The sequence below is a fragment of the Podarcis muralis genome, chromosome 1 (genome assembly GCF_964188315.1).
Source record: "Podarcis muralis chromosome 1, rPodMur119.hap1.1, whole genome shotgun sequence".
NCBI lineage: Eukaryota > Metazoa > Chordata > Lepidosauria > Squamata > Lacertidae > Podarcis > Podarcis muralis.
The window spans coordinates 55,879,709-55,951,797 of NC_135655.1; the positions used below are offsets into that span (position 1 = coordinate 55,879,709).

The 72,089-nt window shown below is 44.3% G+C and overlaps 2 protein-coding genes across 2 annotated transcripts; one reads left to right on the top strand and one right to left on the bottom strand.

Moving 5' to 3' along the window:
• Positions 1-37,870: 37,870 nt before the first annotated feature.
• Positions 37,871-46,268, top strand: RAG2 (recombination activating 2). Its single transcript, XM_028707282.2, has 2 exons — positions 37,871-38,013; positions 43,167-46,268. Exon 2 carries the CDS (start codon positions 43,181-43,183, stop codon positions 44,762-44,764), a length of 1,584 nt encoding a protein of 527 aa, XP_028563115.2. The 5' UTR covers positions 37,871-38,013; positions 43,167-43,180; the 3' UTR covers positions 44,765-46,268.
• A 6,650-nt stretch (positions 46,269-52,918) lies between these two features.
• RAG1 (recombination activating 1) lies at positions 52,919-56,100 on the bottom strand. The gene has a single exon (XM_028707283.2). The coding sequence runs from the start codon at positions 56,097-56,099 to the stop codon at positions 52,956-52,958; it is 3,144 nt and encodes a 1,047-aa protein (XP_028563116.2). The 5' UTR covers position 56,100; the 3' UTR covers positions 52,919-52,955.
• Positions 56,101-72,089: the final 15,989 nt, after the last annotated feature.

A 72,089-nucleotide genomic window follows, 5' to 3' on the forward strand; every position in this document is an offset into this window, starting at 1 on the left:
TCTCACAGCTGGTTGAGGCTGCTAAAACAGTGCTAGGGGATGATGATCCTAATTAAACTGCTAATTACATTCTCAGTGGAGGTGATTAATTAGAAACAGGGTTGCCTTAGATGTTGCCAGTGGCACCATATAGGGAGATATAATTGAGGAGGCATTGATATGAAAAGACTGAGAAGGATTTGGATTCCACTTTGTTTACTGCCACAGAGCAACAACTCTTTGGGTGATATGCTGATGTAATCCTGGGATTCTACTAACAGCCCAGCAGAGCAGATTTAGATACCAGGCCGCTCTGTTATCTTCAGTCCTTTTAATATATACACTATGATGAGCTGCAGGCAGTTACTAAATCAGTGAGCATTGTTAATTGAGTCACTTTATTAGGTAGTTTTGCAGCACCGACACACTTGTTAAACACTCTTTTTTCCAGGAAGGAAGGAAGGAAGGAAGGAAGGGGCGAGCTGATACTGTGAATCCACTGGAAACTTATAAAAGTGATAAAGCAGACAATCTTGGCCATATCACCCCTTACCCCACTCCATAGGGGCTGCTTTCAGTTCAGACTGAGCAAGTTCGGCTATGTTGGGACTCCATTTGACATGAAATCCAAATGGCAGTGTCAGGGAACTGCCATCGGAAGGACAGGAGGTGGAAGGGCTCACAGAGGTTGAGAGAGACTTAGCAGCTGAAGAGGGAACCAGCAGGGGGAGAGAAAGAGCTCCAAGGGAAAGTGAGTCGGAGGGATGGCTCAGGGACACTTCCAGCGAAAATAGTGGGGAGGTTTCAGGACCTCCTATAGGGACACCCACTCCTCACCGGAAACTGTCGCGCAGAGAGTCCAGAAGACGTGTTTCCGTTAAGGAGCTTTTATGCTGGAAGAGATTCCGTAAGCGCCCACTGTCGGACTCTGCTAGCGACTGACAGAGCCATGCTTGAGGGGCTCCGTCGTAGGCAGAGGTTTGCGGACTTGGCCAAACTCTGAGGGACTAGGATTTCACGCACAAGCAGCTCATCATCCCATCACAGCAGTCCGACAGTCCCTGAAAGCAGCTTGTGCAGGGAGAGGCATCATGAGCAACCCAGCCGAAACCGGAGAAGCAGGAGGAGCTGGAGCGGGTCCAAGCCTGGAAGAAAGGTACAGGGTGTTGGAGGTCCAGCTAGCGCTGCAGACGGCGAGGCTCGAGGAGAGGAGGGCTCAGGATGCAGAAAAGGGAAAAAACACCCCGCTCGCAAGAAAGGTGCCAGGATTGGTGCAGAAGTTTGGGGGGGGATCCCAGGAACTATCACGCCTTTATGACAGAGATGCAATATGCTCTCAATCTGCAGTTTGATGACTTTCCCAACGAGGAGTCACGAGTGGCTTTTGTGATTGGCCATCTCGAAGCGAGGGCGAAAGACTGGGTTAGGCCCCTGATGGCAGTGAATAATGAGATCCTAAAGGACACGAGGAAGTTTTTTCGCGCCATGGACCTGATGTTTTCCAGCGACATTGAGCAGGGAGTGGTGCGCAGACAGTTAATGGCTTGTAAACAGGGGAGCCGATCTGTCCGTGAGTACTGGACTGAGTTTACCATGTTGATCCATAAATTGGGGTGGGATCTCTCGGCGGAGCCCATACAAATGCTTTTCGAAGAAGGTCTTTCTTCGGCGGTGAAAGATGAACTTTCCCGGGCGCCCAGGGCGGAGTCTATGGACCAGCTGACCAAATCCGTGCTGACCATAGGAGCACGCCAGTAGGCGAGGGCGTTGGAGAAGCGGGAAGGGAGAGGGGAACGTTGGAGGGATTTCCGCATTCCAGAGATTCCAGAGCCACCTTTCCCGCCAGCAGAGCCGATGGAAATTGGAACAGCGCGCGCGCGCGCAGTTTCAAATCCCAGTGAAGGGAGGAAGAAGGAGGGGAAGAGCGCCAAGAAATGTTATCTCTGCCAACAGCCAGGTCACTTTGCCAGAGTCTGCCCACAGAGAAAGGAATGGCAAGGGATGGCGGGAGCTGTTGGGGAAAAAGAGGAGGAAGGCAAGGAGCAAGTAAAAGCCAACGCCTGGCTGCCACCGTCGGGGCACAGCAGCCAGGCCAAAGAGCAGTGAAAGTGCCCACGCCGGAACCTCCAAGACCAGCTCTAGTGATAGAAGTGTTGCTAGAACTGCCAAACGGACACCCACTAAAGATAAAGGCGCTATTGGACTCAGGCAGCTCCTGTAATTTCATGAGTAAGGAGTTTGCAGCTGAGCACCAGATACAGACTATCCCTCTAAGCAATCCCTTGCAGGTGACCACAATCAATGGGCGGGAGCTACTAGGGAGAGAAGTTAGTCAACAGACGGTTCCCATGATAATGAGGGTGGCAAGGCACACCGAACGGATAGCGTTCAATGTGGCTACCTTGGGAGGAGCTCCCATTATTTTGGGGATGAGCTGGCTGGCGCTACACGATCCGCTAGTGGGCTGGCATCAGAGAGTGGTCTCCTTTGGGTCAGCGCATTGCCTAGAACACTGCAAAGAGGGGAAGGCTCCGGAAGGGGCCAGAGTCACCCTAGCAGGGACGGAAGTAACGGACAAAGGGAAGGTGCCCCCACAATACGCCGATCTGAGCAACGTCTTCAGCGAAAGGGAAGCAGACAAACTGCCACCGCATAGACCCTTTGACTGTCAAATCAATCTACTCCCTGGGGCCCAACTCCCAGTGGGCAAGCTGTACGCCATGTCAGACAGGGAGATGCAGGAGTTAAGGGAGTTCATTGACAAAAACCTGAAGCGAGGTTTCATCAGAGAGTCCCGAGCGGTGGGGGGCAGCCCAGTGTTTTTTGTGGACAAAAAAAACACAGATAAACCGAGGCTTGTAGCGGACTTCCGGGCCCTAAATGCAGTGTCGGAACCTCTGGCTTTCCCTATGCCCCGAATTGATGACATTTTGACTAGGGTGCGGAAGGGAAAGATTTTTACTAAACTGGACCTGAGGGGGGCGTACAACCTGATACGAATAAGGAAGGGAGATGAATGGAAAACCACCATGTTCACCCCTTTGGGGGCCTTTGAATACCTCGTTATGCCCTTCGGTCTACAAGCAGGCTCAGCGTGTTTTCAAGCGCTTATGAACCACGTCCTGGGACCTTTGCTCTACAAGAATTGCGTGGCCTTCTTAGATGACGTGTTGGTATATTCAGAGAATGAGGAGCAGCATGTGAGGGACGTCCAAGAAGTGTTGGGCAAGCTGCAAGCAAACCAGCTGTGGGTGAAACTGGAGAAGTGTCAGTTCCATACCAAGGAGGTGGAGTTCCTGGGGTACCGCTTGTCAGACAAGGGATTGGCCATGGATCCAGGCAAGGTCCAAGTGGTGCTGGAATGGAAAACACCGAAAACGAAGAAGGATCTGCAAAGATTCCTAGGGTTTGGAAACTTTTATCGGAAGTTCATCAAGAACTTTGCCCACTTGACGGCTCCCATCACTGACTGTCTCAGCAGCAAGAAGAAATTTGTTTGGACGGCGGAGGCGGAGCGAGCATTTGAAGAACTGAAAAGGGCGTTCGCTTCGGAAGAACAACTCCTGCATGTGGATTTACAAAAACCTATGAGAGTAGAAACTGATGCATCAGACCGGGCGGTAGGGGCGGTGCTTCTACAACTTCTACAACAGAGTAAGTCAGAGGGGAGACCGTGTGCCTTCTTCTCGCGGAAGCTGAATAAATCCGAGAGGAACTACACGGTGTATGACCGAGAACTACTCGCCATTCACGAAGCGTTCCGGAGATGGAGGCATTTACTAATTGGTGCACAACATAAGGTGCAAGTGTGCACAGACCACAAGAATTTAGAGTATTGGAGAATGGCACGAGTGCTCAACCAACGACAAGTGAGATGGGCCCAGGAGTTCTCCAAATTCCACTTTGAAATTTGTTACGTGCCAGGCCCAGAAAACGTCAGGGCGGACGCTCTCTCACGTAAACCTGAGTATTTGGAGGGGGAGGGAGCAACCGAAGAGAGACATGTCATCCCAGAGGACCGATGGGTGTGTGGGGTGGCATTGGTGGGGCAAAGAGAACTGGTAGAGGAAATGGAGAATGATGAATACGCCCAGGATAAGCTCAGAGGTCTCGGGGGGAGGGAGAGAGCCCCGGAGGCTTTGAGGAAAGAAATGGGGCATTGTATTACAAAGGGGCACTGTATATACCCGAAGGGGAATTGAGGGGGAGAGTACTCAAGCAGTTGCACGACAGCCCCACAGCGGGGCATTTTGGACAACACAAGACCATGTGGTTGGTTACCAGGGAATTTTGGTGGCCCAAGGTGAGGGAAGATGTTAGGGAGTATGTAAGAGGGTGTGACCAATGCCAGCGAGCCAAAGGGGAAAGGCGGGCGCCGGCAGGGTTTTTAGAACCATTACCCACACCAGAACGGCCATGGGAGGCGGTATCAATAGATTTTATGACGGATCTGCCGAAGTCCAAGGGGAAAACAGCCATCATGGTAGTAGTAGACCTGTTAACAAAGATGTGCCACTTTGTAGCATGCTCACATGCAGTCACAGCGGAAGAGACAGCGAAATTGTTTGTAGAACACATTTTTAGGTTGCATGGCGCCCCCTTGAGGGTGGTCTCAGACAGGGGCAAACAATTTACGTCCAGGTTCTGGAGGAAGCTCATGAGCTTACTGCACGTGGAGGTCAATTTTTCGACTGCCCGGCACCCTGAAACCAACGGGCAGGCGGAAAGAGCAAACGGTATCCTCCAACAATACCTGAGGTGTTATGTCAACGACAGAGAGAACGATTGGGTCGAAAAGTTGGCGCTGGCAGAATTTGCCTACAATAATGTGGAGAATGTGTCTACAGGGATGAGCCCATTTTTGGCTAATTATGGGTGTCACCCCAGGGCATTTCCAGGGGGAGGAGGGGAGAGATGGAGCGTCCCGGCGGCCGAACATTTTGTAGAAGAAATGGAAGCGATCCACCGTCAGCTCCAACTCAACTTAGAAAGGGCCAAAGAAGAATATAAGAGGCAGGCAGACAAGAACAGAAGGGAAGGTGAAACCATAAGGGTGGGGGATCAGGTGTGGCTGTCAACCCAAGGGTTGCCGTTCAAAGGGGGTTGTAAGAAATTGAGACCCAAAAGATTGGGACCCTTTGAGGTCATTCAACAGGTCAATCCAGTGGCTTTCAAACTCCGGTTACCCAACCACATGAAATTGCACCCAGTATTCCATAGGTCTTTACTGTCACCGTATAGGGGGGGACGTGAAGGGGAGTCCACCAGGGGACCAGCCTTAGAAGAAAGGGAACGCAGCAGCCATGTAGCGGAAATCATCGATTCCAGGTGGAAGGGAAATCAGGTGGAATATTTGGTGGCGTGGGAAGGGGAACCGGAGTCAGAAAACACCTGGGTAACTGCAGAGGAGGTCAATGACGAGGTCTTAATAGAAACGTTCCACCAAAGGTTCCCGAGGAAACCTCAGCCTGTAGCAAGGTTCAGGAGGGAGTACTTCAGCACCACCGATGGGGAGGAGGAACTGGAAGGATTCACGGAATCGGAGGTGGAAGAAGGAATAGACTCCGATGAGGAGGAGTACTTGGAGACCAGGAACAGCAACCGGTGGAGGGAAGTGTTCGAGACTTCGGAAGATGAGGGAGGTTCCTTCAGGGGTTTTGCTTCCTCACCGCCCATAGAGGAGGGGACGGGAGGGGGTGAAGGGGGCCCTGGAGGGGAGGTGGATGTCAGGGAACTGCCATCGGAAGGACAGGAGGTGGAAGGGCTCACAGAGGTTGAGAGAGACTTAGCAGCTGAAGAGGGAACCAGCAGGGGGAGAGAAAGAGCTCCAAGGGAAAGTGAGTCGGAGGGATGGCTCAGGGACACTTCCAGCGAAAATAGTGGGGAGGTTTCAGGACCTCCTATAGGGACACCCACTCCTCACCGGAAACTGTCGCGCAGAGAGTCCAGAAGACGTGTTTCCGTTAAGGGGCTTTTATGCTGGAAGAGATTCCATAAGCGCCCACTGTCAGACTCTGCTAGCGACTGACGGAGCCATGCTTGAGGGGCTCCGTCGTAGGCAGAGGTTTGCGGACTTGGCCAAACTCTGAGGGACTAGGATTTCACGCACAAGCAGCTCATCATCCCATCACAGGCAGGGTAGATGGTTCTGAAAGCAGGGAAGTTGTCGTTCCCAAACATTGTCAAGTCAATGTCAACTGCAAAATTGCACCAAGTTGAGATGCATATACAGAAAACACTGTGTGTGTTTCTTGTGAACAGCAACTCTCCCTGCAACCCTGCCTAATGATGTAATTTGGAATCATTTTGAGCAGCAGAAGGAAGGGTTGAAAGCTTCAAAATCAGTAGTGCTAAAATGCCCCATTCACACATAGTTAGACACCTAGCCCAGTGATTTGCCATGGCAACTCTAGTTTCCTTCCATACTTGCGGGCGTCAGTCTGGATCAGGGGCAGCAACCTTTTTCAGCCACCATCCCTCAGACCTTGTGGGGGGCTGGACTATATTTTTTTTTGGGGGGGTGAACAAATTTCTATGCCCCACAAATAACCCAGAGATGCATTTTACATAAAAGGACACATTCTACTCATATAAAAACACCCTGATTCCCGGACCATCCACAGGCCGGATTTAAAAGGTGATTGGGCCGCATCTGGCCCCGGGGCCTTAGGTTGCCTACCCCTGGTCTGGATGATACCCTGTGCCCCTCCCAAACATGTAATCTGGGGGTGGGGTGGAAGATATAATAACATGTTTGCCAAATATTTTGTCAAAATAATGGCTTTGGCTGACTAGTTAAGTACCATGATTAGCACAATCAAAGAAGTTGCTTTGTGCCATACAGCAAATGGATGGGTCTTTGTCCCTCCCCCCCCCCCCCGCCCCAGCACCTAGCTGCAAGACAGATGAACAATAGCAGAGGTGTGGGTTGGTGGATTGGGCTGGAAGCTGGAGACAGGGAGACATGTTCTGTACTGAAACCAAAGCTGTGAATAATGAGGAAGCAAGATATTTTGAGGTGCTAATGCTGTGAGCCCCTCCATCCTATGCTCAGGTTGCACAGATGTGTAAATAAAACCATATATCCTAAACACACCACAGTCTTGGCTGACCTTCTTTCCAAAGAAACCAAACCCTGGTTAAGTGCTGGAACTCCTGGAGTGTCCGAATGCTCAGATATTGGGGTGGTGTGAAACACTCTTTAGCCTATCTGGTATGCATTTGGGTCAAATGGCTGGTAACATGTCTGAAGGGTAAAATTATAGCTAGTAACTTTGAGTGCAAGCAGAATGGATATGATATACTACAATGTAAATGCTGCAATGCATACGTTCGACACCTTATAGCACAATCCTAGGCATGTTTGCTCACAATTAAAAGGGGCTTCCTGCCAGTTAATGTGCACAGAATTGGAGCCTTAGTTTTCTGAACTTTCTTTCCAGCATGGCATTTATTATTTGTTCATTTAAATATTCTCAGGCCACCTCTATTAATAAAATTCACTCAAGGTGGCTTATGCAATAGCAGAGAAAAATACAATTCCAATAATGATAAAAATAGAATACCATACGAAAGCTCCCATAAAACTCATAATATTAAATTTAAAAACCAATAATAAAAATACACATCCAGCCCCAAAATAAAGTGCTTCTCCCCTCACAATGCCAGCAGCACCAAGGAACTCAGTAAGAGTACGGAGTTGCTCATGGAATCCAACTCATTCAGGCTTTTATTTTGCTAGAAAGAGCGAGTTTCTAGTCCTCTGGACCTCATAACTGAGCGATTAAACTATCTGACTCCTCTCTGGCCCAGTGTCAGTGAGTTTGACAGCCTAGATTTCTGAAAGACTTATTTTGTCAGTATCTCTGACCTATACATCAACTTCTTCTCAAGTCCAGGAGCAACTAAATAATATGTCGTACCCTTTCAAATATTTATCTGCAGCTCTCCTACAGCCTGGGACAAACCACTTAATTCCTGTGCCCTAGAAAATATTGCTTTACTCAGAAGACTCTTAAGAGCAATAATTAGGCGGCACCTGTTCAGTGCGCAAAGCAGCCGGGCTTTGCAGCAAGATATACTGTACTGCTGCCTATTGCTGTTATGTTTGCTGTAGATTTTTCAGAGGTCAAAAGGGACTCTTTTTTTCATTGCTGAGGACTCTATATAATGATTAGAACCTCTTGGAGGGGGGCAAGGGAACAGGGAAGAGCACCCCCTACAGCAAATCAAATGGAGCATCTAATAAAAGCCTTATACTGAACACAGTGATCATTATCATTTTTATAATCACCAATAAAGGAGTAATTGAAAATGTATCCCTCCAAGGTTCCAAGTCCCATCCATCAAGCAATGGGTAGTGGAAAGAGGTAATCATTGCAGCGATTTCCCTTCTTTTAACGCGCATCCTGCTCAAGTTGGTGTTTCTAAATGTCTGTGATAAACATTAATGCTTCCTGACATCCCAGCTACTGCTAAGGCAGGATGGGAAGCTGCCATATCAACTGACAACACAGCAATGCTACATTTCAGTCCTGACCAATAGACCAGTTAATGCCCATATTTACTTAAGAGCTGGTCTGCCATGAATAGATATCGCCAATTACTGCAGGAATGCACGTGAATTGAGTCAAGAGCATTTTCATAAGTCACGCTGAGACCAGCTAATGTGGAATTCTTTTGAAATCGGGGTAATGTTGATGAGCATTTGATTTATATATCTCTAAATGCCAAAAAGGGGCTTCTAAGTGGTTTGCAAAATATAAAAACCAACTGCACATTAATAAAATACACCATAATTAAAACAGACAATAACACAGCTCGACTGAAACATTAAAAATCATCATAAAAATATACAATAAAACAATCCCATTAAAACACAACGATTAATACAGGTGATGCTGGTCAAGAGATCAAGGCAATGCCTGTATGCCTCTTCAAGAGCTGGTGGAATGCCAGTACAGATGGCGCCTCTCGTATCTCAGCAGGGAGTGTCCTGAAACATTAGTGGAAAAGCTCACCTCTGTGCCACCACAAGCCAATAATTATCAAGCTGTGGTAGGATTCACAGGATCTCCTGGGTAGATCTTCATGCCCTTACTGGGCAATGAAAGGGTGGTGGTCTGTCTTTCAAGTAACCTGGTCCAAAGTTGTTTAGGGATTTATGTGCAAGGACGCGGGTGGTGCTGTGGGTAAAAGCCTCAGTGCCTAGGACTTGCCGATCGAAAGGTCGGCGGTTCGAATCCCCACGACGGGGTGCGCTCCCGTTGCTCGGTCCCAGCGCCTGCCAACCTAGCAGTTCGAAAGCACCCCCGGGTGCAAGTAGATAAATAGGGACTGCTTACTTGCGGGAAGGTAAATGGCGTTTCTGTGTGCTGCACTGGCTCGCCAGATGCAGCTTTGTCACGCTGGCCACGTGACCCGGAAGTGTCTCCGGACAGCGCTGGCCCCCGGCCTCTTAAGTGAGATGGGCGCACAACCCTAGAGTCTGTCAAGACTGGCCCGTACGGGCAGGGGTACCTTTACCTTTACCTTTAGCAAGACATTATAACTGGTTCAGTAGCTAGCAGGCGGGCAGTGCAGATCCCTTAGCGCTGGCATGATATGCGCCCAGTAAGGGGCATCACTCGCCATCCATGCTGTGGCATTCTGTGCCAGCTGCAGCCTCTGAACCAGCTGTAAGGAAAGCCCCATGCAGAGCACATTACAGAGCTCTAAACATGAAGCTACCAGTGCTTGAGTCCCAGTGGCCAAGCTATCCCCACCCAGTTAAGGATGCAGCTGACACACCAACCGACGCTGGGGATATAAACCTTGCCACCATGGAAGCCCACCTCCATGAACAAAGATGGTTTTAAGGACACTCCTAAACTGCATACCTGAACTGTATACCTAAGGGAGTGCAACCCCACAGAGAACAGGCAAGATGCCCAATTCCTGGACCCGCGAACCATTCACCCACAGGATCAGTTTCAGTTTATTGGCCCTCAACTAGCCCACTGCTACATCAGTTCAGCTTGTGTACTGCCTCAAGATGCTGATGATACTGTGCTCCAAACCTCTGATGGATGCTCCAGTTTATGGTTTCCATGGTATGCGGCTGTTTAATTGGAAACACAATGGATGCATATTTCTATATGCCTGTGATAATATTTTGTTTGTCTCTTATTCATTAAAAAATGTGCATTCAACCAATTGTTAATTGCCATGTAGTTGTCACAGAGGTGCCAAGCCTGTAGACCGTGGTCTTGAAGCAGTGGTCTTTCCCATGTCAAAACCTTGTCATCGATGTGTTACAATTGAGAGACATTTAAAATTGCAAAAAATTATGCAGCTTGAGCAAAAAATGTAGAGAGTTCAAGAAGTCAGTGTTCTTTGTAAACAAGACATAGCATCATTATGCCTCATCTCCATCTAAATCTAGACCTTCAAGGAAAGGAGATGTATAATGGCATGCTTACAACTAAAGTCTAACTTCTTTGTTGCCTAACAGCGGCAGGATGGAGGGTGAGGTTGCTTCCAGATGACCTGTTTATTGAGAATTCACCCTGATCTGTTTGTGGAGAAGGTAGACAACATTGCCTCAAGTGAATGTTACCCTACACTTCTCGGTGCATTTCCCCATCATGATCTTTATTGAGAAAAGTCTGATTTTGGGGGGTGGGGAAACAGGTTTATTGTGCAGGATCTCCAAATTAAACCTGAATTGCACAACCTGAATTTCCTAGGATGTGACTGAATGCCACTTGAAAATAGCAACCATCAGGAAGGAATTGGGCTTCAGTGAGAGATAGCTATAAAAAGGTAAAGGTACCCCTGCCTGTACAGGCCAGTCTTGACAGACTCTAGGGTTGTGCGCTCATCTCACTCTATAGGCCGGGAGCCAGCGCTGTCCGGAGACACTTCCGGGTCACGTGGCCAGCGTGACATCGCTGCTCTGGCGAGCCAGAGCCGCACACGGAAACGCCGTTTACCTTCCCGCTAGTAAGCGGTCCCTATTTATCTACTTGCACCCGGGGGTGCTTTCGAACTGCTAGGTTGGCAGGCGCTGGGACCGAACGACGGGAGCGCACCCCGCCGCAGGGATTCGAACCACCGACCTTTCGATCGGCAAGCCCTAGGCGCTGAGGCTTTAACCCACAGCGCCACCCGTGTCCCGCCCGAGAGATAGCTATATGAACATCAAATGAGACAATCCCCAAAATACCTAACTAAAGCAGGGAAGAGCTTGTCCACATTGTGGCTAATTGCAGGTCAAAGGTGTAATGTCAATTTGTTGAATTACTGCCAAATAAAGCTCACTGTACATGTACCTTTAGCTGCTCCCAATCTAGCTATTTGTAATCCACGTCTTGAGTGTGTCAGGAGACATGGGGGGGGGCATGCATTACTTGCATGGTACATAAACAAGACATCATAACAAACTGCATGGACGGCAGCCTTTACATGAGCTTGTCCTGGCAGCTGTAGAAGCAGCTGCACTCATGCCATGAAAGTTACAAGGGGCCCCTCGAACTGAAATTGTTGACAGATGCAGCTGTGCAGGTTACTCAAAAGACAAGTCTTTGAGATGATTTTTTCTCATCTCATGCTCTCTGTGAGCATATGTGGGAGAAGGTTTTGCTTCTCCACCACCCTCTTAAGGGAACTCTGCTTATTTTTAAGCTTAGAAATACAATTAAAGATGAGCATTTATTCTTCCAAGGAAGTTTTACACAAAGTTCAGACAAGATGACAGAATTAATGATGAACTATTTTTATATATATTAAAAAAAATACTCTGATTAACCAAATAGAATGGGAAACATAACCCAGTAGTAAAACAACTGCTTTGCCAGCATTTAATTCCCAGCATTTCTGGACAGGGCTGGCAAAAAACTTCTGTCTGAAACCCTAGAATGCTTCTGCTGTTCAATGTAAATCAGCCTTCCCCAACCTGGTGCCTTCCAGATAGTTTGGACTATAACTCCCATCAGACCCAGGCTGGGAAACCTGGGGTAGCCAATACTGAGCTGGTCCAATGCAACAGAAGGCCACTCCTTAACTTTTGTCAAAAATAGAATTAGCTAGCTGCCTTTGTTGTAATATGACAAGGCAAAGGAATATTTGGAGCAGGTCTGATGCAGAGCGAGAAGATGGAGCAGGTAGCACAACATAAAAAGAAACACTGGGATTAGCAGACATTTGCATATGGCTTTGCATTATTGATACCTATCTTAGTTAGGACATGATAGTAGTACTTCCCAGTAGTGATGTATGGAAGTGAGAGCTGGACCATAAAGAAGGCTGATCACCGAAGAATTGATGCTTTTGAATTATGGTGCTGGAGGAGACTCTTAAGACTCCCATGGACTACAAGAAGTTCAAACCTATCCATTCTTAAGGAAATCAGCCCTGAGTGCTCACTGGAAGGACAGATCATGAAGTTGAGGCTCCAATACTTTGGCCTCCTCATGAGAAGAGAAGACTCCCTGGAAAAGGGATGCTGGGAAAGATTGAGGGCACAAGGAGAAGGGGATGACAGAGGACAAGATGGTTGGACAGTGTTCTTGAAGTTACCAGCATGAGTTTGACCAAACTGCGGGAGGCAGTGGAAGACAGGAGTGCCTGGCGTACTCTGGTCCATGGGATCACGAAGAGTCGGACACGACTAAATGACTAAACAACAACAACAACAAGTAGCACTGCTCTGCCATGTTTTGATTAGATCTCACCTAGATAACTGTGTCCAGTTTCAGACCCTACAATCTGAGAGGAATGTAGCACGACCAGAGCACAGAGACAAAGATGGTGAGGCACACGGATAGCAAGGCCCATGAAGAAAAGTTGGGCGAATTGGGCATGTTTCTCCTGTTGAGAAGGTGATTAAGAGCTGATGTAATAGCCAATATTATCATCATCGTTATTAATTCAATTTATTACCTGCCCTAGGTAATTAAAAGCAGTTTAAGACAATTGCAGTCACAAGAAACAGGACAAGTCCAAAAATGTATACATCTGAGGTGCCAATGGCCAGAATAAAGAGGAATCTCTTTAGCATATGACAGAAACTCCATATTGAAGGGATTTCATGGAGATGTTGGAGCAAACCTGTTTGTTTCAAGGCGCAGGACCCAAGGCCAACAAGTTCTTATTACAAGAAAAAGGATTTAGACTTAACATTAGGGGCCAGATTCAACTAAGTTGTTGTACTAGCAGAAGACAGTGCAATGAATCTTGCCAGTGGAAAAGGACTTCCTACCCCCATTGCCTCCATGTCCTGCCCCAATCTGATCAAGAGGGTTAGGAGAAACCCCAGTGCATGCCAGTGGAGAGGGGGTGGAGATTCTTCTGTCTGGCAAGCAGAAATGCACCATGTTGAATTCCATTCTAGGAAACCTAACGTGATGGCACAAGCTACTCAACAGTAGAGCAGACTGCCTTAAAAGCAGATAGGGCTCTCCATTCTTCTAGCAGAAGCTGGATAACCTCTCAGGGAAGCTGTAATAGTGAGTTTCTGGCATCCGCAAAGAGTTGGACTTTGTGGTTTCTTCCAACTCTATGGTTCATAGGAAGCAACAGCAATACTGTGCAGTATTCAACTAAATAACTGCCCAAGGAGAAAGGCTTCCATTTGCCCAGCAGGATGGTTGAAGGGAAACCCCCAAACAAATTTAAGGGGCACATGGGGGAGGTAGGAGTCCTGTTGTGCAAGAAGAAGTCATTCTCACACAGTTATTCAGATAAATACCAACTACTGTGGGACTGTGTCCCTGAGTAGTAATGGCTATCTATAAAAATCAAACTAAAGTCTCCTTGAAAATTTGGGGGGGGGGGGACAGAGAGAATTGCATATGCTGCCTCAAAGAGACAGTGAACTGTCACAACTGAAGACAAACATACCTTTACGTAGTCCTTGGTTAGAGTCTTCAGTTGTGCCAAAAAATCTTCTAATGTGAAGTAATTGGTTACCTGGATAAATGCCCAGTAAAAATCATAAGGAAATAAGCTACAGTGTGCTTAATTGTTCTCCTGTAGCTCAAAGCAAAGACCTTCAGACAGTATTACAAAGTAATTAAAGTAAGGGGAACTACAGAAATGCAAACACAAGGTTTCAGAAAACCTATTACAAATAACGTTAATTTCATAATGTAAAACAACTTCAGACATTTATCTAAGAGGGAAAGCAGAAAGACTTTCTTCTTCAGTGATGAAAGCAAATCATCTAAGTTCTAAAACAATTGACATCTGTGCTATTACTGAAATTTCAAAAGTTGAGTTTCGAGTCTGTTTTATTTTTGCAGGGAAATGCTAAATTCAGACAAATTAGCATTGCTTCTGAACCAGCAAAGTTTTTAAACCATCTGCAATGTCTCAGGGGAAGGTGGGTGTGAACAATTTTGCTTAATAATGTGTTCATGCACAAGTGGTGATGCTCTTCCAGAGGAGACAGACAGACAGACACCTGAGAAATTAACCAGCCCCCAGTGTGTAGGAGGTGAAATTGATTAGCAAATGATAAAATTAACTAGCTGATGTATGCTTTGGTTCTGGAAAGCCTGTAGCAATGTAAGAGTAAAAAGTGAAGTTCATAAAACAGTGAGGCATTGCCACTGGGGCAGAATTTGACTCTGGCAATGCGTGTTGCCTTTCTTATGATGTATAGAAGAGGTAGACAACATGGTGCTTTCCAGATGTGAGGGCGATCTGGCTGCAACATCTGTCACCCCATTGATCACCAGGGTTGATTCGGCTGATCTGGCTGGCTAGGCGGGTGTCCCCTTCCTCCCTCACCGCTCCATGTGCGTCCCTCCCGAAGCTGCGCACTCGGTGGAAGAGGACAACCATCCCAGATAGAAGGAGTGTACTGTTCTTCGGTCAAGAGTATACGATAGCTGCGCTCCCCTGCTAGAACCTCCAAACAAGGAGATGTTTTGGACTATTACTTCCATTAACTGCAGCCAATATGGCTAGTGATCAGAGTCATCATCTGAGGCCCTTCTTTGGGCAGTAACATGAGAACGGGCCTTTTCTGTGGTGGCTCTGTTTATGGACTGCCGTCTCCAGGGAGGCTCACCTGGCGTCTTCATTACATATCTTTACGCGCCAGGCACAAACATTTCTCTGTAACCAGGCCTTGAGGTGATTAACATTCCATGCCCTTTTAAATTTGTTGGTGAGGGGGGCAGTTATTGGTTTGTTTTTGCTTTATTATATATTATTGTTTTCCCATTCATTGTGTTCTCATTTTGTATGTTTATGTTGTAAACTGCCCTGTGATCTTTGGTTGAAGGAGAGTACTATATAAAAATTTTAAAAAATAAAATAAACATAAATAAAATAAAATAAAAATCATTGTGCATAGAGTTCTTCAGAGTTTCAGAAGAAAGACAGAGACAGAAGGATACCCTGAACAGCTTGCATTCCAAATGTTGACAGTAAGGGAGAAAGAAAGGCAAAGGTGGAACGAGAGTAACAGTCAACGAATCTGAGCAAATTTCCTTTGCTGAGGAGACCAAGCCTGTATTGGGAAGTTTTTAATATTTGATACTTTTTTATGTTTTATATATTCTGTAAGCCGCCCAGAGTGGCTGGGGAAACCCAGACAGATGGGCGGGGTATAAATAATAAAATTCTAGTTTTGAGGGGAAATATGAAGCAAGGCAGTGAGTTGGCACCATGAATGTGTTTGGTGGTTATGGAGGAAATCCAGACACAAGAGACCCCCAGGAAGAGTGGAAGAAGTCCTTGAAGAAAGGTGGGAATCTTTGAGCACCTGATACCCCAACACTGTTCCACAGCAGGTGATGCCTGCTTCAGATATATGAAAATAGTATGCAGATGGCACAAATATACGGCACTGTTTAACAACCCCACCCTGTTATGACCTATTTCCATCAAGCCTCACAAAGCTGAGCTAAAGAAAATAGACTTATGTGATTTGAAATCTGTTTAACGGGGCTTAATCCAGAGGAGATCCAGCTATTAGCTTCCTCACCCAAATATGCCTCTGGGGCCAAATGCACTTTTTAAAAGGAAATTACTCTTTACAATACCTTGAATGCTACTGGTGACAACAGAAGGTTTGTGCTGTTTTTCTCATTAAAAATATGGCCCACTCACTGGAATAAACTGCCTTTTGGACTTATTTTAGCAACATAGGATTTAGATTTCTGCCTCATAAAGCACCACAAGGCTTCCATTATCCCTTAGCTAATAGAACATCCTAATATTTGTCTTTGTTACTACAGTACAAAAAGTTTCAGGCATGACCGCACATTTTTGTCACATTAGTAGCTGGCGAGACAACGGCAGCAATAATTGGATGCGCTGGAGAAATGGCTGAAGTTATAGCAGGAAGAATGTGCTATGCATTGATCCCTACAGCATTTATTCCTTTCCCCGAAGGGAAAGGGTGTAAAAAAAAGAGTCCAACAAGGACGTTAGTCAGTTCTTCTCTAAACATTTCTTGGGCTCTTATCTTCACTAAAAACATTTGCTCCTCTCACTGAGGGTCCCTCCAGACATCCTTTTTATTGTCCATTCATGATGATTTCAGCTCATGATGGTATCAGGCTGGTTATACATGCTCCCACTTTCAATACTGTTTGCACCTCCAGATTTTCTGGAGTGGACATTCTGCATCATTTCCAAAGAGTGTATGTCCTGTAGCTTCCTGAGGAAATCCATAACTTTTTATATGACAAATGTTCTGGTTTACTTTTTGCCCTGTAGTGGTAAGATTGTCCCTCCAGATGGCAATAATGCAACAGCACTGGAGGAAGCATAGCAGAGCAACGAATAAAGCAGACTATTGTGTGGACAGTCCAGTATAAATCCAGCACTAATACACCATTATTGCATCATTATTGCAATCCAGCACATGTTGCTATTGGGACAGCAAATTGCATTGCCCGCTACAAAATTTCAAGCAGAGATGCCTAACACCCAAGGTTGATCAAGTTATTTTGGCTGAAAATCCCAGAAGTTCCTCTCTCCCTTCCTGGTAGTAAAAACACAATAATAATAAATTAAACAACTACTTTAATAATTTGCTGCTGTTTCATGACACTCCAGATAAACTGCATGATGCTTGGTGTAGGCGTGCCCATTTTCCACCAAGAAATGAAAAGCCATATTGGTGATTTAGGAGAGTGAAGTTTTGAAACAGGACCACCCTGAACTAACTCTTTCTTTTGTCTTGCATCTAACTTTTGCAGCACGCACCATTTATACATAGACCACATTCAAAGTGCTATCTGACCACTTTAAACAGGCATGGCTTTCCCCAAAGAATTCTGGGAGCTGCAGTTTTCTAGGGCAGTTGAGAGTTTTTAGGAAACCCCTATCCCACCCCCACTGAACTACAATTAGTTAATTCAGAATTGAAGCGGAGAAGATAGCGTCACCAATTTGCTTTTGTTTTCTTCCTGACTCTCCTCACAAAACCATAAGAAGTCTTGAGGAGTTTGTTGCAGAGTGTGGGCAGGAAAGCTTGAGAGAGAACCAAGGAGAGTCCATTGCTAGCTTCAAGCCTTGTTCTTTTTCCGCAAAGTGGCAAAGTAGGCCACGGGGTGGCCTTGGTCTGTTTATAAAAGAGCCCATCTCATGCTGTTCAGTTGTCCCTCTTTCCAGGGACAGTTCTTATGTCCTTGTTGTCCTGCCCCACAAGCCATGTCACCCACTGACCACATGTTCAGCGTGTTAATGTGATGGGGCCCTCCATAGCCACAGATGCACTTGCACAGGGCTTTTTCATGAGTGGGAAAACTGACCCATCTGTTGAATGGACACCCCCCCCCTTTCCACGCTCCTGCCAAATGCACAGCTGATAGTAATGTGTCTAGCAGGCCCATCAGGGTGAGGCTGTCATCATGATGCCTCTCCCTCTTTCAGATGCTTGCTTGTGTGTGGAGGGGAAGGTCTCAATGCACAGATCTCTTGTCAACCACCAGGGGACAGTCATTCACCAGGTTTACTGATGCAGCTCCCAGTATGAACCCAGGCTTGAAACCAGAAAGTTGTGGAAATAGAATATTGATTCCCTTCAACCACATGCTTAGTCATCTTGCCCAAAACATGGAGATCTGCTCTCTGAGCCATACTCCATGATCCACACCGCCTCCAAAAGTCAAGGGCCACCATTGCCCTTTAGAGCAGCCTTCCTCAACATGGTGCCCTCCAGGAATTCTGGACTACAACCGTGCTGCCTGGGAGTTATAGTCCAAAACGCCCTGAGGGTGCCAAGCAGAGAAAGGTTGTTTTAAAGTAGAAAACAGGCAGAGTAAACTCACTGTACAGATTTGTGCTTCAGCAAATAAAAGGCAGGATGTAGCATCTAGCATTGTTACATCACACAGAGCTGTGGATAACTTTGTTCATTTGTTTATTGCATTTGTATTTGTATTTCAAGGAGCTCAAGGTGGTGTGCAGGATTCTCCACCTTCTCTTTTACGTCCCTCAACAAAACTGTGAGGTAGGCTAGGCTGAGAGGCTGTGACTGACCCAAGGTCACCCAGTGGTCGCCATAGCCAAATGGGGATTTGAACCCTGGTTCACGGGTTTGTCTCATTCAGCCACTCCCGACCTAAAGGGGGGGATGGCGGGCTCACGCCCCCATCTACAACCTCGCGGGGCTGGCGCCAGCCCCGCAGCACTCGGGGATTCCCCTGTCTCATTAATATTCATCGCCCTCAGCGCCAGCCAATCGGCTGGCGCTGGGGGCGGGCTTACCAGGTGCTCTTAAGGTCGGGGCAGCCCTGGCTCGCCCCTTTTCTTTCCCACAGCAGCCGCGGTTTCCCACCCACCCGCCCTCTAGGTTTTGCATTCAGACTTTGCTATGGGCTTCGGCTGGTCGCCGCAAGGGGCCTGGTAGGAGTTTTTCCATTTGGCTAATTGGCTGTATTTTGAAGCCACTTGGCTTTTTTCCCTACCTCGTAGCAAAACGTCACAACTCCTTGGTTTTGGTGGTTAGGCATTGGCAGGGGTATTGTCATGCAAATGAAGTCGGGGGGGAGGAACGCCATTACCTCCCCCAAATCGTGAAGTGTAGTTCGTTAAAGGACTCCAGGGGGCGTCGCCTCGTCCGAAACCTACGGAGGCTAGGGCCTAAAGCACGCTCCCAAGCAGTAACCCCTTGGGGAGCGCCTAGGGATGTGCATCTTGGGGGCTCCCCCTCTTGGTGCTTAACCCTTCCCGGTTAGACCGGATAGTCTGTTAGGGCCAATGCCTAAAGCCAATACCGCTCTTACCTGTAATCAATAAAATTGTGGCCATTTTCTCCCATTAACCTAAATTCTGGTGTCCGGTGTCTTTATTTACTCCATCTGTGGGAGGGGGCGGGAATCGCCACGCAACGTGCTGGATGTGAGATTGGTACAACTGTTACTAGTCTAACGTATTGAAAATGAAGGGCAGCTCTGAGGGACAGGCAAAGCTCATTTTCTCAGTGTTGGATGCCACTCAGACAATGTCAGCACATGCCATTCTGTCCATCACAGCAACGGTACAGAGGAGAGCCTTCTATCCGAAGGGCTGTCAAAACACATTCCTCTGTATGAAAGGGCCCTCTATTTGAAGAGCTCCCCAAGCCTGATTTGAAGACAAAGAAGCACAAGATAGAAGACCTTTGAAGCTGCACATCCACAGTTAGCATCAGGGCAGCAGACTGAGCAGGCCAGCTGGTCATAATATTGTTCCTCACTATGATCCTCCCAAGGGGACAGTGCAACATTCTTCCTCGGGAGGTTGTGGACTCTGCTTCCTTGGAGGTTTTTGAGCTGGAGGTTGGGTGGCCATCCATCTTGGATGCTTTAGCTGAGATTCCTGCTTTGCAAGGGGTTAGACTGGATGACCCTTGGGGTCCCTTCCAACTCTACAATTCTATGATTCTATGATTGTATGCTGAGATGCATTGCATTTCTATTTCAATTCTTTTTAGACTATAGTAATTATTTCTAATTGGAGGGACGCGGGTGGCGCTGTGGGTAAAAGCCTCAGCGCCTAGGGCTTGCCGATCGAAAGGTCGGCAGTTCGAATCCCCGCAGCGGGGTGCGCTCCCGTTGCTCGGTCCCAGCGCCTGCCAACCTAGCAGTTCGAAAGCATCCCCAGGTGCAAGTAGATAAATAGGGACCGCTTACTAGCGGGACGGTAAACGGCGTTTCCGTGTGTGGCTCTGGCTCGCCAGATGCAGCTTTGTCACGCTGGCCACGTGACCCGTAAGTGTCTCCAGACAGCGCTGGCCCCTGGCCTCTTAAGTGAGATGGGCGCACAACCCCAGAGTCTGTCAAGACTGGCCCGTACGGGCAGGGGTACCTTTACCTTTACCTAATTATTTCTAAATATGAATGTATACATATGCATTAGCATATTCAAATCTGTGTCCCTTTTTTGGAAATGCATAACCTAGCAGCTATGCATTTTGTCTGAGGGAAAGGCCTTTGGCCTTTATGCATGTCCAAACACAATTCATTTCTCCTCTTCAGTCTTCCTCCACATTCCACATTCAATGGTGACATCGTCTACTTCCCCTAGTCCAGGAGAACCTTAAGGTAAACATTTGAATATGTTTCTCTGTCCACTTCTGCCTATGGGACGCTGATTCCCACCACCCTCTGACGTTCCCCTGAAGGGAACATCACCCTCAAGCTGATGCCATAGTCTAAAGCCATGAATCCCTCCTTTTCTGTACATACATAGAACAGCTTCATGGTTCTCCCCCTATAATCTAATGTTTGTCTTGCTTCCTGTTTTTCATCCAGAGGCTGCGATGGGAAACACACTGATAGTTCTTGGTATCTCATAGGAGAAACATTCTGTTTATTTCTGTTTGATAACTCAAGCATAGAAAATGCTCTCCCCCTCCCTTCCAAAGGAATCCATTTTGGGGTACTTGACTTTTCATTATCTCGTCTACAACACACAAAAAGAAATCACATCATATTAGAGAGAGAGAAATCTATTCCAAGCAAAATAAGGTGTGTAGCACAATGTATCTCATTTAAACCCTTATTATTAAAGTAATATTTCCTTTGTCTGCTTAATGGTTTCTCAGGGAGGGGAACCATGTTTGTCAATTCTCATTCAGCACTGTAGCTTTAAGCTTGCCAGAATACGAAGGTTTTTACAGAAAAATAAAATGAAATAAGCCTTTAAAATATTAAAGAGCTGCCTTTCACTCTTTAGATAACTATTCCTATTATACTTAGCATGTATAAAAAGCTAGACAAAACTGATAGGGTGAAATGGAAGAAATATCAAAATCAAGAGGATGTCAGCAATTTTCCTTCAGGCATTGAATTTTCAGAGTTTAACCACAATTCTTATGGTTTATATGACCTCCACTGTCAGAGGCCTCTGAATACTAGTTTCTGGAAATCACAGATTGGGAGAGCACAGTTGCACTCAGTTTGTGCTTGTGGGTTTCTCATGGGTATTTAGTTGGCCATTGTGAGAACAGAAAGATGAACTAGATGGGCCCTTTCGTTGATTCAGCAGGACTCTATGCTTATCTGCAAGCCACCCTAAGTCCCTGTCAAGAAGAAAGATGGTCTATAAATAAACATATAATAAATAATAATAGCATAGAATTCCTTTGGACCAGTGTACAATTCCTGGGCCACTGTCCTAATCACCGCCACCTGCTCAAAATGGCTTCCACACTGGAGATAATGGTAAAATGGCCTCCTAGGTTGACTTCAGCAAAATATATGCAAAATATATCCTAAATAATTTTATAACACACCCTCAATAATTGAACATAGCATTTTTAAACATACTTCTGGAGCACTTTTTTTCTTTTTCTTTTTTGGCTAAAGTATTCTATCTGTATTTTGAATGCCAATTTGTGTATTTTTGTCCTTCAAACTGAAGGAGATGGCGAGGGGGAGAAAATCACCTCGGTGCAGCCAGCAAAGGGAATTGTCCTACCTTCCCCCTGGCTAGGTGATAATTGACTCATTATTCGCAGCTGTAGCACTCAACTTGCCAAGCGCCAAATGCACAGTACTAGCTTTTAGAACATGGGACAAAGCAGGCCCCAAACAGAGGACACAAGATCAAGAAAAGAAAAGAAAAGTAGCCAAGGAGAAAGGTTTCAGTGATGTGAGATCATTCAGCTGGAAAACACTCCCCCCCCCCCCAATGCATTCAGTTTTACAGCTCTGAATTTCTGCTGCCAGTATCTCAAGGCAGCTAAAAAAGTGATAACAGGATGGAAGGGATTGTACAAAGTAGATTTGTGTCTCGGAGGAATGTATGTACCATGCCTCATAATCAAGTGTCACTCAGAACTGTGTTTCAGCCAGCAAGATGCCTTTCTTCCAAAAACACATCCAATGTGACATACCCAGTCTGCCCCTTTACCCGTCCATCTTTTTGCTGAAATTCCTTTCCAGTCTTCCATCTTCACCTGTTCCATCCCTGATTTCAAAAGTGAATGTGGGTCATTCATCAACAACCCAGCACAAGGCAGTATCAGAATTCCTACTTGTGTGAGGTTTCTCTAAGCCTTCATCTTCAAATCTGTGTATAGCAGAGTAGTGAGCGCTGTGAAAAGATTGATTAAAATATCCATTTTAAAAGATAGTATTAACAAATCTCCTTTTGCATGTCGAGGTCCCCAAGCCACCCCAAATTAACTCACACTTCACACAGAAATTTTTGTTTAAGGTTTTTGGCAGAATTTTGGCCACAACTTTATTTAAATACACAAACGTGAGTGGTTGTTTAGGTTACGACTATCTGTCCATGCCCCAGGGACAGAACTGACTTCCGGATTCCAGCAGAAGCCAGTCAGGGAAAACAATATTGGGGATCAATGAAGCTGGGCAACAGACCCTCACCTCTCCCCGCATGCTCCCAGGGGCTTATGTGGCCCAAACCCGATGCCAGGGATTTGGATGAAGGCATGGCAAGCCCCCGGATTCCTTTAATGGAATTCCCTTGCAGCACCAGCATTGGAGGGGTAGGCACTTACCCATCCACCAACCATTTTTTTAACCAATGCCTAACCACAAACCTTACAAGTTGTGACAATTTGCTACGCAGTAGGCAAAAACCAAATAGCACCAGCCAATCAGCCAAATGGACAAAATTCCTACCAGGCTCCTGCCCCCAAAGCAGGCGACCCCATGACAGGCATAGCAAGGTCAAGCAAAATAACCCTCATTTCAGGGAGGGTGCATGCAGCAAAAGAGAAAGCCCAAAGCTGTGTGACCTGTATTTAAAACCTTTGTGTCCCACCCCCAAATTGGCAACATGAAAATCTCCCCAGAAACTCAACTGCCCAATGACTGCCTGTGGCCATCCAAACAGAACTGCCCAGCAACAGTGGGGTGGCCTGCTAGACCCCACCGCAACACATGCTCTCTGTTAGGGAGAACACGCTTTATCCAAGGACGCATATAACATAATGAACTAGCCCATAGTTACAGATAGGTAGCCGTGTTGGTCTGCCATAGTCAAAACAAAACAAAAAATCCTTCCAGTAGCACCTTAAAGACCAACTAAGTTAGTTCTTGGTATGAGCTTTCGTGTGCATGCACACTTCTTCAGATACACAGTCTTTAAGGTGCTACTGGAAGGAAATTTTTTTGTTTTGACTATGTACAGGGTTGCATCTCACATCTGAACTAACCATAGATTGCTATCTGAGCCCAGTATTTGGAAGGCATTCTACCCCAATCACCAGGGGGTTGGGGTGTACTATTTCCTTCTGTCAATAAGTGTGTGTTTACAATGCCACAAGTCAGAGTATTACACTGTTACAGTTGTTCTCACTTCAAAGCACTCTTTCCTTAGGGTGTAAGAAAGGGTATTAAATATCTCCAAATTTGCCCTTGTATTTTATCTTAGAATAAATCCAATACATTAAAAGCCTTTTTTGTTGTTCACCTATATTCTCAAGCTAGAAAACAGCAAGGTAATGAGCTGGTCATGCTTACAGTAAACCCATTGAAATAAATCTGACCTAAGTAAGAGCCAATGATTTCAATGCAGCTACCCTAAGCATGACTAAGTCTGGATCCAACACAATGTTTCCTGTTTGTGCCACTCCTTGCTCATCTGGCCGTATAAGAGAAAAATATGATTCTTCCATGGTTCAGCAAAAGTATTTGTTGCTTACCTTCTATATTTGGATACATGCACCCCCTCAGTTGCATCACGAGCTTCTGCTCATCTGACAATTGCTATTTCTGCACGGGAGGGGCAAAATCTTACATTTTCCAGATAAATAACTGTCAGAGACTGCCTCCAGGTCCCAGCTCACAGAGGACCAACGCTAGCCAGCGGTAATATACAAAAGTCTTTATTAAAGTACATTATCCATTTTCAAACCCTAGCGTGCGTCTCTACGTCTACACACTAGACCGGCGAAGCTCCGTCTGAGTCTCCGCCCCCTGTACACCAGCTTAAGACTCTAGCCTTACTCCACCTTTTCCATCTCTCCTTCCGCCTCTGGGTCCTACCACCCCCCGGGATGCCTTCCTTCCTGGACGCTTCAGAGGCGGACCCCTCGGACTCTTCCCCCTCCCTTCGGCGGGCTTTAGGACCTGGCTCCCTATCCGGGCTGCTCATTGCGCCACCCTCTTGTACATTTGAACTTGGCGCGCGCGCGCTGCCTCCGACCTTCCTTTTGACCGTTTCCTCGCTCTCTGATGCAGGCGTGGCTAACCCTGACTCATGTCCTTCCGCTGACGGAAAGCTGCCTGATGCCGATGCCTGGGACTCCTCCCCCCTACTGCTCTCCGGTGGGGAAGCTGGTCCCGATTTCCAGCTGCTGCTCTCTGAGTCCCCTCTGGCCCCTCCTTCCTGAGGTGTTCCCTCTGGCAACCCCCTAGCTCTGACCACGGGAGCCCCTTTCTGTGAATCCTCCGATTCGCTGGAGAGACTTAGAGACCTCGGGCGGCTCTCATCGCTCACTTCCCCCTCGGATTCCTCCCCCTCGGTCTCTAATTCCTCCCTTTCCTGTCCCTCTGCTCCTGAGCCCCTGACAATAACATACACAAAGGATTAGGTGACAAAAATGGCAACAAAACACTTATTTGATAAAGATATAATGTTCCATTGCATCTGGTTCTACTAATCATAGAATCACAGAACTGTAGAATTGAAAGGGACCATGGACATCATCTAGGCCAACCGCCTACTATGCAGGAATCTTGACTAAAGCATCCATGACAGATGGTCATCCAGCCTCTGATTAAAAACATCCAATGAAGAAGAGTCCATTCCATTGCGTCATAAAATTCTTCCTGATGTTTAGTCGGAATTGTGACTTGAATCCATTGGTTTGGGTCCTACCCTTTGGAGCAGGAGAAAACAAGCTTGCTAGTCCTTTAGATATTTGAAGATGGTTATGATATCTCCTCTCAGTCTCCTCTTTTCCAGGCTAAACATACCCAGATCCCTCAACCGTTCCTCATATATCCAGACTTGGTCATCTTGGTTGCCCTCCTCTGCATATGTTCCAGCTTGTCAACATCCTTCTTAAATTGTGATTTCCAGAACTGGACACAGTATTCCAGGTGTGGTTTGACAAAGGCAGAATAGAATAGGACTATTATTTCTCTTGATCTGGACACTATACTTCTGGTGATGCAGCCTAGAATGTTGTTGTTTAGTCATTTAGTCGTGTCCGACTCTTCGTGACCCCATGGACCACAGCACACCAGGCACTTCTGTCTTCCACCGCCTCCCGCAGTTTGGTCAAACTCATGCTGGTAGCTTTAAGAACACTGTCCAACCATCTCGTCTTCTGTCGTCCTCTTCTCCTTGTGCCCTCCATCTTTCCCAACATCAGGGTCTTTTCCAGGGAGTCTTCTCTTCTCATGAGGTGGCCAAAGTATTGGAGTCTCAGCTTCAGGATCTGTCCTTCCAGTGAGCACTCAGGGCTGATTTCCTTAAGAATGGATAGGTTTGATCTTCTTGCAGTCCATGGGACTCTCAAGAGCCTCCTCCAGCACCATAATTCAAAAGCATCAATTCTTCGGCGATCAGCCTTCTTTATGGTCCAGCTCTCACTTCCGTACATCACTACTGGGAAAACCATGGCTTTAACTATACAGACCTTTGTTGGCAAGGTGATATCTCTGCTTTTTAAGATGCTGTCTAGATTTGTCATTGCTTTTCTCCCAAGATGCAGGTGTCTTTTAATTTCGTGCAGCCTAGAATAGCATTAGCTTTTTTTGCTGCTGCATCACACTGATGACTCATATCAGAACTCATCCTTCTTCTCCCCAAGACCTGATCACTAATTTTATTGTAGACATCAGTAAGCCACACAATAAATTACACCAGCACTTCTAACATAGAATATCTTGTTTGTGCATTAATCCTACTCACATGGCCATAGTCACTCTCTTTCTGGGATTTTGTTACTCAAGCAAGGATCATGCATTTTGCAAGTCTCCTGCTCACCCATATAGAACCTATGTGCATACATTTGTACATGCAGAATCTCTGTTCTGATGAACACACAGAGATCAGGATAGAGGCAGTGACCATGTGCACACTGTTTGTCTCCATACATTCAGATTCACAGATGAGCAGGGTTCCTCTGTCTCTCTGTAGCACATTATCATTTCTGCAATGTGGGTTAATCATTGGAAGCATTTCTGTGTATGGTAGGTGTGAGAACTGTGTATGGGAAAAGACTAGATGAGCATCAGTTACTTTTGTTTTGTTGTTGTTGTTTAGTCGTGTCCGACTCTTTGTGACCCCATGGACCAGAGCACGCCAGGCACTCCTGTCTTCCACTGCCTCCCGCAGTTTGGTCAAACTCATGCTGGTAGCTTTGATAACACTATCCAACCATCTCGTCCTCTGTCATCCCCTTGTCCTTATGCCCTCCATCTTTCCCAACATCAGGGTCTTTTCCAGGGAGTCTTCTCTTCTCTCAGTTACTTTTACTAAGGCTGCAATCCAATATGCACTCTCTTGGAACAAGACCCATTGAATCCAGTGGGACTTTATTCCATATACAATATGGTTCTTCCATGTATGTTCCTGCTTCCATATAAGATCTGGGTGAACATTTTGAGTTCATAAAAATTATATTGCAACTACAATCATCACAATTATTTTCTGCTATGATATGAGCCCAGCTTCCTCCTAACTTCAGTATGCAAAAGGCAGAAAATCTACCCAGTGGTTCCAGTATTAACACAGTCACCTGTCCTGTTCCTCTTCCATAGAACCTAAACAAAACTTTCATAAATAGGCATAATAAGCAATCTAAATTTCCTTTCACATTAGTCTCAACCAGCAGTAGAATGGAGAATGTTGATGCTGGGTTGAGAGATGCTGGCTTGAAATAAAAAAAAGTTTGGTATGTGGTTTTCTTACATAAGTCAAAAGCAGAGGACTCTTGGGTACAACTGCAGTTTGCTGGCCTTTCCTGTTCTGCTGGTTATGAATGACCATTTATGGTCTTTTGCCCAGAGGCCTTCCAAATCCTGAAGCTGGTCTGGTACTGTAACACTGATTTTTATTTCACATCTCAAACTTTTACTCGATTTTTATATAATGAGGAAAGGAGATTGCATCAAGATGGTTACTAAATTTATGATCAATAGAAAATGCAAACCTTCGCTTTCTCCTGACTGATCCTTTCCAATGATCCAATGAGTGTGTGTGTGTGTGTGTGTGTGTGTGTGTGTGTGAACTGAAGCTGTTTCCTTATTTCATGCCCTGCTTAAATTCCCTGGGGATGACAGATTAATTTAATTAGTTTTATTGAACTGCCTAGTTGCTTTTATTGGCAAATCCACTCATACGAGGCCTTCTACAAATTTCTCTGGAGGATAGCGCCATCCTATTGGCCCATTTTTTAAATTAAAGTAAATTTATTGCCATGCCTTGCGTTATTTTCAGCTGTACTCTGTGCCATTAAACTCACATTTGTACAGTGCCTTCATGGCCACTTATACTGAGAAGTTTAAGGTTTGATTCGTTGCTCTCTGCCACCTCCCAGTCCCCAGCATGATTAACGAATAATAGGAAGCAAATAGATATTGCCAAATGGACTGTGAACTAAAAACACCGCTCAGCGTTCACTGGGGAATTAAATGACGCTGACCTAAACAGCACAGCAGATGCCAGCTGAATGCCACCTGGAAGCACAAGACTAGTCAGTCAGTTTCCAGCTTCCTGTTTTGTTTTTAACTAAAACAGCCTGTGCAAAACAACAGCATCAGAGGGCTGAACTGGCATACAAAACTTTGGTTTCTTAGATATGGTGGCACAGAGTTACCCTTCTATCACTTCAAATCAAAGAATACAGGCTTCCCCCACTGAAACAAAAGACAAGCTGTCTGACAGTTAGACAGCAACCACTCAAGTTATGGTAGTCCCGGTGATACCCCTAAACCACCCTAAAGCATAGATCTGCCTACATACATGTTATGGGTGCAATGTGGAAATTGTGACAAATAAGCAGTGGCTAGTCCATCCCAATGCACGCACACACACGCACACACACATATATCTTTATTTAAATTTTCAGATTTACAAGCAATCATCAAGCAAACAAATAAAACAATTTCTGTAAGTTCCCTTGGACTTCCCTCCTCCCCTTTTGTGGGTCCTTATGTTAACTTTTTCTCCTGCATCTTCTCTGTTAATCCAATTCTAATTAAATTCTAATTAAATCTCTGATCAAACCACAGTCCAACTTTTAACTACAAGCGTCATTCCAATCCTACTAATAATTCTAATTGTTCACAATGATTTTTTAGGTAAATTATACATTCCCTCCCCCCATTCCTTATTGAAATTTTTATCTTCCTGATTCCTAATTATTCGTGTTAGTTGTGCCATTTTTGCATAGTCCATCCCAATGCGTTTTGGGGCAGCTGCTCAACATGGGGTTGGAATGATTTTCTCTGTACCACCCAATTTCTTTCTCCTGGCATAGAGGAGATAACCCCAACCAAGGGCCATAGGGTCAGTGAGCAGTTGCACATAAACACACTAAAGCAGTGTCATTGGGGTTGTTTCCAACTTTTACTCAGACTAGACCGATAGGGTTGTAGGCAATGACTCGCATTCACTCCATGACATACACCTGGAGCAGTGGAAATGCACCCCACTCTCCTCCCCGTCCAAACCTATTCTGGGCTTCCCTCCAGCCCTCTGGAGCAGATTTGGTGTGGGGAACAGGAGGAGGAGAGGGAGGGGGAGGTCTGTTGTTCAAGCAGGAGTTCTTGAACACACAGGTTGACATTGCTGGAATTGGTATTGAGGAATAGCCTAGTTGACCGCAAGCAACCCATGTCAGAACTGGGCGGCAGACTTCTGGTCACCAAACCAGTCTATAAGGGAAGGGAGTGGAAACTCATGGGCTGTTTCAGACATGCTAAGGGGCTTGTGCATCTTCAATAGCCTCTGGGATATAAGCGTTGTGTATTGCATCCAGTATCAGAGGCAGTATGCTTCTGAATGCCAGTTGCTGGGAATTATACTCATGTTCTCCTTGGGGGTTCTCCTAAGTATCTGGTTGGCCACTGTGAGAACAAGATGCTGGACTAGAGGGGCCTTTGATGGAGAGGGTAGATGGATATAGGTCACAGAAAGGATGGAGAAAGGACATCCAATAAGGAATAATTCATTCACACTCAGGATTCAGAGTCCTGGTGCTAGATAGAGAGGGAGATGAGGACATAAGCCAGCCACGAGTTAACATCTAGGTTTGCCAGCACAGTACCACTTTATTTGAGGTAGACAACAACAAAAAGTGGTACCCTTCAGATGTTGTTGAATTCCAACTCCCATTAGCCCAGCCAGCATGATTTTGGGTGTGTCAATATGTATCGAATGATATCTAAAATGTACACACACTTTGTTCAAATGAGTGGTTCAACACAGTAAGCATACATAGCACACCTGGGAAAGACATGCGTAGCGAGAAGATAATCATGTTAAATTTGTCGTGCTTGTGGAAATGAAAAGCTCTTCTTCCCCTGCTTACCAATAAACCCACAATCTCACCCATTTCCCTTTTTAAACCTATATTTCATTAAACTCCAAACGGCTAGTTTGTGTAGGCAAAATGAAGGCAACGGTAATGCGATACGCTAAAATGCCATCTTTTTTGCTCTGAAAATCTCTGCACCCAAAGTGGAATTTTTGCAGGCCATTAGCTCATAATGTGAACTGAAGCCTTTGGGTATTTCAGATGCAGAAATCATATGCACAAAGTGAGTAATTTGTTTAGGAACAACGTTTCCTAGGGACATAGGAAGCTGCCTAATACCGAGTCAAACTACTGGTCCATCTGGCGTATTATTGTCTCCACTGACTAGCCATGGCCCTCCAGGGATTCCAGGCAGGAATCTTTCCTGGCCCTGCCTTGAGATGTTGGAATTGAACCTGAGACCTTCTACAAGAAAATATGTGTTCACCAATGAGCTAAAGTCCTCCCCACAAGCTGTTGCAGCCATTTCTTTTCACTTGGCAGCAAATATACCGTATTGACCCGAACAGTGGCATAGCGTGGGGGGTGCAGGGGGGGCCGGCCGCACCGGGCGCAACATCTGGGGTTAGGGCAAATCCACAGGTTAGGGGGCGCAAATCCACGGGTTAGGGGGCGCAAATTACTTGCCTTGCCCCGGGTGCTGACAACCCACGCTACGCCACTGGACCCGAATATGCCACACTTTTTTTCCCCAAATTCCAACTGTGAAAAATTAAATTTCAGCTTATATTCGGAGCCGAGCGCCGGGACTGGCTTGAGGAGTGGGGCGCCGAGCATCTGGCCACCCCTGGTCCCCCATTCAGTGTGGTAGTGCCAGGAGGCTGACTGCACCCGCAAATAAGCCTTGAATTTTAAAGGTGCAGTTTATTTGCGGGTGCAGCTTATAGTCGGGCCAATACGATATTTATACATATATGCATACACTTTGGACATCACTGTAGAAAAGCAAATCAGCTGGGCTACAACCTGCATTATCTGATGTATTTGGAAAGGGATTTGGTCAGGCATTATACGGGTCCAGTTATTTACTTGTCATTCTAGTCTAAATTGTTACCTTTTCCTGTTTCTGACACTGGAAATGTCACCATGGGTGCAGAGCTGGTAGTGTTGATGTGCTCTCTCTCTCTATCTATCTATCTCTATCTCTCTCTCTCCACCCGTTCCCTTCCTTCCTTCTCTCCCTCCCTTCCCACTAGCTTTCTTAGCTCTGGTGCCTGTGGCTGATGGACACTTCATTCTGCCTGAAGGACAAGGACAAGAGAGATGCTAAGCACCACTCAGTGGAGCATGCCACGTGGTGTAATTGGAAAACACATTGCTTTTGCAATAAGATGAGGTCATTACTCTTAATAGAATGCAGTTGGGCAATATGAACCTGACATGGTCATTTCCAAAGAATGATGTAAAGTACCTATCTATTTAGCACTTGCCAGTGAGATAGGCTTGACTACAGCGCTCGAATCCAGACCAGAACTTGGCTCACAAGTGAAGGTATTCTGATTTATGATATTGCTTTAGATCAGAGGTGGGTGACCTGTTTGACACTGAGAGGCTCTTCACACATTCACACAATCTAGCAGGGTTCAGGAGGCTTAAGACGGATGCCTGTTCTTCAGATATACACCTAATATGTTTTAAGTGCGAACCTACAATGTAGAGTGTGTGTCTGTCAAGGAGGGATGGGGAAAATTCAATTCACTTTGCATTTAAAGGCAAATCTACCTAATTCACTCTGACCAAACTGCGGGAGACAGTGGAAGACAGGAGTACCTGGCGTGCTCTGGTCCATGGGGTCATGAAGAGTCGGACACGACTAAACGACTAAACAACAACAAACCTAATTCACACTTTCCTCACTGAACCTAGTGGGGATTACTTTTGAGTAGACGTGTACAGAGTTGCACAAGAAGACAAGTCCCTGCAATCTAAAATTCAACACAAAGTCAACAGTAGAGTCAGTTTACTGCCAGTGATGGGACAGCATTATTCACCACTCCTGCGACCAGTAGTCTAGCTTTGGGGTCAAAGGCCACCACAGCTTTGTCTTCCAACCACTTAATGGCATTGTATCTACAAATCTTCAAGATATGAATTTCTAGGGTAATAGAGTACAGTGGTACCTCGGGTTACATACGCTTCAGGTTGCAGACACTTCAGGTTACAGACTCCGCCAACCCAGAAATAGTACCTCGGGTTAAGAACTTTGCTTCAGGTTGAGAACAGAAATCGTGCTCCTGAGCCATGGCGGCAGCAGGAGGCCCCACTAGCTAAAGTGGTGCTTCAGGTTAAGAACAGTTTCAGGTTAAGAACAGACCTCCAGAACTAATTAAGTTCTTAACCCGAGGTACTACTGTATTTCCAAAAATCTTGGTTTCCAGGCATGCTTGAACTCTGGTACTTTTATGATGAAAAGATCACCACTGCTGATCAATAAACAAAGACATATCAAATGTGCCTTGGGGTGTGAGTGCTCCTTAATGCCACCAGTATATTCAAAAATCAGTTTGTTATGTTTCAGAGCAGCCCACAAGACAGTTATTTGCAATGCCGCATACTTCCATGGGTGACTACTCCAGCACAATCACTTTGGTTATTGTACCTTAATCAGCTGGATGATTACAAACTTGCTGAGATATTTCTGCGTCTTTGTGTGTTGTTTGCATCCTTCTATTCACTCATTGGCTAATATCCTCAGTTTAGTGCAACAATCTTCTAGCTGCCTCCCCACAGACAACGTGCAGCTTTTTGTCAGTGCAGTGTTGGTCTGAGATCACACTTTGCACTATAAGAAACAATCCTTCCACGATGAGTTGTATAATATGGAATTCTACTCCTATAGCTTGATAATTGGGTAACACAAAAAGAGGCATTAGTACCTGGATGGGCAAAGCACGAAACTTCGTTTGACCCACAATTGCCACAATTTATGGACGTACATGGACATTATTGTAAGCTATTAAAAATAGAGTCTATCATAATGGATATGAATAATTATCTAGCCGGTCAAGCTTATTGTCTTTGGAGGAAGGACCATAGCACAGTGGCCAAACATCTGCTTTGTACATGGATAGTCACAGTTTGAAACTCCAGCATCTCCAGGCAGGGCTAGGAATGCCCCGTGTTTGATATGCTAGAGAGCAGCTGAAAATCACTGTGGACTGAATGAGATGGACCAGTGGTCTGACTTGAAATAAGGCAACTTCCCACGTTCCAGTGTAAGATCTCACCCAGTAAAAACTTGGGTCCATCTCCCTGCTCCTGATCTCAGTGCAGATAGATAATGCTGAACTCCCTAAACTGTGGAAACAATAAAGGATCAATGGATTCATTGAATCATAGAATTGTAGTGTTGGAAGAGACTCCTATGGTCACAAAGTCCAAACCCCTGCTTAAGAACCTCCAGGGAAGTGAAAGTCCACCAGCTTCTAAGGGAGTCTTTTCCACCGTCAAACAGCTCTTACCATCAGAAAGTTATTCCTGGTGGATAGTCGGAATCTCCTTTCTTGTAACTTGATTCCATTGGAATCCATTAAACACATAGGAAATGGCTATCCTCCTGAAATATTCATTTATATGTTTATTAGACTCATACCCTACCTTTTTTCTAAAGCTTCTCCCATTTGGATTAGTTTGAGGTATATTGGGCTAGCAGATTGGCCCTTGGACATCCTGTGTGCCTGATTGCTGAGTGCCCCTCATCTATCCTTCCTCAACCTGGTGCTCTCCAGATGTTTTGGATTGCAACTCCCATCAGCCTCATTCCACATGCAGCATGCCCACACTGTCTGCGGCTGATGGAAGACCATCTGGAGGACATACAGTTGAGGAAAGCTGCGCTAATCTTAATTTAGTCACCTATCTACTGAAGCACAGTGGCTGAATTTGCTTTGAAAATAGACAGAAGAAGAGCTTTGCTTGCAGCCCCAAAATAGAAAATGGTCTATTTTCTTCAATGCCATTGTTACTCTGTGGTGACGTTGATAGCAAAAGCAGAGCATTGTTTTGTTTTGAACTTTTCTTTTTAAAAGACACTAAAATCTTTCCTTTTTTAGCTTTCGCAAAAACATAGCTAATATAAATCTCTCTAGGGACTGACTGTGCAGATAATCATTTACCAGACCATCGGAGTGGTTTATGCAAATTCTAGTGGTTTTTCAAGAGGAAGAAACGTTGTTTTATTTTTCATTACTGTTCCGTTATTGCAGTCATTATTCTAAGCACCATTCGTTGCATGGTAGGCTGGAGTACACTATAAGACCTTTATGAAAGAGTCTCATTTTTAAAAGGAAACAACATATGTGCATCCAGGCAATAATAAATAATCAAAGCAATAATTGCCACGTCTTGCCCTTCTACATCACCTCCCATTAGAGAATGTGAAAGAGCACTGTGCTGTTGAAAAATGATATCTTGAACTGTTTCTTGGATGCCAACATTTATGATTCTCGTTAGCAAAAAATGCCCATTTTTATGATGGGTGACCTGTGTTTAGAGGGAAAGCTTGTATCTTGGGGCATCACAACCACTGCGTGGTCTCTGCCAATTTAAGCCAGGCCACCAACTGACTGAGGAGGAATGCAGGACACCTCATTGCCTATCCCTGGCCTGTTGTGTTGCCTACCCTGAAAATAAAAAATAAAATAAAATGGTACCTGGCAGAGCCTTCTGAACCAATAATAGGAACCAGCAATTCAGGATGGGTCTGGGTACAGAGCCCATTCAACAGAGCTTAGAATAAACAGTTGGAGAGGGAGAATAGACTTGTACCCTGCTTTTCTGGCAACAGTGGGCCAAAACAGCAAAACTTTGGGCCAAAACCAAAACCCCAAACAAATCCTCTTTTTCTACTTAACTTCATGGACTGCAGAGATAAAGATCAGGAGCATTTCTGTGGCTCGTCTACATCCACCAGGCCTGTGCACATGTACCTGTAAGCACCATTGTTCCCAAGGGAACTTACTCTATGGTAAGTGCATTTAAGATCACAGCTACGAAGTTCTGGATCTTGCCCTAGGGATTGGGGTTTTGTTTTTTGTTTTTTTGTTTTTTGTATATTTAAATTTCATCTATTTCAATGAAACATCAAATGAACTTGACTGGATTGCACCACTGGTTTCTGCATAGAGTCACATTAATCAAATTTTTAAAAAAAATTCCAGCAACCATTAATAACAAAACCTATCCTGAAGATTCTCTTAGGTGTAGAGAATGCCAAAGATTGGACTGCTTCTTATACTGGATGATCTAAAGAAAGTTTCCGAAAATGATTCATTGAAGCAGAAACCACTTTCTTTTCCTTTGAAAAATATGCATTTTTCTTGCTCATCCATCCAAGTTCCTTGTAATGAGGTTACTTGAGGCTATCATTCATTAAGCTTTGCTGATCATCAGCAGATTGTGCAGAATCAATTTATGCTTCCCCAAATGGGAATCTTCCTCCCCACTGTTTAAGTCAAATGAGGAATGCCACCGCTGAATCATGGAGGCAGGTCAGCTGAGGATTAGCATGCTTTCAATTACACAGTTATTAATTCCATTAAACAATGAAAAATGTAGTGTGGCCCTGCCAACAGGCTTCCCATTAGGCACGGTGAACTTGAACATTACACTGTGATTCTTATATCCCATGTTGTTTTTCCCCTCAACCTGCAACAAGCAAAATAAGCACTTGGATTTACAGGCTAAAGCAGCAGCACCACACAGCTATGCAGCAAAAGCACACATGCCATTGTTATCTATGTGTTTTTTGAGCAAAGGACCAGTTTACACACCCATGGGGCAGAGGACTGTTGTACCATTCATACATTCCTCCCATACGTAAGCCACTGTTTGCACAAAGTAGTTCCACATAGGCTTGTAAGCATGGTGGTCCAACCAGCACAGTCCCTTTCCATAATAAAGAGTAAGCAGGGTTTCCAACCAGTTGTGCAATCCAGAGAAAGTCAGGTTCATTTGATGTTTCATTGAAATAGATGAAATTCATCAACATCGCATCAAGAAGAAAGAACTTTTCACTCATTACCAAAAAAGTTGGAGGGGAGTATTCAGCTGCAATCCTATGCATTGCGTTGTTTTCCTCCCATAGGAGCCAACTCCAGGGGGCTGTGGGTGCTTGGGCACCCACAATAATATAATTGTGGGGGGTGGGCACCCACAAAGTCAATGGAAAAGGCCCATACGGAGCGAAGCAGTTCAGCTCTGTCCTCCACAGCCAGCCAACGAGGAATCCTTTTCCGAAGCAGGGCTCAGGCATGGAGGCAGATTCTCTCTGCCTCCGAGTCCCTCATCCCGGAAAATGGTTCCTCGCTGACTACTGGCTGTGTGACGTCACATGCACTACGTGCAGGCATGTGCGTGTGTGACATCACACGTCTGTGTGCAGCAGCGGACAGCCACAATCCTGAGGGTGAGAGGGCGCCCCTGTTTCCTCCTAAGTTCTATTCAGAGTCAGTTATTCATTGGGACTTCTGAGTAGACATGTCTGAGAATACAGCCCTAGACTTTTTCACTCTCATTGCCCCACCAGCTTCCCCATTATGTTCTTTGGGCTGTAATCAGGGAGTTTCCTTTCCCCACTTGATTAGTGATATTGTATCTTTATGTATAATGTTATTTCAAAATAAAAGCCCACTAAAGGCAGGGGAAAGTGGGCACAGGTGGCCAGGTGCAGCAGAGCAGGTGTTTTGTGGGCATTGTGGTAGTAGTACATGTTTGTGGTACTAAAACCCACCTTGCAATCAGCCGCACAGATCGCTCTTGATTGCGCAGCTACAGTATCCAATTTAATTCCGCCGTTTTGAATTCCAAATGGCTTCTTAAGTTGCTTTTCAGCTTGACAAATTACCAAGAGAAAGAAGATGATTAGGCTTACACCTAGGTGAACTCTCCCCCTGTCAGTGTGGCATCTTTGACAAACAACAAAATAGGATGCTACATTGCAATCTTCTTGCATTTGATGTAGGGATATTTGTTGCTGCTCTCCTAGCGCTGAAGAGGCCATTTGCTTCAAAACAGGAGGATTCTGTCTTTTGAGTACAGGCAGTTCCTCCTTATCAGCAATGGACAGCTAGTTCAGGGACAATTCACACATTACTTTTTTATTTTTATTTTTTAGGTGTGAAAGTTAAGATGTTTTAAGTGTACATCAAGGGTGGAAAAGTGTGGATGCAGCAGACACATGTTTGCTAATGTGTCTGTTGTATGTATAAACAGCACTACTGTATTGTGGTCAGCTTCAACTTTCTAATGAAGGTACCAAATTTCCTGTGTGCAATATGTGAAACAGCCCTTGGATAAGATGATTCATGGTGTTGAGCTGCAATCTTCTTTATAAAATATGGTAGTCCTTGTCAATGGCCTGTAGTCAAATGGGACACAACCATATTTTGCATAGCTGCATCAGTTCTGTTTTAGCAGTATAATGTAGCTAGTCCCTCATGTCTGGGGGATATATAAAACAGTACTGTGGAAAGACAGTAGGCAAAATATTATATTCAGCCTTTTGTTATATGGGTAGAATTTGGTGGCTGGTCAAACATTTCTTAACTACCTTAGAAAATAATTAACGGAGATATCAGAATTTCCATCCCTTCTTATTTCCCTCACCTGCCACCTGTTATATGAGATTGAGGCAAGGCAGCATGCAAATTACATATACACTTATATAGCATAAAATAGGAATTATAGGAATCCTTCTCTAAGACACTACAATTTTTCGAATCATTGGGCCTCCACGGTGACATTAAAGGAAAGCTACATTTCTATATATGCACACACACTGTAGCCTAAAACAACAAAAAAAAGTTCCTGTTATTATTCAGGGCTGGTAGAGCCTGAAAGGGTTAAAACTGCAAGCTAGTGTTGGGTTTCCTTTTGTATCATCTGAAGTGGGGGAAATGGTCACAGTCAGTTAGTCACATCAATGAACACAGAAGCACATCTGTAAGCTAAGCCAACAGTTTCCCCTGCCTGCTTCTTTTCTGTGACACAAAGCAGTCAAAGAAGCATCCAAAAGTGTTGACATTTGAATCCCTATTTTGATACAAACGTATCAGTAGGAAGCAAAAGTCTCCATCGCCCAGGTAGGTCCCAATGCTATCATATATACCCCAATGCGAAGGGGTTTACTTATTTGTCTTTCTTTAATTTTTCTTTCTTGAGAAATCATATCTTCACATTTCTGCACTAGGATAGGCAAGGCAGACTAGAGTAGCACAGAAACCAGGTTGTAAAGTGTTTGGATACTGAATTGCCTACAGTGGATCTTTCAAGCTTTACAAAACAAATACTGAATAAATGGGGGGGGGGGGCTTTTTAAAGGGAACTCTGATTATATGTATTATTAGTAGGACTATGTTGTTTATTCATGGTTGTACATAGCAGAAGATGATACACATAAGCATGCCAGCTATGTAGTGGTTCAGTGCAGGAAAATTCTGTGGCATGTGGCATCTACATACATCCAGCTCTGTAGAACCACTGCAGGACACAAATAATCTGCTAAAACAGAGTTAAGAGACCCTTCTGTTATGTTAGTCATATTCATAGTAGACCTATGAAAATCATTGGATAATTAAAGTCCAGTGACTTCAGTATCACTAGCACTGGCCACCAATATGCTAGTTGTTTCTCCTTATTTTTATAGCCTTTGGGTGTGTTTTAGTTCCATCAGGAGCTTCAAAACTTTTTAAAAGTTAAGATAAATCAGACTATTGTCTTAAACAGATGTACCTGGGAGTAACTCCCAATGAACTCAGCTGGACTTGCTTCTGAGCAGATATCCACAGAACTAGGGTCCTAAAGCTGAAGGAAAAAACACACAACTTTTAGTACATGCTTCAAATTAAGTACTTTGAAAGGTCAGTTTGCAGGTGATTGTTTGTTTGCAGGAGAGTGGGAGGGCTGCTCATTGTAAATCACTTCTCTGTCCTACTTCCCTGTTTTTGATAAGCAAGGAGTAATTTTGTACAGCACCCACCTCACTCCGTAAAGGTTTCACATTTTTCATTACTCGTGCGGTTTTCCGTTTTTTCACATGCACATTGCAGGGTCTCGCTCAACTTATTAGGTGCTGCAAGTATCCCATCTTTGCTGGTTCATAGCAAAGAATCTTGAGTGTCAAATGACGACACTGGCAGACCAATAGAGACTCAGGACTGATGTGTTTCTGCTCTTTATCTATTGAGTCTTATCAAATACCCAGTATACATGGGACACAAGTATATACACACATTTGTGGAGGAGGCTTATCATAAGAACAAAAACTGGGAATTGATGTTGAGGGGTGATTAACAAGTTACCTGTGGCCTTCCATATATTGTTGGACTTCAAGGGAGTTACCCCAGCCAGCATGGCCAATGGTCAGAGATGATGGGAACTGAACACATTAATGTTAATGTGAGCCACAGGTTCCCCACCCTGTATCTGTCTCCAATTTGCCATGTTTACAGAGAAAAACAATTATATTATGAATAGGATGTTTTGATTCAGCAGTAGTCAATGGGGGTGCTATCATCTACCATTGGCCATGCTAGCTAAGTCAAAAGAGTTAGTCCAATGACATCTGGAGGGCATTACATTTGCTGTTTTTAACTAAAACAATGCATTCCCTGTTCTGTTGGTCTCTTTAAACATCCTTTTATTTGTATGTGATACGCTGTATTGCTGGTCATTACATCAATCTTTGTGTTGTGTTGTGTTGTTGTGTTGTGTTATGTTATGTGCCCCACCCTGGTGTCTGTCTGGATAAGGAGTGGATAGTCACTAATTTAAATAAATAAATAATAAGATGTGTTCCTAAAGATAAAGAGTGCATTCTTATATGACTGCTGAGGAGCTTACTCCCAAGTAACTCGGTATAGGATTGAAGCCTTAATCTATTGTCATTTATGAGATTCTTTTTTAATATAAAAATTATCAAGCATTATATGTGTAATGCAGCCTCCCTCAACCTGGTGCTCTTTAGATGTTTGCTGCTACAGCTCCCTTTTCCTCTGACCATTGGCCATGCTTCCTGCAGCTGATGAGAGTTGTAGTGCAAAACATCTGGAAGCCACCAGGTTTGGCTTATTGCATCCCTCCAGATGTTTTCTTGTTCTTGTCAATACTTAGCATGAACATACACACACATATGTACACACACAGGTGCAAAGAAATATGGAGCTCTACCTTGATAAACGGTGCTGAATACATGATAAATAAATAAAATTAACTGCATTGTTGCGAACACATAGCACCACACCAATGTAATTATTTGTTTCTGGATGTTTGTAGTGATCAGCTGCACATCAGCAGCTTACCACTCAGGTCACATCCTCACCTTACATTTAAACCACTCTTATACCACTTTAATTGTCATGTCTATACCCAAAGAATCCTGGGCACTATAGTTCATTAAGGGTGCTGAGAGTTATTAAGAGACACACACCCCTTCCCCTCACAGAGCTACAATTCCCAGAGTTGATTGTGAAACAACTCCAGGAATTGTTGATTGCTTCCATGTAGTGCAATTTAAAGTGACTTCCTCATGGGACTTTTAACATGTGAACGGACTCTAAAAATGTACTCCAGTAACAACAACAACAACAACAACCAACAACAACAACAACAATTTTATTGCTTGCTTGCTTGTTTGTTTGTTTATTATACCCCAGTTACTCTGGGTGGCTCCCAACAGAATATTAAAAACATGATAAAACATCAAACATTAAAAACTTCCCTAAACAGGGTTGCCTTCAAATGTCTTCTAAAAGTCAGATTGTTGTTTATTTCCTTGACATCTGATGGGAGGGCATTTACAGGGCGGGTTCCCTGTAACCTCGCTTCTCACAGTGAGGGAAGTAGCAGAAGACCCTCAGAGGAGGACCTCAGGCTGAATGATGGGGGTGGAGACGTTCCTTCAGGTATACTGGGCCAAGGCCGTTTAGGGCTTTAAAGGTCAGCACCAACACTTTGAATTGGGCTTGGAAATGTACTGGGAGCCAAAGAAGGCACATTTAAAGCACACGGCTTCCCCCAAGGAATCCTGGGAACTACAGAACTATAATTAGCACCCTTAACAAATTACAGTTTGCAGGATTCTTTGTGGAAAGTCATGTGCTTTAAATGAGCAGTGTGGATGTGTCCTCTGTACTTCTAGTATGATGGCTTGTTATGCACATACCATGTTATGCACATACCATGTTCCACGTTAAATTATTTACTTTCCCTATGAGGAGATCTCCAGAAAAAAGACAGTGAAGGACTTCTGTCTGAGATCCCACAGTGTTTATATTGACTATCCACCAAGAGTGACACTTGTAGTGTATGCTAGAGGGCAATGCCGTTTTATTCTGCAAAGTCAAACAAATCCAATCCCCCAGTGTAAAAGCATTAACCTTCCAGTCGTGAATCATTACGTGAAAACAAATTTCACTGTCCCTGTAATGCCGCTTACTCCCAGGTAATTGTGCACACAATTGTAACCTACATTTCTGATTTTCATAGGGTCTGTGAGACAAGAAGAAATGCACCCCCTCCGTGCACATTTTCCCAGCATATTTGCAACCTTTCATATAAATTTGAAGATTTGATAACACACAAAGCAAATGAAGCAACAAAATTTCTTTCAGATAGATGGGAGATAGATGCCCTAGGCTCAAGTTTTTGAAATAAAAACTAAAGTATTTGGCCAGTGCAAACCTGGGAAGCCTTTAAGCAAATAATAAAGAGACTGGCAAATCTATGTCATTTGCCACATCACAATTTCTTCTTGTCAGCATCCCAAGAGATAAATGATAACAGACAAATGATAGCATCCTGTCAAGGATGTATCTCATAATACAGTGGTACCTCAGGTTACACATCACAATTTCTTCTTGTCAATGATAGCATCCTGTCAAGGATGTATCTCATAATACAGTGGTACCTCGGGTTACATACGCTTCAGGTTACAGACGCTTCAGGTTACAGACTCCGCTAACCCAGAAATAGTACCTCGGGTTAAGAACTTTGCTTCAGGATGAGAACAGAAATTGTGCTCTGGCGGCAGGGCAGCAGCAGGAGGCCCCATTAGCTAAAGTGGTGCTTCAGGTTAAGAACAGTTTCAGGTTAAGAACGGGCCTCTGGAACGAATTAAGTACTTAACCCAAGGTACCACTGTAAACTATGGCACCTCTATTATGGTCGTACATCTCTAAACTGAAAAATGCTGTTGAAGTATGCTAGCAATGTGCTGTTTTTGTTTCTGTGTAATGCAGCTGGTCTGAACATTTAACAAAGCCAATGGGAGGCCTTTGTCAAGCCTAACTGCTGTTGCACATGAGGAGAAGCAACTAGTCCCCACTCAGCTATACTTTCCTCCCAAATATGTCCCCTGCAAGACTGTTAGACTTGAAAACAGCATCTCATTGGAGCCAGTTGGAAGCCCGAATAGGGACCTCTCATGAGGTGCATCTGGCCTGCAGGTCAGAGTTCCCCCAGACTGCATTTAAAGTCTAATTTCCTCCCTTAGCTCTAGTTAAGATAGTAGTGTTGGACAGCTAGATAACAGAGAGGGAAGGCTTGGGGTTTCTAGCCTGCGATATGCATTTGCTGCTCTTGCTGCTGCCTAGATCACATGCCATCTTCCTTTGAAGCCAAAACCTCAGGGGAACATTGTGTTGAAATGAAAAAGAGGTGTGGCTAGCATGAGAATTCCTTAGCATCTTTCAACAGAGCTGGTGCAATAATATTTCCTGGTGGACTGTGCCCTAAGTTAGCCAAGGCCTTTAACTTGATATTGATTCTTTGTAGCCCACCTAAACTCTTCATTTCTCAAAAGGCTTTCCAGAAGGACTGATACCACTTGATGAATTAATCCTGAAAGTGGTCCCTGTTTCCAACATCTTCTTCCTTGTTGCTCTGTTGTTAACACTGAGCAAGGGCTGGCTTGAAATGACATCCTTACGGGCTTACGTGCACTTGCAGCCAGACCTCTGAAAGTTTACCACTCTAGATGAGTGCTGAGCTATATGGCCTTGCTCCCTCCAGGAGAAGATATAAAACAAATGTCACATCTTATTTAGCCTTTTGATTGCCTTTTCTACCGTTCTTTTTCATGTTGTGGTTCTCACAGCATTTATCTCAGAGAATTACTTCCATTGACAGGCAGTGACACAGGGTGAAGAGCAGTGACCTGATATGTTCAAGGTCACACAGCCAAGCAGTAACTTATTTAATCACCCTGCAGCTCACCTTCTCATTCTCTTTTTTTCAGATATTGACAATACCATGACTTGTTTGCCTGAGAAGATGCCTCTTCAGATGATATCGACCATTAACAATTCTTCACTGATCCAGCCAGGATTTTCACTGCTGAACTTTGATGGCCGTGTTTTCTTGTTTGGACAGAAAGGCTGGCCAAAGAGGTCCTGTCCGACTGGAGTTTTCCTTCTTGATTTCAAAAAGGAAGAGCTCAAACTGAAGCCGGCATACTTCTCTAAGGATTCTTGCTACCTTCCCCCTCTGCGGTACCCTGCCATCTGCACTCCCAAAGGCAGTATGGCCCAGTCTGAGAAGTGTCCATACTTCATCCATGGAGGGAAAACACCCAACAATGAACTTTCTGATAAGCTGTACATCATGAGCCTAATCAGCAAGAATAGCAAGAAATTCACATTTAAGTGTACTGAGAAAGAATTAGCTGGGGAGGTCCCGGAAGCCAGATATGGCCATACCATTAATGTGGTTCATAGTCAAGGTAAAAGTATAATTGTTATAGTTGGGGGGAGATCATACAAGGCCCTCGGAGAGAGGACAACTGAAAACTGGAACAGTGTGGTTGACTGTATGCCATACATATTTCTGGTTGATCCTGAATTTGGATGTTGCACCTCACATGCCTTCCAAGAGCTTATGGGGGGATTCTCCTTTCATCTCTCCCTTGCTAGAAATGACACCATCTATATCATAGGAGGCCATTCCATTGAAAGTAATACGAGACCCCCAAATCTCTATAGAATAAAAGTTGACCTTCCCTTAGGAAGCCCAGCTGTGAACTGTAGTGTTTTGTCTGGTGGGATCTCAGTATCAAGTGCCATCATGACCCAGACTGGAGACCAGGAATTTGTCATTGTTGGGGGCTACCACTCTGATAACCAGAAGAGAATGGTTTGTAATACAATCAACCTAGAAGATAACAAGATAGAGATAGTGGAAAGAGAGGCACCAGAATGGACCCCAGATATCAAACACTGCAAGATATGGTTTGGGAGTGATATGGGAAATGGAGGCATACTGTTTGGTATACCTGGAGACAACAGGCAGCTAATTTCAGATGCTAACTACTTTTACTTGTTGAGATGCAAAGAAGAAAGTGATCAAGACCCAGAACAGATGGCACAAGTGTGCAGTCAGAGTTCTACAGAAGATGCAGGAGAGTCTACGCCTTTTGAAGATTCAGAGGAGTTTACTTTCAGCTTTGACATTGACACCTATAATGAAGATGATGAAGAAGATGAGTCAGAAACAGGCTATTGGATCACCTGCTCTTCAGGCTGTGATATTGATATCAACACCTGGGTGCCCTTGTACTCAACAGAGCTCAACAAGCCAGCAATGATCTTCTGTTCAAATGGAGATGGTCACTGGGTCCACGCTCAGTGCATGGACTTATCTGAAGACATGCTTATTCACCTTTCACAGGTAAACACCAAGTACTTCTGCCCTGAGCATACCAGTTTGGCCAGGGGACTGCAGACTCCCAAGGAGACTCCTCCAGTGGAAAAGCCACCCATGAAAGCATTGCACAGGAAAAAACCCATGACAATATTCACTCCTGCAAAAAAGTCCTTTATCCGGAAGCTATTTCAGTAGTCTAACAGTAATGAATGGCATTTTGGTATGAAAAACTCTTGAGATCCCAATTCAGTGACCAGTAACAAATCAAAATAGTTTTAAGATTTCATAGCGATGCTTTGGTTTCAAATTTTTTTGTGTTGTTTGTAATTATTTGGATTTATTTCAGTTTAATATGATGATCACAGTACTTGAGACTTATAAAAGAATCCACAATTCCCTGTATAGTTCCATATTTGAGACGAATATTCTTCTTGGCTTGGCTTCTTGGCTTCTTATTCTGTGGATAAAATGTTTTAGAGATGGTGGGCTAAATGTTTTCCTTTTACCAAGGGTGAAGGTTGTGATTGTTTTTAGCTGTCAGGGTGCTCCCAGCTGGTTGCCCAGGAAAGTATCAATACGAGGAAAAGTTTCTGACAATCCTTTTTTTTATTTCAAACTTTACAAAGAGAGGCGATAGAACCCAGCCTCTTGGATAGTGGCATTGTCCCGAGTAAATCTCCATCCCCCTTCTCTCCCACTTCCTCATTCATCACCATCATCTCCTCTACGGATGCCGCTAAATGCCCTTTGTCTTTGAGCTCTTTGCTCTCCTACTTTTAAGGCTCTCCGGGTTCCGGGAGATGGTGGGTCTGGAATGCTTTGTGACAACGTGTCAGCCAGCTGCTGCTCTGGCTCTTCCTGCTCATCCTCTCCCATTATTTCCCACCTTTCCCCCTCATCTGCCTCTGACCTGTGACCTCCTCTGCCCAGCCCCTGACATCAGCTCTATACCATTGTTGTAATTATAGCTTCTGTATTTTTTACGTTCTAAGATTTTTAAATAAAATAAAAAGTAAAGACAAATGCTGCTCCATTTTATAGCATCATTAGAAATGCATTTTACTGGATCAAAATGGTTTTGCTTAAATTCAGCAAAGCAATGATTGTATTAATTTAATGTGTGGTATGACCAATAATGCTATCTCTTCTGAGATTCTGGCCACATTCACACTATACAGTTAAAGCACTATGATACCAGTTTAAACAGTAATGGCTACACTCTCCCGGGGGTGAAAGCTACACACACTCAAAACCAAACCACATGGAGAGAACGAGAGGACAGACGAACTCATGAGAAGAACTCCAGTTTATTCAGGGGACAAAAGCCTGTGGTGATATTTAGAATACCATATATTGACTTTTTCTCACAAGTAGCTGAGCAAAGGTACAGATGACCTGTGTCCAGGTACAGAATAAAATGAAAATATCTCCACTGAGTCAGACCATTGGCCCATCTACCATCTAGCATAGGATTGTCTCATTGACTGGTGGTGGCTCTTCTGGTTTTCAGCTGAATTCTTGGCCATTTGTGCTGGCACCCATGGCATTTTTATCAATATATGAATACCAGCACCTTGCTTTCTTACCCAAAAAGCACTGCCCAGAGCTATAGGTGATTTGCATGTGGTCTTGTTCTGTATGCATATATATTACTATGTAGAAGAGTTTTAAAGCTTAACCAAAAATGTTATCTATTCAGCTTTCAATCAGTAAACCTGATTCAATCAGCAGTGAATTTACATGGCATTAAACAAGACGTAATGGTGCAGAAATCTTCCTTTTGTTTTTTTCAGCACAGAATAATAAGTTTGAGTGAAAGATGCCGCACATTAGATTTATTTGTAATTAAGTGGAACCATTCATACAAATTTGTGCGCAGAATGCTTTAATTCCAAAAATGCAAAATTGCTTTAATTTTGTATCTAATTTTGTATGAGGAAATGCTGTGATTACTTACAATCTTTGTAAATTAGAAATGTGGAGATTATTCAATGTCTTGTGGTGACATGTATTTTGGAAGTTGGCACTTCATTTTTATTGAATTTGTATTTTTTTTGGCAAGAATATCCTATGGTTTTTGTAAGAACAATAAATGCATTAAATTAAAACAAGAACAATGTGCTTGAGAACCAATACAATCATGCTTAGGATTTAACAGGTTTGACAACCGACACCAACATGGATAGGACTGAACACGCTATTAAGGCATCCAAAAAGCAGTGGCGTAGCGTGGGGGGTGCAGGGGGGGCCGGCCGCACCGGGCGCAACATCTGGGGTTAGGGCAAATCCACAGGTTAGGGGGCGCAAATCCACGGGTTAGGAGGTGCAAATTACTTGCCTTGCCCCGGGTGCTGACAACCCACGCTACGCCACTGCCAAAAAGGAATGCTTTAAAAGATGCTAGATCCTATACATGTTTACTCTGAAATCCCATTGCATTCAGTGGGGGCTTAGGTAAAGGTAAAGGTCCAATCGTGACTGACTCTGGGGTTGCGGTGCTCATCTCGCTTTATTGGCCGAGGGAGCTGGCGTACAGCTTCAGGGTCATGTGGCCAGCATGACCAAGCCACTTCTGACGAACCAGAGCAGCGCACGGAAACGCCATTTACCTTCCCGCCAGAGTGGTACCTATTTATCTACTTGCACTTTGATGTGCTTTCAAACTGCTAGGTTGGCAGGAGCAGGGTCCGAGCAATGGGAGCTCACCCCGTTGCGGGGATTCGAACCGCCGACCTTCTGATCAGCAAGTCCTAGGTTCTGTGGTTTAACCCACAGCGCCACCTGCGTCCCTTCAGTGGGGGCTTACTTGCTGCTTAATGTGTTTAGGATTGTAGTCACTGATACATGTGCATGGCTTGATATCAAAAGCACTGCTGATTACTCAAGACTGCCTGAGCTGATCCAAAACTCCCTCAGGGAACTCACTTCTGTGTAGGAGTTTACATGGAACTTGCAAGTAGTTTCCTTTTTATGCGTTTTTAATGTTTTCAGATATTTCAAATACATTTTTAATTTTTTAAAAATTGAACGGTTTTAGCACTTGGCCTTGGGCTCTTTTTGGAGGAAGGGCTGGATAAATAGTTAGTTAATGAATGAATGACTAAATGATAGAGTGCATGCAGCTTTCTGCAGTAATGGCAAAAGAGTTCGTTTGCTAGAGCTGATAGAGTGTTAGAATTTAGCAGGGATGCCTTTGCTTATCTCCCCACTCAGGTATGAAGTTCACTTGTTATTTCTCCATTTCATGTATCTCACAGGATTGTTGAGAGAACAAAATGGCACTATTCTTTTTGATGCACAACAATACTACAATTTTAAAGGCACACAGCATAGAAGGAAGGAAAAGGAGTCACAACCTTTTTTAAAAAAATAATAATCTTAGAATATTGAAGACAAAGCTTCAGTTTTCCTAAGAAAGGTTCTGATTCGAACCTGTCACAAAGCTGGTGGCCTCCAAAACACTCCAAGCCAAACCAGGCCAATTTCGGATCAACAAATTAAGATTCAATTTTCCTTCCCACTACTGAAAACACTGAGTGATATACAACTAAGTCATTATCAGAATAGACCCAACAGTTGTAATTAGCAGGCCTAACTTTGTCCACTGAGTTCAATGGACCTACTCTGAGAATTATGTAATTGGGCAGCACCTCTTTGACTGTGGCTTGCTGTGGTTTGAATTGTGTGGGGGTTCATGTGGGAGCAGGATAAATGTTATTGCTCTGAATCAGGTGCTAAAAGTGCCATCGCTTCCTTTCCATTCTGTTAATGTTGTTGAACATAATCCATTCCGGAAACCTGTTCAGCTTAAATGTTCAACAACCAAGGCATGGCTTCCAATTGGTTGCAAGAGCTTCCTGCACTCAAGCGGAAGCCGCATCGGATATTCAGCTTCTGAAAAACGTTGAAAAACTGGAGCATTTACTTCCGGGTTTTCAGTGTTGGGGAGCCGTAGCATTCAAAAATGGAGCCATTTGGGAGCCAAGGTTTGACTGTATTCCTTATCTCTCGCACCCTGCTGACTACAGTGTCAGGAGGACTATGGGAGAACTGGGGGTGATGGGTTTCCTGTTCTGCTCACACAGCCAACTCATGCTTGTGCAACAGAACTTCCCCCATATCTCCTCTCAGTCCCCTATGTACCCCAACAAAAGTTCCAAGGGGTTCAGAGACAGACAGACACACTGAGCAGATTTTGGTAAAGAGGAGAGGAAGTGGAAGTCCAGCTGTGTGAGTTGAACTCTGCTTGTCCAGCATTGGCTGAAACCCTAACTCTCCTTTTTGCCCCCTCTCCCAATAAGAACATAAGAAGAGTCTGCTGGATCAGGCCAATGGCACATTTAGTTCAGCATCCTGTTATTATATTGCTCCCCCTCCCCCAATGCCTGCGGAAAGCCTGCCAGCAGGACCTGGGCCCAAGAGCACTCTCCCTTGTGTGGTCCCCAGCAGCTGGTATTCAACAGCATTCTGCCTTCGAGAACCAGGGCAGAGCATCTCAAATACAATTTTGCAGTAAACCATAAGAAAGGGAAACGTTAAATATTTCTCAAAATATTTCTCAAAGAGTTTATTTTTAACAACAATTTTAACAATAACATAAAATGATCAGAACAAGAAATAATATTGCTTGATATAACCTTTGAAAGCATTTTACTGAAGTAACAGAAAGTGGTTCCCTGTTTCTAGCTTTTTGGATTTTACAGCCATTGTTTGACTACAGAATTGCAGTATTCTCTCTAAATCCTTAGAAAATGACAATCAAATAAATTGGGCATCCATATTTGCTTTAATTTTGGAATGATCATTAATGTCACAGTTTAGGACACATGGCTGAGTCCTGAGTTTAGAGCATTTGTAACTGGCTACCTCAAAATCAAGCACAAATCCTTTTCGTCTGAAGCAATAAGGTAAGCATAGAATATGGTGAAACAAGAGAAAGCAATGTCTGTTGGTAAACTGCCCAGCATGTCAGGTCCCAGCCACTAGCCTCCTGAACCAAACCCCAGTTAAATCAAAGTGGCATTGGTAGGATCCAGACAGCTAAATTAACACAATGAATTAATTGTTAGCTGAACTCCAAGTTTCATGGCTGGGGTTCAGACTGCCTGTTAAAACACCTTGCACAAGTCTTTCGACAATAAAACTACAGAAAATAATTGCCAAGAGCTGAGTTTCAATACAATTTAGCAAGAACGATTTAAAAGGGGGGGGGGACAGCTTCCCAACCAACAGAATGAGCATCTGAGGTATTTATATCAATTTAGAGTAGAAAGGAAATGTAATTTTGAAGAAGAGAAAGAATGTAAGTGCTTCCACTTATTTAAAGCTGCTTCAAAGCCCCCAAAAGCTTCACAATAAACCATTTGCCTAGCCGTGGGCCAACACTGCGCATCTCTTGGCAAATAACAAAAATCACTCTCATTCAGATACAAGGCTGTGCAGTTTGTCCTATTGTTTTTCTCTCTACACTTCACTAAAGGAATCAGTTGCTGGAGACTTCCTTTTGTCTAAATGAGTTCAAAGCCTCTCAACCAAACAGACACCTTTATTTAAATAATGCAGCAACAGAGACAAAGAGAACACAAGACTAATTTCAAGTTTGTACAGGAGAAAGACAACAAAACCAAACCAGCCTCAACTTTCCCCAATAGCTTGCGTGCACCAAGGAAATCAGATGTCAACCCCCTCCCCAAAGTGTCTGGGGGATTTAATAGTGTAACTTCCAGACTAATATCTCAAATGAGACTATTTGCAACAACCCACATGACTAAGGAATCATACAAAAAAGCAGGGTAAAATAAGGATAGATTTTGTGTGTGTGTGTTTTTTTTAAAGAGTAAAGGACCCCTAGATGGTTAAGTCCAGCCAAAGGCGACTATAGTGTACACAGCTCATCTCACTTCAGGCCAAGGGAGCCGGTGTTTGTCTACAGACAGTTTTCCAGGTCATGTGGCTAGCATGACTAAATTGCTACTGGTGCACAGAGGACTGTGACCAGTTCTAGAGCGCACTGAAATGCCATTTATGTTCCCACCACACTGATATGCTTGCACTGATATGCTTTTGAACTACTAGACTGGCAGAAGCTGGGACAGAGCAACAGGAGCTAAGTTCAGAATACTTGAATATCTCTAAGGCATATATAGATTGAGTTGAGTCATGTACAACCTTCTTCAAAAGAAGAAATCCTAACTCAGACTTTTTAGAATCAGTAGAGAAAATATTAAGTATGAGGTGGGCAGAGCCCAGCACCCTAATTTGCCCCCTTCAAGTCCCTGGTCATCTGATGAGCACAAAGAAGGCAATAGTCCCTCTGCTATTTGGAGCTGCATGGATCAGCTGTGTGCCTGCCCCTATGTGTGTATGTGTAGGAGAGAGAAGGTGTGAGACAATATGGGGTAGCTTTTTGCCACACGCAACACTGGCATGTAGGCAAAAACAAAACAAAAAAGCCCCAAAGCCCCCTCCTGCTGAAGTTTACATGTACCAGGTACTGCCAACAAACTGCAAAAAATGACAGAAATATATTGCTGAAGCAGATTTGGCATACAGTAGCAGATTACAAACCCTGCAATGTCAGTTTCCAGATAAAGTAGGAAGCAAACAAGCAGCAGCATGAATAGTTCAGAACTTCAGAGTTGTGCCAAAGGAAAGGTGCGGATTTTACTGAGCCTTCTGGACTTGTCTGTAAATAAAAATTTCACAGTGGGCAGTAAGATCCCTTTAAGCATCAGTTGAGTTTATTTATAATCAATCAAATTTATTAAGAGCCATCTACAGATGGTCCTAAAAGCAGACTCTTCGTCCATTGCAAGAGTCTCAGCAATGGGATGCTTGGGGAATTGTGTTCTTTGCAAAACTCTCGAACCTCACTTTCCAGACTACTGTTGGACCCAAATGCAGTTGTTGTTTTTTGAAGTTTGCACCTCTCCAATTTTGCAATATAGCTCTCAGCTCCAAAACTGTACCCAAAGCATAGAAAGATGCATATTTTCAAACAAATACATACTGCAAGAGAAATTACATATATAAGAATAACATTTGCTTATTACCAAAAACAATTTGCAATCTGTTAAAAAGCTAAAATATGTTAAGTAAAAATACAAAGGAAAACATTTCAGGTTTTTTTTTAAAAAAAATTGTAACGCTTAAGCAAACGTTTTTAAAAGAAACATAAGATTAGTTCAGATAACAGTAAAAGATAAAATCACTGCTATTGTATCAATAAAATTACTTGTCACAAAACTTGCTGGCAAAATATAAAAGAGACTGTCATAAAAAGCATATGCTGTAGTTATCTAAACAGCCTGGATAGGCATTATCCCAGTGTGCAAACAATTTTATAAATACTGTACTGATGCTAATAGATGAGCAACATTGCAGATGTGTAAATTAAACTAATCACAATCCAATAAGGTATTTAAAACAAAAACTTACATTGAAGCATGCTGAAATCATTAACAATAAATTCACTGGGACTTCTTGCAAACCTATAGAAGATGGTCGTTTATTTAGTGAGTGGTGTTAAGAACAGAAAGATGGGTATGCCTACCAACAACCTGCAACCCATTGTCTCCTTCTTGCCCTCTTCCCATGATCTCACTTGAGTCTGTGTGCATGCTGTGACATCATCACAATTCAAGTTTTTCCATCCTGCTCCAGTTCATTGGTCTTTGCTTATAGAGTCAAGGAAACTTGAAATGTGATGATTCCAAGTTTTTATTGGTGGTGTTCTTACAAGGACATAAACACGACTGATTTTCTCGGGATTGAAGCCAATAAGTTTTTACTTTATCCTATGTTGGCATAGCCTCAGATCTAAATATTAGCAACATTTAATGGATAATAAGGGCCAAATCCCTTCATGTTGCTATTAGAAACTAGAGGCCACTGGCCACTAATAAAGAAAACTCAAACTTTAAAATGAAATATTTATATTTTATCTATTAAATGAATGTGTATTCCACCCTTAAGATGGAGTCCCATGGTGGATAAAATATAGCTATAAAATGGGTTCCCAGGGAGGATAAAATATAGCTATGAAAACAAGCATTCTATTCTCTCTCTGCATTATAATGTTCATTTGATGTCTCCATAAACTTTTCTAAACTTCCACAACTTTGGCAAAAGTTACTACATGATAGAAAGAAATCAGAATAAGATTCCTAAAACCTTTCAACTTTCCTCTTACAAACTGGTCAGTAATTCACACCAGTCTACTAACACGCCTTATCATATTCTGGAATATGTTACCCAGGACAGCCCACCATAAAATGCCATCAAAGGCAGGACACTCTACCACTCATTGTAAACAGCAATGCTATTTCCAAGTCTGCCTGCACTAAAGGCAGTTCAGCTCCAGGACCAATGCAATTTTACCCTCCGCTTAGAATTCCATGGAATCAGTAATTTCTAATGAGTCTTCCAGTGTCATGAAATCTCCCATACTCTGCTCTGGATTTAACGTGAACCCCTGGCTTTTCAACATATTATGAGCATTCATGAACTTCTGCAAATGTTTTGAGGTGTACAGCCAATGGTGCTTCAAGACATCCTCCATTTCATAGCATTTTGATTGCCTGGCGTTCATTTTTCGAAAGCGCCTGAATAGCTTGTTCCCAGATTCATTGCCCTCACTTGCCCAAGCACCAATGGAGCCATCTCTTTCGATAATTTCAGGAACATGAGCAAGCGTTTTATGAAAGTAATTTGTGATCCTTCCCTCATATCTGTAACTGAATTTTGTGGACAGCAACTCTGCGAAACGTTGAGAGTGGAAGCTGTACTGGCAAACAAGTTCTGGGCATTCCTTGGTGGGACATGAGGACCGCCATACTGGCTTCATCTTAAGGTAAAGGTCCATGAGTTCTCTAAGGGCTTCCTGTCTCTCGTCACACTTTATTAATTCACATACTGCTTCCACAGTCTCTTTGGTCATGAGCTTTCTTGCAAAATTCCCATTCATCCTTGTCATGGGCTTTAAGTTCATTTTCTTTCGAAGGAGCTTATCAAGAGTTGATTGCCACCTCTTTCTCTCTTCTTTGGATGCGTCCGGGTTTTTGTATACTTCGCCAATCTCAAACTGGAATATTTTGTAAAACTCAGCTGCGTTGCCAATGTCACAGTGCAATGCATCTATCGAAGGAACCGTCTCAATAAAAGGCTTGGCAGAAACACCCTTCACTCTGTCACGTAGTTCTTCAACAGTCTCGTGGAAAGGGTTTGACCTCCACACCTCATATCGCTCTAGGTTTTCAGTATGACTTCTCGTTATGGAATGGAGGATCAAGTTCTGAGATGCTTCCTGGCGTGTTGTATCACAAAGTGTGCAAATGTAAGTCGAGCCAGAGGCTTCAAGGCCCTCTACTTCACGGACAAGCTTTTCATCATATCCAGTGCCCCGAAAGACAAATTTGAACATTCTGGGGATCCCAGCCATATCAAGTATCAATACACTATTTTTCATGGCCTCTCTTTCTGCCACAAGAGGGCTCAGTATGGCTGTGAGTGTCTCATGATCTGATTCGTCAGCCAGCATGAGACACAAAGGTTTGCAACACAGTTCTGAATTGGGTTTGCTTTCTTCAAAGATATTGGAGCTTCCCTTATCATGAGCTACTGTGATGCTCATGAGTGTGAAAGAGAACCGAACTGCTTTCTCGGGGACCGGTGGGCCACAGCCATGCTTTTCACTGACATCTCCCATTCCATCACAGGACTCTTTAATCACCACAGTGAAAGGGCCTTTCAAATAGTCATCCAAGTCCTTAGTTTTCAGTCCTTCCATGATGTCTTCTTCCATATCCATCAGGGCAGAAACCAAAGCTGCATCATATCGAAATCTCTTGGCAATTGTGTCCACTGGGTAGTCATCAACCAAACGCTGTATGCCTGACAGCCCATCAATAATGCCTACTTCTGTGTTACTGGAGACATTTTTCAAGGGTGGCTTCCACTCAAATGGATGGTAACCTGGGAGGAGAGACTTTTCAGCAGTTCGGAGGGCATGCAATGGCTGAAATATCTGCCTTCCTGTTATTGCTTTTACAGTTCTGTACATTTTATGGTATTGGCTACAGCTGAGAAAGGTGTTGACCCGAATTGCCAAGCAAACAGCTGGGTGAAGGCCTGATCCCTTTCCTTGCATCATAGCTTCCAACTCATCAGCGTGTCTATGTTCATTTCTCGCTCTCAGAGCCAGTAGGAACAAAGTTAGACACACAGACTTTACATCTCCCCCTTCTTCTTTGTCAGCAAAAGCTTTCACTTGAAGCTTGAGTTCTCTTAGGCGGTGCTTTTGTGCTCTCCGGGTCAATGAAAGTAAGTGTTGTCTTGGCCGCCCACCTTTGTTTACATACACATAGCCCTCTTTGTCTTCTACCTCTTTGTGGATGGAAAGATGGTGGCAGTATTTTCCCAGGAGGACCTCCTCATGACACCCTTTCACTGGACATCTCACAGCCAAACTGTTGAGGATACTCAAGAAGGATTTAACAGGGCTCACCAGATCTGTCGGAAAGCAAGGATAGCGACAGGCTGGGCAATAACTTCCCATCACTTTGAGGCATTTAAGGATGCAGACTCTGCAGAATAAGTGCCGACATGTCGTTTCTACTGGATCAGCCAAGATATGCTCACAGATCTGGCAAGAGATCGATTTTACAAAGTCCACAGGATAATCTACAGCAAGGATCTTGGTACTGAGGTGTATCTTGTTGCAGTTGGCAATCTTTTTCATTAAAGCCTTGTGGTTCACTCGTTTCGTATTCCTTACGCGCCTTATTTTTCTAGCACGTCCAGCTGCGATCCTGAGCTTTTTGCTCATGTGTGGATTCAGGGCTTGCTTCTTTCTTTTGACCCCACGGAAGGCAGTGCCACACACCTCGCAGCTTGGGGAATGGGGATGCCATTCCATGGTGCCATTCCTTGGGAAATACTCTTCACATGGAGAATTGCTGAATTTCCTTTGAACAACATTCCAGCAGTTGTGGCAAAAATTAGTAGGATGGATTGTGTCAATGTCACCTCTCACGTCTATCTTGAAAACCTTAGCAAGAAGATCTGGCCAGGATGTGGCCCTTTTCTCCTTCTTTCTTAGAAGGGCTTGCATCTCATCATCCACTGGCCCATGAACTGGGTGGCTTCGCTTGTAAGGGTCAGTCTTAAATGAGCCTCCACAGATGCGACAGAGGTGCTGCAGTTTGGTTTGGTGAGTTTCAATCTCCCTTTGGTTCACAGGAAAGGCATTTTTATCTCTTGCCTGCTCAGTGCTGTTGACTTCTGTGACTGTTTCAGAAGGTTCTTGTGACACTGAAGTAATCACATCAGCCTGCTCCTCGGTGACATTGTCCAGAGAGGCTGCCTCTTTTCCTTTATCACTGTGAGCCAGGTGACCATCTTCAGGAAGCGGTTTGCTAACTGATCTCACTTTGAACAGCTTGAATTTCCATTCGGAAAACTTCATAGAGGGCGGCTGGAGCTGCTCCGACACAAAGCACAAGTTCATGCTTGGTGGTGGCAGCATCTCCATGCTGGCGGATGTTGACTTCCTATGATGAGGGAAAGAGAAAGAGAAAAAGAAGAGGGTTAGGAATTCCAGTGCACCAAAGTGAATGCTATGATGAAAAACAAATGAGGGGGGGGGGAAATGCTAATATATCCCATATTCCTAAAAAGGCCAATGCACATTATTTGATTGCTAACAAAATGACAATGAAATATTTAATTTACTTATAAAGAAGCCCAGGGAAGCAAACAGAAAAATGTTTGTACACAACAATTCAATTCAATCTAAAAAACAAATTAAAACAACTTAAAACTTACAATCATTTGGAGCATCCAACAACATTTAAAAGCAATTGCATACCCTCACAGTTATTAATGCCATGCCAATTCAGTTGTGACCATGTACATAGACTGGTAGCCAAGTCTTGAATATGTATATTCAGTCCAATGTGTTAAATGAGGCTTGTTATTATGAGCCTGTGCATAGGATTGAAGCCACTCAGCACACTCCTATGCACATTTTCTCAGGAGTTAAGTCCTGCTGTATTTAACGTGTGCATCCTCATGCAACTCTGCCCAGGGCTGAAGCCTGAATGCTTCAGAATTTGGTCCTACTTCAGAGATTCTCACATACATCAGTAGCCTGCACCCAGGGTGCATCCAGTAAACAGATCACAAATATTAAAAGTTTTCATCGTTATTTGAAAGAAAGGAAAGGATTTCCCTAGATTCAGTCCCCTGCCCACATGCTCAACTTAAAAATGCATGGAATTTATACTTACAACCCTACACTAGTAATGCTCTTATGAGCAACATGCTTTACTTTAAACCTATTGGATTTGGGAAAAGGTTGCTTCAGACAGTACATCTGTTTTCCATGTAGAGAAGTTACAACCTTTGATTAGCGTTGTGCATTCTGTCTATATTCAATGAAAAGAAAGCCACCAGCAGCTCTGAGGACTATGTGCTGCCGATCCTATGTCTACAGAGAGTTGCCAGATTGAAGGGAAAATGTTGTGGCACCTTAGAGACTAACTTGAACTTTTATAGCTGCCAGACTACTTCATCAAGGTATGTAGTCTGCATACGGATACACCAGAGAATATCCCAATTTAGCAGGATGTACGTTAGAAGACCAGCTTCTTTGTTAAAAACAAAAAGAAAAACCAGAGTGACAGAATGCAAAGGAGACAGCTGTGCAGAAGGAGAAAATTTTGGCAAGTACAAGTTTGTCATGTACATATGAGGGAAGAGGAATCTGCTGCAATTCACATTTCTGCAGAACTATTAAAGGAACGGGGGCAGGTTCTCTGCCCTGTAGGGCCGAATAGTCTAATATATAGACCCATATAACCCAGATTATGTTGTGTCCCACAGAGTGCTGTCCTAGAGGTGTGTAGAGTCGCCAGCTTTGGAACTGGCCCCTTTAAAATTACTTTTTGATTCATAGCTATTAGCAGGTGACATCGACTCTGTCGGCCTGAAATCAGCATGCGATGTGGGAACCAGAATTACATTTATTAGCCAAACACAAACTACATGCATGGACTACTCTCTGTGCTCAATGTGGGCATATTTTGCCTCTCTCCACAGATTTGTTCCTGCAGGCCTGTGTGCACAAGGAGCTATCAACATATAATAATAGTTGGAGGGCAGAACCAGTGGGCGTTATCCTAACCCCTGTCCCTGAGATATTGTACTTAGTCTCAGCACCTTAGCAGAGGCCTAACATTTACCTGCTGGTTTCTGCATAAAACATTGCTATTAAATGCACACGTGCAAATCGGCTGGTGATCTTAAGCACAATGTCTTAGAAAAAACAAGTAATAAAACCCTGAAGTCTATGCCTTTTGTTACAGAAGACAAACAAGCACAATATATAAGGCACTGGAGTGTCCACGTCTTTCCAAGACAAAACATTCTAAGCATAATGAATTTGTTAGTCACAATGTAGAAACTTAAGCCTCTTTTTTCTCTGAATAATCTCACTGCTATTAAGACTGTACAGTCCAATCCTGTACATAATGCTTACTCATATCAAGCCTCACTGAGTTCAGTGGGATAAGCATGCATAGAGCAACAGAGTTCAGAGAAGCTTTCCCCAGTGCTTGTGTATATGTTGACTGCACCCTTGGGTCACAATCCTCATACTACTTAATCCAGAATTTCTACTCAGTCATGAAGCTCACTAGGTGACCTTGGGCCAGTCACCATCTCTCAGCGTAACCTCCCTCACAGGGTTGTTGTGAGGATGAAATGAAGAGAAGGAGAAGCAGGTACACCACTTTGAGATCCTTGGAAGATGAAGGTGGCATATAAGTGTAATAATAATAATACAGTGGTACCTCGGGTTAAGAACTTAATTAGTTCTGGAGGTCTGTTCTTAACCTGAAACTGTTCTTAACCTGAAGCACCACTTTAGCTTAATGGGGCCTCCCGCTGCCGCCGGAACACGAGTTCTGTTCTCATCCTGAAGCAAAGTTCTTAACCTGAGGTAATATTTCTGGGTTAGTGGAGTTTGTAACCTGAAGCGTATGTAACCTGAAGCGTATGTAACCCGAGGTACCACTGTAATAATAATCCAACTCTAGCTGCATTCTGCTAATTATTCAAGCTAGTTTACATGACACTTAGGACTTCTTAGTCTCATTGCTTTCAAGGAATGGGGGGTCCTAACCATTGGCCTACTAGTTGAGGTTAATGGGAGTTGAAGTTCAACAACATTGTGAAGAAGGGCTACAGGTTCCCTGATCCACTTTACCAGATGTGCTGTGTGATCCACACAGGGGGGCAGCTGCAAAAAAAAGAGGACAGGGCTCTTACACATTCAACAGCTGTGCAGAAGCAGGAACCACAACAGGTGTTGCTTGTCATTCAACCCACACCTGCTGAAACCCCTGCTTCTAGAGAACTATCAAAGGTGCAGGAGACCTGCCCTTTCTGCTGCCCACCCCCAGCACCATGGATTCACAATGAAGCTATTTTATAGTCTGCTTCTAACCATGTTGCCTGAACATAACAAGAAATGGTGGGTGGAATTCAACATAACGCCAAGGAGATCGCTCCATCAGCACAACTGTTTCTGCTTGCCTGATGGAATTATCTCTCTGTCCTTCCCCTCCACACTGCTATGGGGGTTCTCCTGACCCCCCCCAGCCAAGGTTTTTTGGGGGGCATACAGGAAAACCCCATTGTGCCAGCAGGAATCATTACACTGGCTCCCACTAGGGCTACTATTCGTTTATTTATGAAAATATTTATATACCACTACATCGTACAAATATATCACAATGGTCCACACTATACAAACATAAAACCAGACAGTAAAATCATTAATAGACATTCTTAGCCACAGAAGACCCTGGGGCCTCTAGTGACAATGATGTATCCAGGAGTACCCCCAAACTGGGCACTTGTTCCTTCAGAGGGAATGCATCTCCATCAAGAACAGGTAACTTGTCAATCTCCTAAACATGGGAGGAACCCACGCAAAGATCCTCCATCTTCCCAGGATTCAAACACAGTTTATTGGCCCTCGTCCACCACCAACCAGCATCCAGACACCTATCCAAAGTTTTCACTGTCTCCCCTGATTCAGATGTTACTTGCATCTGGCCCATCATCTGTATAGTTTCAGCTTAAAATCAGTGACACATCTATATTGCAAAATAAAGTGCCATATAACCTCTTCCCTTTCACAATATCATTGGAACAAATATTCATCCATCCTCCTTCAGTACTGGAAGATCCCTAGGATTTAGGTCTCACAAATAACAGATAAGGCAGTAAACCTGTGGCAGGAATGTACCTCATAGGACTGTGCTGTTAAGTGTATCCAAGTGTGGGCTTAGAGCTCAGTCCTAAACATGTTTACTGAAAGGTCAGTCCCACTGAATTACATGGGATTTAATGAATTAATAAGATTGTTTAGAATTGCCTTGCAGCTGTTAATAGTCCTGCTAATACGAAGTTATTCCTTACACTTAAGAAACGGGCATAGGAGTGGGGGGGGCTCATAGTAAAGAATTGGATTGCAGTGGATGACATTAAATCAAAGCATTTCATCACGTCATCTCACCTTGTCTCAACCTTACACAATGACTCATCCCATATCACACACCTAGGCCTAATGCTTGCTACGGTTATGCAGCTCAGGTGTTACATGAGATTGATTTCATCTCCTGCCTAAGAAAAGTTCAAAACTGAAATGCCAGGAGAAGCTTTCCTAATCCCTCTGGCCTCATCGTCAAATACTTTCTCTAGTCTCAAGGCCTCAGGTAATGTAACTTCCATCTACTTGCTCAGGAGATTATTCAAAAGGTCTCACCGTGAGGGATTTCCTCTCACTACATCTGCATTTATCTGTGCTCTGTTGGCTCTAATTAAGCTCTGTGAGGTAATCCTACCCAAGGGCACAAGCCACAGGGAAGATCTCCTGTGCAAACTCCTTCTGCAGGAATAGGAGCTGCAGCAAAAGGACTTCCCAGTGCCCTTGGTGTTTACCTTGACATGCAGTAGCCACAATTACCTCTCTGTATTTGGATAGATCGGATAGGGGTTTTTTAACTTGGGGTGCAGGGGAATGAAAATAATTATCAAGCTATTTCCCTCTTAATATGCAAAATGGCTAGGGTGGTTTGTTTGTTTGTTTGTTTGTTTGTTTGTTTGTTTGTTTGTTTGTTTTCATCCCTGGCATTTGCTTAGAAAGGCACAATCAGATTTGTATTCTGACACAAAGTTCATTTCAATTGCAATAACTCAAACTGGTCATAGAAAGCTGTTGTTTTTCTGTTACTTCTGCTGTGGAATGACACACACATCTGACACACTCATCATGAACCCTTCCTTCTTCCATCTCTCCTGATGTGATGCCCCTCAGATGCTGTTGGACTACAAATCCCATCATCCCTGATTATTGGCCATACTGCCTGAGCCTGATGGTACCTGTAGTCCAAAACATTTGGAGGGCATCAGGTTGGGAAAGGCTGCCATGTTCTGTCAGTTTTCTCCATAAAATGAGCTCTGTACTGTAGAGGAGATGCTACTGTGTGGATCTGGTGAGGAGAAACAAAATCAACAGAAGCTCTGGGAAAATAAAATAATTTAATCTAGCCTTAGAGTGCCCATAACACACTGGAATAATGTAGTGAAGCCTACCTTGTTTCCGCTCCCAGTTTCTAATGTCCGTTGTTCGTATGTATGTCTGCTCTGTTGACACCAGGCTCTCTCATACAAACACAGACATGCTTCCCACTGCACTTTTAAAGCTCCTTGTCATGTTATTCTGCCCTCGCCTTGTCCCTCCCAACTCCCTGTACCGTTTGGTTACTAACCACAAGTTGCTTACTGTCATCCACAGTTGAGGAGGCCCAGCTCCAGCTGACACCTGCTTTGTTTTGTTTTGGGTTTTTTAATGTGTCAATGCTGTACAGCTTAGCAAAACAACACCTTCCCATGGGACAACCACAGTTCATAGACACAATTGAATTTTGCCATTATTTTTCAATTCTCTTCTGTGTTCTGGCATTGGGATCTTTGTAGGAGGTCAAAAACTGGATTCCTGAATTAGGGCAATAGTTAAGAGCATGTGCGCCTGCTTCATATCTCCCTCTTTTTATTATTTATTTATTTTGTCCAGCTGAAGCCATTACAAGAGATAGAATACATCAAACAGAATAAAAACAGAATAAAATACATTACACAGCTAAAATGATTAAAAACAGACATTCTGTTAGGCAAGAATTTGCTGCCCCTGAAAAATCTAACTCAGTAGGTGATATTAGAGCATGGATAGATAACCTGCTGTCCTTCAGATGTTGATGAACTCCAGCTAGGATGGCCAGTGGTCAAGGATGATGGGAGCTGTAGTCCACCTGACCCTGCCTAACTAGTATTTTTTCAGAATTCTCCCCTCCTGAAATGGGGATAATTTTATGGGCCAACCTTACAAAGCTATCTCAAGTTTAAGGCTTATGTGAAGCACTTCAAGAAAACCTTTCATTCTTATACTATTAAAGGCAATGCACAATGGTACATCTATGTTTTAAATAGGTTTCAAGGACAAGTCTGAAAGTATGAAGCCATGCCATTACACCATGTTGGTTAGTGATGGGGGGAAATTTGGAGCTGGGAGAGTTCAGATTATCAACTCCTCCATTCAAAACCAGGTCCAGAAACCTCCAAATTCAGGTCCAGCTGAAAATGGAGTTGACTCCTGCACCACCTAGCCAACCCTCACAATTTGCTTCCCAGATATTTAAGTCTGAGAAGGGCTTGCTAGAGAAAAGAGAGGCCTGCTGGAATGATGGGGTTGCAGTTATCTTTGCCTCCCAGTTTGAATCTGGAGTCAGAGGACAGTACAAAAGATGGACAGATGGGACAGTGGAGGTAGCACAGGGAAGAGAGACCTGTTGTCCTCCCTATGTAGTTGGACAACAACATCCATCATCAGTGGCTACTAGTCATGTTCTGCCTCCTTTGTCAGAGGCAACATGTCTCTGAGCAGCAGTTTCTGGGAATCATAGGTGCTGTTGCACCCAGGTCCTCCTTTCAGCTTTCCCATAGGCATTGGGTAGACCACTGTGAGAATAGGATGCTGTACTGGGCTGATCCAGAAGGGTGCTACTTACATTCTTATTGCATTTTGTTGTTGCTTTTTTGCTGAGTGTCACTGAAGCCACTTTGAGATCCCAAGGTCTGGTTCAGACAATGCAGTAAGCCAAACTATGGCTTACCAGGACCACATGAATGTATACATTCCCACAGAGAAGGTTGTGGCTGCTTAGCTCCTCTCTGGTCCTTTTTGTGTCACACTTAGCCACTGTCATCTGAACGTGGGCTCATGGCTAGGTTTTCTCCTTATGAAGCATGAGCTGCAGCCAAGGTTTCAATAGCTTACTTTTTCAGCTGCTGACTGCTGTGGTTACTGACTCCTCTCTAGACTCTACATCATCCATCAAAGGGCTCAGTACAGGTGGGCTGGCGATCGGGTAGGGTGGATGATAAGGTGGCTGCTGCCATCACAGTAGCTACGCTCTCTCTCTCTCCCTGTCTCTCCCTGTCTCTCTCTCTCTCTCTCCACGTATTTCATTACCCATGTGCGCATGTGAACCCTATAGCTACCTTTTAGGGACTGGGTGGCACTGTGGTCTAAACCACTGAGCCTCTTGGGCTTGCCAATTGGAAGATCGGCAGTTCAAATCTGCATGACGGAGTGAGCTCCTGCTGCTCTGTCCCACCTACTGCCAACCTAGCAGTTTGAAAGCACTCCAGTGCAAGTAGATAAACAGGTATCACTGTGGCAGGAAGGTAAATGGCGTTTCCATGTGCTCTGGCTTCCATCATGGTGTTCTGTTGCACCAGAAGCGGTTTAGTCATGCTGGCCAGATGAGCCGGAAAGCTGTCTGTCGACAAACGCAAACTCCCTCGGCCTGAAAGCAGTAATGAGCGCTGCACCCTATAGTCAAGTTTGACTGGACTTAACCGTCTGGGGTCCTTTACCTTACAGCTGATTTTCATAAACAATTATCAAATGAAGACTATTTGGAGATGGGGTGATGGACTTCTTAACTGTATCCCTGCCCATTGTTTCTCTACTCCAGACCACCTCAGCTATCACAGGTTTGGTGTTAGCTTCCAAGGGGGAACAAATTGGAGAATGGGGAACTGTATTTGTTTACTGGAAAGGGGAGTTTAGTATATTGTGCCAGCAGGCCTGCATGACTTGTTGGACTGTGATAGCAGAAGAGAAAGGATAAGGCAGATGTGAAAAGGGCATTCCACTGGCCAGGGTGAGTTAACTACTTCAGGTGGCAGGATTCACAGTAACAGCAGCTCCATCCTCTACAAAATGCATTGTCTGCTGCTGCTGCTGCTGATGCCACCACAGTGGCAGTAATGGGTGTGGCATAATCCTTGGAGGCCAGATCTGCTGCCACCACAGCAGCCCTCTCCATTGCTGCCACTACAGTGGCCTCTTGGCAAATAGGAGGTACTGCTGGTCTCCTCTCACCCCTAGGGAGGAAGTGGTGGAAGCTGCCCTCTGAGATCTCCAGGGGTCTGCACCTGACTGGCATGATTCAGAGTGGACCCCTTTCCCCCAGTGGTGTAGGAAGGGAGTCACTGTAGGTGTGGACCGCCCTGGGTGTCATCACTGAGGGGGCAAAAATATGTGTTTTTAAAATAAGAAATTCCCATCGCAGAAAAATGGTTTTAAGTACTTATGCTCACAATGTGGTGGAGTAAATAAACCAGAAAATAACACTTGCAACTGTAAGTATCTTATTTTTCCTTCCTTTAATAATTTCAATGTCGGGGGGGGGGCAAGAAATTTTCTGCACCAGGTACCACCTGACTTTGCTACGCCACTGCTCCCCCCCCCTCCCATGACAGCCTTTGAGTTCCATTGAGTATGGTTGATTTGATTTCCACCCCTCCTTGTTCTCAATGTAGATCTTCACTCACCCCTTCTCCCCTGGTGTGAAATGCCATTTTGTGGTTCGCCTCAGGTGCCAAAATGTATTGTGCCAGCCCTGCCAGTGGCAGAGAACTTCAAGGGGAAAGAGACTTGCAGACAGGGAATAGAGTGGTCATCTCTACCAATAAGGTAAAGGGTACAGAGAAGAGGATATACGGAAGAACAGGCAGGAACAAAGCTAAAAGCAGGTTCCAGAAGCTGAAAACAGAGAAGAAAGAGGAAGCCTGTGAAATAGGGGGGGAAATACATGAGTGACTGATAAATACCCAATGACGGTAGCATTTATAAGCCAGATTTATGCAAGGGGAAAGAATTACAATGTTCAGTCTACAGGAAGCAATAAGGGAACTAATTCTTAATTCCAGATGTTTGGGGTCTGATTGTGGCCACTTCCATGTTGAGGGAAATGCTCTCTGCGCATGGTCAGATACACCATTTGTTTTATTATATCATCTGTACCAGGATTTCTCAGCTCTGGTGTTGGGAAACCAGCCATGGTTTTAATTTATCCAGGATTCTAACCAGGTTTGGTGGAAGGAAATCAGGCTCCATGCATAGGGTGGTCAGATTCATGATCTTCAATCCTCCCCCCCCCCTTTTTTTTAAAGGAAAAGAGAGAGACTTTGCAGAAATGCTTTGTTATGCCATATTCCTTCAGATGTAAGGAAACAACCTACCTGCCAAATATTTCCTTTAAGTACAGTAATTCTGCCCTTACAGTGTATATGTATATACAGGAATATTCTGCAATCAATCCCAGTTTGTGTGTCTGCTTTACATGATTATGAAAGTCTATCTTTTATCACTTTGATCACAATGGGGTTAAGCCACAAAAACCATGAATGCTTCAACGGTTACCACAGACTTGATGATACACAGCTTCTCTTTGCTTTCTGTGTTCTGTTAGCACCATCATGTGGTGGATAGCATCTCTGCATCATGAAATGTCACAACATATATTTATGGTGTTTAGCGGGTAATTACAGCACAATATACATTAATTTGATATAGCAATTTCAACTAGGTTTTTCAAATTGGTAATTTCAGCTAGATTTTTTTTTATATAATTCTTATTATTATCTTGCTATTGACATTTGTTAAATGAACCGATTTTGTTACCATGGCATATCAAGTACATCGCATTCCAAAGGAATAGGTAGTTCTGATAGTTATGGTCTTTCCATGGTTGCCCCTTCCTACCATCTTTTATGGTTCGTTATCCATAGATCTTCCATAACAAATAATTACTAGAAGACATTTTGCAGCTAGGTTTTCTAGCTATATTACTAATACCAATTTTCCTATGCTTCCAGTCATCTTGTGTGTGTGCTTATGCAGTCAGAACTGCACTACAACCAACACAAAAAAGAGGTGTGGGCAAATTCAGTGCCCCCCCCCCAAAAAAAAACAACTGTTGGAGAACTTCGATTCCTCCAGGAATATATGGCAAAATGGTGCCTGCAATTTCCCTGCCAGCAAATAATGTACAGCCCTAAATAATGTATGCCTTAAGGACTGTCTGATTTCTTTCGCACCACCTCAATCACTGAGATCCTCTGGTGGTTCCTCATGCCCCTGATATTCAAGCATCCTTTACTTGGGACTGAGCCTTCAGTGTGGCAGGCCCTGTGGAACTCCCTGCCACTAGAAGCTCGTCAGAAATCATCCCTGCCTACTTTTAGAGCTCATCGACACTTCTGTTTGTCCCATGGTTTCTAGTTATGGGTCCAAGAGGTTTTAGTTTCATCTCACCGCTTTCCCTGGGAAAACCTGATGTTTACTGCTTAACTGCAACAATCCACCAAAAAACCCATTGGTGTTCATTCTGATGCAGCAGTAAACAGCAGGTTTAGTGGCAGGACAAAAGAAGAATCTTTAGGACACCGGGTTTTTGTTCTGCTTTATAAATTGATTGTGGTTCTTCTTCTGAATTCAAAGTGTGAGGTTGAGAGTTTCGGATGCTGAGCGAGTGTGAGTCTCCATTTCACTAGCCAGGCTTCAAACCCAGAGGAATGCTCCATAAGCCATTGTTTTGTAAAGAGAAATGGTGTCTCTAAGTGGCACTTGCTTGTTTTCTTCCTTGTATCATCAGAGTGCCTCTCTGGAATGGGCACTTATCTTTGAAACCAGAAGTAGTGGTTCATGCTTTCCGGATAAGCTGCTTTTGTCTATGTACTTCAGATCTGCTGTTAAAGGGACACCACTGGGGACCTTTTGAGTTGAGTCCACGCAATTCAGAAAGGGCCAGTTGCAACTGTGTGATACAAAGCTGCTGGATGAAACTGCCAATTCATAAAAATCCCTTGAACAGCTCTCAGGTCATAACAATCCTGTTGCCAAACTGAGCTGACTCCAAACCAACATTCTAGGCCTGGAAGCACAGCTGGTCCACTCGATATATCTCATAACGGACCGTATCTTTGTAGAAAGGCTACAGACATATTGTTCTCCTGGAGACAGCATGAAAGGAGGTTGCCATGCCTATACCTTCAATAGCTGCTCTTATCAGGAGTGCCTTTTCCAGGAGCTCATAGCCAATTTTCAGGACTGAAATGGCATCGAGGACCCTGTTTCATGACTTTCACTGGTCAGACAGACAGGGAGTGTGATCAGTGGAGGTTGGCGCCCACTGGGAGTAGTTGGGCAGAAAACAGAGAGATCAACAGCAGGTGGAGCCAAAACCAATGATAGAGGACGTCAGCCAATTCTAGATTTGTCTCCATCCATCTCCTTCTCTAAGAGCAAAAACGAGATGTAGGAGGAAGCTGATAGGCAACACTATCCCTTGGAGCAGGCATCCCCAAACTCGGCCCTCTAGCTGTTTGGTGACTACAGTTCCCATCATCCCTGACCACTGGTCCTGTTAGCTAGGGATAGTGGGAGTTGTAGTCCCAAAACAGCTGGAGGGCCGAGTTTGGGGGTGCCTGCCTTGGAGTGAGAAGGTAGCCAAGAGGAGGGCGGCTGTCAGGGAATGGTCTGAAGATGAGGACTGGGGAAGGCATTCTATGGCAGACCAGCTTCTCTCTGATGGAGAGCTGGAGGATGAAGAGTCGACCCCTTGTCCACAGCGTGTCCAGAAGCACAGAGAGAGAGAAGCTGAACAACTTAAGGAGGAGTTACGCAGTTACAAGATAATGACAAGGGAGCCAGAAGGGAGGGGGCAGCTAGTCAAGATATCACTTGAGAGTGTGGGGGACCCCCCCTCCACCATGGACTCAGAGGTCTGAACATATCAGAGAGCAAAGGAGGCAGAAGGGAGCAGGAACTTCCCATTGGCACCTTAACTGCTGCGGAAGTCAGAAGCAGAATTAAGAGTAGCCAACTGCCCTCCTTGCGGAGAGCTGTATATTTGTGCTTGCAACATTAATCTGTAATAAAAGGACTATAAATCTATCAGCTGCTCATTAATTCTTATCTGTGAAGTTACCAATGGGAGAGGGGGACTCTCCACACCTGACAGCAGCTGAGGGCAGACTGAGGTTGGTGGGGCAGTGCCCCCTTTGCCCCAATAGGCAGCCTCCAGTGACTGTGACTTTGTTGATTAACCAGACCCTTTTGGTAGCTTTCAGTATTATTAGCCATGGTATCATTTGGGACTGTACGGCTGGGTTGGGAGGTGATTCATTTCAACCTAGCAGGCAGCTTGCAGTGCTGATGGTGGGAGATTGTTACTCTATTTACTAAGAATTGTCCTACAGGGTAACATAACATTCTGTTGATTTGTTTGTAGTTATTTTTAACCTAGTTTTCTAAAACCTTTCAGCATTGGGCCATTAAAGTAAAATATAAAATGAAATATTGGTGTCATCACCAGTGGCTCCCATCTATACTGGGGGGTGACACTGGGCCTGATCAATATGTTGATGATGAAATATTGCTGCTGTTGTTAATTTTTAATTTAAATTGTTTTTAATGAAAAGCTGTATCATTTTATCATGTTCCTTTACATGCTTTAAAGGTAAAGGGACCCCTGACCGTTAGGTCCAGTCCTGAACGACTCTGGGGTTGCAGCGCTCATCTTGCTTTACTGGCAAGGGAGCCAACGTTTGTCCAGAGACAGTTTTTCCGGGTTATGTGGCCAGCATGACCTTGTGATCAGCAAGCCCTAGGCTCTGTGGTTTAGACAAGCTTTAAGCACAGCTTATCTCTACATACACCAAGTAAAAATATCTCGAATATGCTCAAAGGCATTCTTGGTGGCTTGACCCCCATAACTGTGGGAAAAGGGCATTGACAAAGTCCAAGAAAACCCAGAAGAACTACAGTGGTACCTTGGGTTAAGGACTTAATTCGTTCCGGAGGTCCGTTCTTAACCTGAAACTGTTCTTAACCTGAAGCACCACATTAGCTAATGGGGCCTCCTGCTGCCGCCGCGCCGCTGCTACATAATTTCTGTTCTCATCCTGAAGCAAAGTTCTTAACTATTTCTGGGTTAGTGGAGTCTGTAACCTGAAGCGTATGTAACCTGAATTGTATGTAACCCAAGGTACCACTGTACCATAACATGCTACTGGACCGTCTAGAGGGGCTGGGAGCTGGGGGCACTGTCATACAGTGGTTCCGCTCCTTCTTCCTGGGCCGTGTCCAGAAAGTGGTGGTGGGGGATGAGTGTTCAGACCCCTGGGCTCTCATTTGTGGGGTGCCTCAGGGTTCCATCGTCTCCCCCATGCTTTTTAATATCTATATGAAGCCGCTGGGAGAGAACATCAGGGGGTTTGGACTGCGTGTTCATCAGTATACAGATGACACCCAGCTCTACCTCTCCTTTAAATCAGAACCAGTGAAGGCAGTGAAAGTCCTGTGTGAGTGCCTGGAGGCGGTTGGAGGATGGATGGTGGTTAACAGATTGAGGTTGAATCCTGACAAGACAGAAATACTGTTTTTGGGGGACAGGGAGCGGGTAGGTGTGAGGGATTCCCTGGTCTTGAATGGGGTAACTGTGCCCCTGAAGGACCAGGTGCGCAGCCTGGGAGTCATTTTGGACTCACAGCTGTCCATAGAGGCGCAGGTTAACTCTGTGTCCAGGGCAGCTGTCTACCAGCTCCACCTGGTACGCAGACTAAGACCCTACCTGCCCGCGAACTGTCTCGCCAGAGTGGTGCATGCTCTAGTTATCTCACATTTGGACTACTGCAACGCACTCTACGTGGGGCTATCTTTGAAGGTGACCCGGAAACTGCAATTAATCCAGAATGTGGCGGCTAGACTGATGACTGGGAGTGGCCGCCGGGACCACATAACACCGGTTCTGAGAGATCTGCATTGGCTCCCAGTACATTTCCGAGCACGATTCAAAGTGTTGGTGCTGACCTTTAAAGCCCTAAACGACCTCGGTCCTGTATACCTGAAGGAGCATCTCCACCCCCATCGTTCAGCCCGGACACTGAGATCCAGCGCCAAGGGCCTTCTGGCGGTTCCCTCATTGCGAGAAGTGAGGCTACAGGGAACCAGACAGAGGGCCTTCTCGGTAGTGGCGCCCGCCCTGTGGAACGCCCTCCCATCAGATGTCAAAGAGATAAACAATTACATGACATTCAGAAGACATCTTAAGGCAGCCCTGTTCAGGGAAGTTTTTAATATGTAACGCTGTACTGTTTTTAACACTTGATTGGGAGCCGCCCAGAGTGGCTGGGGAAACTCAGCGGGGTATAAATTATTATTATTATTATTATTATTATTATTATTATTATTATTATTATTGTTGTTGTTGTTGTTGTTATTATTATTATTATTACAAGATCTGTTGCTTTCCAGCAATATATATATATATATTTTAAATCCACTTTCCTGTCCCTGTGGATTAGACTTAATAAGAGGTGACCCAAACCCGAAAAGGATCTTCATACAGGAAACACAGATCCCACTTCCTGATCAGATCTTCTGCAAGGCATGTTATACAGGGAAAGAGTTCCAGCTCTAGGCCTGTACACGTAGCTTATTTTGCTAGATTGGGCTGAGTTCAGCACCAAACAGATGGTTTGTCCTGCCAGCTCTGACAACTCACCAATCACTTCTTGTAGGAATGATTCCAAGCAACCCCACACCAGCTTCACACCAGTTGGTAATCAGTGTTTCTAAAGGTGATCATGCCAACCATCTGCTTAGTGTGGAGCTCTCAGTATGTAGTAGTGCGCTTGTAAATTGCTGCTCAGTGTGAAAATCTCAGAATTGTAGTCTGGATATATAGATAGCTGAATGAAATTGCATTCCATTTTGCAAGTCAGAGAATAAAGTTTGCTTGCTCTGGTGTGTCTGGTCTGCTAGTTGCAACCTTTCTAAGAGGAGTTGGACCTGACACCAGTCACTCATACCTGTAAGCTGGTCTACTGCAGTGCATTCTATGTGGGCCTGCCTTTCAAAGTATTGATCCAAAATGAAGCTGCCAGAGACCTATCTAGGGCTCATCAACCGGGGTATACAACTCTTCTCTTAATATATGGGCTACCTATTTCTTTGGGATGTGTGAGGTGTTAGGAGAGGAGGAGTACCTTTGGTAGGGGACATGTTGTGCTCCTTCTGGGGTAGTTTGTCCACCTTTGGTTCCCACCCTGCACTCAGCTCTCATCTGTGGCTCCTAGAAGCTGTCAGCATACGACAGCAGCCACACCCCAGCAACAGCTTTGACTGACCAGCTAAACCAGGTGAGGGTAGCCAATGGGTCTCAAATCCTTAGTGAGATAGGAACTTTCCCTGCATGCATAAGCAGGCTCCAGTGAATTGAGCAGACAAAACCAAAAAAGGGTAAGGAATAAACCCTATATAAATCCTGTGGAGCCCTTAAGATGGTTGGAAGGCACCTTGTATGCTTCCTTCCACAACTGCTGCTGCCAAGCTGCTGCCAAGCATATTGGAACAGGTGGTTGCAGACCAGATCCAGGCGCTCTTGGAGGAAAGTGATTTTCTAGATCTATTTCAATTGGGGTTTAATTATTGTTATTGTTATTATTATTATTATTATTTATTTGTATCCCGCCCATCTGGCTGGGTTTCCCAGGCACTCTGGGAGGCTTCCAACAAAGATTAAAAATACATTAAAATGTCACACATTAAAAACTTTCCTAAACAGGGCTGCCTTCAGATGTCTTCTAAAAGTCTGGTAGTTGTTCTTCTCTTTGACATCTGGTGGGAGGGCATTCCACAGGGTGGGTGCCACTACTGAGAAGGCCCTCTGCCTGGTTCCCTGTAGCTTTGCTTCTCACAGTGAGGAAACTGCCAGAAGACCCTTGGCACTGGACCTCAGCGTCCGGGCAGAATGATGGGGGTGGAGACGCTCCTTCAGGTATACTGGGCCGAGGCCGTTCAGGGTTTTAAAGATCAACACCAACACTTTGAATTGTGCTCGGAAACGTACTGGGAGCCAATGTAGGTCTTTCAAGACCAGTGTTATGTGGTCTTGGCGACCGCCCCCAGTCACCAGTCTAGCTGCCGCATTCTGGATTAGTTGTAGTTTCTGGGTCACCTTCAAAGGTAGCCCCACGTAGAGCGCATTGCAGTAGTCCAAGTGGGAGATTGTTAGAGCATGCACTACTCTGGCGAGAC

What these genes read in the sequence shown, in the direction of transcription:
- RAG1 (XM_028707283.2), bottom strand. Translation starts at nt 56,099, where the DNA reads ATGGAGATGCTGCCACCACCAAGCATGAACTTGTGCTTTGTGTCGGAG.
- RAG2 (XM_028707282.2), top strand. Translation starts at nt 43,181, where the DNA reads ATGACTTGTTTGCCTGAGAAGATGCCTCTTCAGATGATATCGACCATT.